Raw genomic sequence first — 72,089 nt, 5'->3', positions numbered from 1 at the left:
TTCGATCGGTAGAGTGTGGTAGAAAGGGGTTCGTGCGTCAATTATGGAAGAGGAGCTCTCTCATCTTTGCGAGGGGCTCAAGTTAACAGAGGAAGAACAACAAGAAATCCTTTTTCCGTAGGAAGAGGTTCTGTTATCACGGGAAGTAAGCCAAGCTTGCTTGGTTACATTGGTGGTGTCAGACTAGGAAGTAAACATAGGGGCCTTTAAAGCTACCATCACAAAAGTATGGAAAGCCGAAGGGGACCTGACCTTTAAGGAGATAGGCAGGAACAAATTCCTTATTGAGTTTGCTGATACTAATGTTAAAACAAGGGTTCTAGCGGGGCGACCATGGTCCTTCGATAGGTACCTGGTGTGCCTTCAAGAGTGTGCAAAGAGTGTGCAGGAAGGGTTGCACTAAGGATGTAGATTTTTCTCTTGAGCCTTTCTGGATCCAGCTCCATGACCTCCCCTTTGCTGGTGTGAATAAAAGTATAGGAGAGAAACTGTGAGCTAGCATGGGGAAAGTACTGTTGGTGGATGTGGATAACAAAGGTAGAGCATGGGGTGGTGTTCTACGGGTTAAGGTGCTGCTAAACATCTCCAAGCCATTGCCAAGAGGAAGGCTTATCAATATGGAGGGGGTCACGTATCTAGATTCCATTTAGATATGAGCGGTTGCCATCCTTTTGTTTTCACTGTGGTGTACTGTTGCATCCGAGTTCAGACTACTTAGGACAGGTCTTGGATGGTAGATCACATGAGGGACTTCAACAGCAATATGGACCTTGGCTCAGGGCCAGTCTAGTGTCAAAACACCACCACCCCCACCTGGAAATAGCAAACAAGAAAGGGGAGAACCAGTTGGAGGTCGACAAGGCAGATCCGATGGGCAGGATTTTGATTTGGGCGGGAACAATACTAGACAGGATACAGCTATCTCACTGGAGTCTATTTCAAAGGTACAAACGCAACCAGACTTTTTCCAGGAAAAGGGAAGGAAGTTGACAACATACTGCATGCAAGGTCCCGAGGTAACTCCCACTTGCCTTTTGAGGAAAGCCCAATTTGCCTCGAGATCCCCATATCAACTGTTGGGAAAGTCAGCATGGGGCACACTGACACTTAACTCTCAGACCTTGACATGTCTCCTGCTATAGTCAGCAACAGTGTAAGTCCCCCTAACCTTTGTAACTCATAGTTGCCAGTGGGACAAAACAAATCTTACCTTTTATCAAAATGGAAAAGAAAGGCCAGAGGTGGTTAGCCCCTAGCCTTGATGTAACTATGTTTTCAATTCCTGAAATATCCAGTAAACCTAAGCAAAAGAAAAGGAAGAATGCAGCTTCTTCTAAACCTACGAGGGCTTCCAAGAGACTCAAACAAACCAAGATGGCAAAGGCTGTTGAACAGCCCTGCCTCTCCCCATGAACACCAGCTCCTAGAACTGCCAAGGGCTTAGGAACCCTCAGACAGTTAGAGAACTCCACCATTTGGTGAGAGGCAAGTCCCCATCTTTGGTTTTTTTAATAGAAACTAAATGTAAAAGAAGCAGAATGGAGGTAATTCAAAACAGGCTAGGTTTTGATTGCAGTTTTGTGGTGGATTGTGTGGGCAGAAGTAGGGGCTTAGCAATGCAGTGGAATAATGATCTTAATGCTGACCTAATTTCCTATTCCCTTAGCCAAATTTCTTTACAAATGCTTCTTAAGGATACAAACAAGAAAGGCATAATCATTGGCTTTTATGGCCAACCAGTGACTACAAAGAGGAAAGAAAGTTGGAACCTTCTCAGATTATTAAAATCAGATTCCAATACTCCCTGGCTTATTATGGGAGATTTTAATGAAACCATCTCTCATGGGGAAAAGTTGGGTGGACCTTCGAAGCCTAATAAACAAATGGATGATTTTAGACAAGTACTAATGGACTGTGATTTGGGTGATCTTGGGTATTAGGGTTCTCAATACACCCGGTGTAACAACCGAGAGGGTTCAGAGTTCACCAAAGAGAGGCTAGATAGGGCCCTTGTCAATGGTACTTGGCAACACCTCTACGACTCTAACTTAATCACCACCCTGCCTGTCCAATGCTCAGACCATAACCCTATCCTGATTTCCAATAAAAATTTTGCTCTAATTCAAAACCCAATAAAGAGGATATTCAGATATGAGGCTGCCTGGGCAAAGAAGGAGGGGTGTGAGGAGATTATTAAAAGAGCATGGCAGGGTTCTCTCCAAGTTGGAACCAAAGCTGATGTGACCAGAAGGGGTCTTGAGAGGTGTAGATTCCAGCTGAGACAATGGAACCATGAATCAAGGAGGAAATCCCAGCAGGACCTAGCTCATAAAAGGGACAGATTAAGCTCTTTACAAGCAGCTAACATTGGAATGGATAATGCTCAGGTCAGAACTCTATAGAAGGAAATGAACATTTTGCTTGAGGAAAAGGATTTATTTTGGCGCTAGAGAGCCAAACAAAAATGGCTTCAAGATGGTGACAGAAATACCAATTACTTCCACAAGTGTGCCACTCAAAGGAAGAAAAAAAAATTTAATTGCTAAAATTGAGAGTGAGAATGGTGACTGCTTTATAACCAGGGAAGATATTGGGAGAGAATTTCAGGCCTTTTTCATGGATCTTTTCTCCTCCAATCTAGTAGGAGTAGAAGACTTTGTGGAAAACTTCAATCCAAGTGTCACGGCTGAGATGGACTCCAACCTTACAAAGAACTACACTTGAGAGGAAATTGAAAGGGCTCTTTTTGAGATGAATCCACTGGGTTCTCCTGGACCAGATGGTTTTCCTACCCTATTCTTTCATAATCATTGGTCTATTGTGGGGAATGCTGTAGTTGCTGCTGTCCTTGAATTGCTCACCTTGAAAACTAGTTTTCAGGCCATAAACAATACCTTTATTGCCTTAATCCCCAAAAAGAACTCCCCCTTATTTGTCTTAGACTTCAAACCTATTAGCCTTTGCAACGTACTCTACAAAATCATTGCAAAGGTCATTGCAAACAGACTAAAAGCCATTTTACCCTCTCTAATTTCTGAAACACAAAGTGTTTTTGTCCCTGGCAGGTTGATCTCTGATAACACTATTGTAGCCTATGAGCTGCTACACTCCATGCAAAACAAAATAAGGAAGCAAAAGGATGCATTTATGGCTCTCAAACTCGACATGAGTATGGCCTATGATAGGATAGGATGGTCCTTTTTATAAGCAGTTTTGCTTAAGATTGGCTTCGATAAGGGTTGGGTTGATCTTATTATGCAATGTGTTGGCACTGTTTCTTATTCCATCATTCTAAATGGAACTCCTCAAGTATCTTTCAAACCCACCAGGGGCATTAGACAGGGAGATCCCCTATCTCCCTATCTCTTCATCTTGTGCTCAGAAATGGTTAGCTTTGCTTTAAACCAAGCTGAACAAAAGAGGCTCATCCTGGAATTCCTATTACCCGTGGCTTCTTCACTGTTAATCATTTGTTTTTTGCAGATGACAGCCTTGTCTTCTGTAAGGCTCAGGCTTTGGAATGGTCTAGATTACACAACACATTAAGAGCCTATGAATTAGCTTCTGGTCAGAGGCTCAACCTTGGGAAGACTTCCATCTATTTCAGCAAGAATACCAAGCCTGAAATCCAACAAGCCATCTTGGCTTCTGCAGGGATTCAAGCCTCGGGTCCCTTTGAGAAGTACTTAGGTCTGCCTTCCTATGTTGACAAGAACAAAACAAGGGCTTTCAACCATATCTTGGATAAAATCAAAGGCAAGATCAGCAGCTGGAAAACCAATTTGCTTTCCCAAGCAGGAAAGTAAATCCTTCTTAAGGCAGTTATCCAACCAATTCCCAGATATTGCATGGGCATTTTCTTAATTCCTAAGTATATCCTGAGGAACATTAACAAGAGCATGCAATATTTCTGGTGGGGCTTGAGAGACCAAAAATCTAAGATGCACTGGCTTAGTTGGCAGGGAATGGGAAAGTCAAAACAAAAGGAGGGCTTGGGCTTCAGGGATTTTGAAGATTTTAACAAAACTCTCTTGGCAAAGCAAGGATGGAAGTTCCTCACAAACCCATCTTCACTTGCAGCACGTGTTCTCCGAACAAAGTACTACCCTTCAAGAGATTTCTACAATGCAAAAATAAGGAATGGTGACTCCTTTGTTTGGAAAAGTATCACAGCAGCAAGACCTCTACTAATTGAAGGCCTTCTATGGAAGGTAGGGAATGGACAAAGTATTAAAATATGGCCAGACAGATGGATGCCTTATCCATCTTCTTACAAAATTCAATCCTATCCAAGGATTCTGCCCCAAGAGGCTACAGTGGCCTCTTTAATTGACCAAGACTCCCTTCAATGGAATATGCCTTTGATCCATGATATATTCAGTCCAATTGAAGCCGCAATCATACCAAAGATTCATATCAGTCCATGCAAAAGCAATGACAAACTGACTTGGAGATGCACTGTAAATGGCAAATTATCAATGAAATCTGCATATCATCTTCAAACATCTCTCAATACTGAAAAGCTTGGACAAACCTCATAGCCATCTCACAGCACAGAAATATGGCATCACATTTGGAAGCTCCAGGTCTAAAATGCCCTCAAAATCTTTCTTTGGAGAGCTGCCAAATACATACTCCCCACCAAGGTGAACCTGCATAGAAGAAAGGCGATTGATTCCCCTTTGTGTCCAATCTGCCAGTCTGAACCAGAAACCACTTCCCATGCTCTTTGGACATGTATAGTTGCTCAGGATGTGTGGTGCAGCAGCTCAAGAAAACTCCAAAAATGCAGTATTGATGAGGCTCCTTTTAGTGTGATTCTGGCAAAGCTCTTGTCAACTCTCCCAGAGGAGGAACATCAAGCACTAGCATTCACCACAAAGCAACTTTGGTCCAGAAGGAACAAGTGGGTCTTTGATGCTCAGTTTTCATCCCCTCAACAAGTTAATAACCTTGTCTCTACATGTATCTCAGATTTTCATATGGTAAGGAGCCCTCAGAAACAGAAAAGCAACCAAGTTCAAACCCCTATCCAATGGACTAAGCCACCACTTGGCAATTTCAAGGTGAATTGGGACTCAACCATAAACAAAATTCATTGCAAGGTAGGCATTGGAGTAGCTGTCAGGGACTGCAAGGGACTGGTTATAGGCATTCTCAGATCATCTCGAGCTTCTTTCCCGGATCCATTGCTAGGGGAAGCATTAGCAGCCTTAAGAGCAGTTTAGTTTTGTATTGAACTCGATCTCTCAAATATTATCCTTGAAGGGGACTCCATGACAGTGGTAAAAGCTATCAATGGTAGGGAGGATAGCTGGAATTCAACTAGCCTAATTTGTCAAGATATCAAGCTGTTGCTAGAACAAGTTAGTACTTGGTCTGTTAAGCATGTTCCTAGGCAGGCTAATGTAGTGGCTGATACTTTGGCAAAGAGTTCATTAGACCTCTTTGAAGAATCCATCCATGTAGAGGATTATCCTCATTGTATTCAAAACCTTCTTGGGTGTTTTTGTAACACTCCGTATTTTAGTGTATTTTTATTGAAGGATTATTTTTATTAATTCAAAAATTTATTCTCTTGTTTTAAAATTATCGGATATTTTAAATGGTTTATTTTATAATCTTTAAATTGTGAAAATTAATATGTTATGTTTTCTTAATATTTATTATTGTGATGCATTTAAATTGTTCTTTATTTTAAATTAATTGATTGTTGGATTTAATTATTTTATTTTTATTGTATCATTACGTTTAAATTATTTTAATTGATTTGCTGTTTTAAAATCGTTTCCATTGGATCATTTTTGTGGCTCAAGATGTGAGGACTGAACCTCATTTCTTTCTCTTCATTTTCTCTTTCCCCTCTTTTTTTCTTTTCTTCTTTTCCTTTCTTTTTCTTCTTCCCATGTTTCTCCCGCGCGCTGCGTCCTCCCTCTCTCACTTCCTGTGCGCTCCTTCTCACCTAGCTCACCGCCGCCGTGGCCCTCACCGCCCCTCTCGTTCGCTCCCCCACTGACCGGTGACCACTTCCCGTCAATCCCAGCCCCTATCTCGCCGGCATTCTCCTCCACGCACAGCTTGAAGCCACGGCGTTCCTTGAGCCCGCGTGCCGCCGTCGTGCCACCTCCGGCCACTATTTCTTCACCACTTCATCCTTGACCTCCTAGCAACCCAATGGACCCAACCCCGGCTCCGATCCGTCACCGGTGAAGCCTATCTATCTCCATTTCTGATTTGGACATCTTTGGCCTAAAACCACCCTTTGCGCCGCCACCCACGGCAAACCACCACCACCACTAGCTTCACCGACATCCCTGAGCCATACCCTATCAATTTCGAATCTTAGTTTGTCTCCATTCAAAAATGGGTATTTGAGACCCACAGCCACAGTGCATTTTGCACTATTCTGCAGTTGTGTTGCCACTTCTTGCAGCTCCGGGATCCTTTGAAAATCATATTATAACGCTGTAAGTATTTTTCCAAAGAACTATCGTGATTTAAATATATTTTTGCACTAACTCATATTATTGTGATCTGGTTGGACATGCCGGACTGAGTCCGAGGAGTTCGGGGGTCGGATTGATTATGGATAGAGTTGTGTGTTTGGTTGGTATTGTGAAATGTTGGTTGTTGGTATGGTGTTGTTCATGTACATGGCATATTGCACGCATGATAATGTTTGTAAAGGAAACTGAGTTTTCATGTACATGCATTCATGTTCATGTGTTTCATGAAAACTGGGTTTTCATGTGTTAAAGGATTTTGGGTGCATGTGTATCACGACCCCAAGCTGAGATGGGGTATTATCTCGGTAGAGCTCTTCTGGTCACTCAGGAGCGGAATATACTGAGTGACGTCCCCTGGGTTGTCGCTGGGCGACAACAGGATTGGACGAGATGGTCTCGTGCCGACTTCGTGGCCCCTCTGCTGGCGAGGGTTAGAGGATGCTTGGCCACGAACGTGCTGGGCACGGAACTGGGTATCGCTCGTTGGGTAGTGGGTGCTTGGCCACGAACGCGCTGGGCGAGGAACTGAGCATCACTACGAAACCAGGACGTGCGGATGATCCCTATGGGAGATCATGGTGCATTGATTAATGGATTAATGGGCTGTTTTCTAGGAAAATAGCGTGTGTTGAATAAAAGGATTTTATGTGATTTATTTTCTGGGAAAATGATGTTTTATTGACTTGGGGCATTTTCTGAGAAAATGACGGATTATTGTTTTTGAGCCAAAATGGAATTTTGGCATGTGTTGGAAAATATCCATTTTGGGAGAAAATGATATTTTGGTTTTGATGCATATTTCATCATATGCATGCATGTTGGTTGCATCAATATATTTTTATCTCATGGTTGTTTGGTTTATACTTACCTGCAGTACCATTTTATGGTATCGCAGATTTTGATGCAGATGAGGATGACGAGCCTTAAGCTTGGCTCCATTGGCGGAGTGATCTGGGATTGCTCCTGTTTATCGAGATTTATTTTTATCAGTTATTTATGTATTTGTCTTGTAATATATTTTGGAATGACTGTATAACTTTTTAAGGATGATTTGTTTTGAATATTTGTATTTAAAAATTCTGGTACTTAGTAGATTTATTTATATTATCCGCTGCGTTCTTTATTGTACACTGTTGCATGTACACACACTTGGCACTATCGTTGGGATGCGTGACCGTGTTGTCATCATCATGATGTCATGATTCCCGTATTTGTTTTGTACGTGGGAATCGGGGCATCACAGTTTTTAATATGAAGTAGTCGATTTTCTCAACAAAAAAAAAAAGAATATATTTTTTAATATTATTTTTATTTTGAAATTTAAAAATGTTGAATTGTTTATTTTATTTTGTATTGGAAATTAGGAAAGTTGTAATAATTAGATGAGACGAGATGTGATGTTTTCTGAAAACGAGGCTTTAAAACGAAATGTAATTAATATACTGATGTATTATTTATTTATCAAAAGGAATATGTTCAGAATTTATTAAGCCATAAAATGTTATTAATATATATATATATTATGTTTAAAGCATATGATCAAATAAATTTTCATGTTTAAGATTAAAATTTTATGTTTTAAATTATAATAACATTATCTTATATATAATTATAATTTATATTATTATATATAATATTAAAAATATTATATATAATATTAAAAAAATTAATTTAAAATATATAATCTAGTGAACTAGTCTGGTCCTAAAAAGCATAGAACAGGAGTACTGGCGGGGTTTTGGAACTATGGGAACGGGTCCTGGACCAAACCGGTCCAAAACCGAACCAATTCCATCGGTTTGGGCCCGTCCGAGCCAGCTTTCCAGTTTCCCGATCAATTTTTTACACCCATACCATTAGATGACGGATATCTATGTGATGAATATCTATGTGATATTTGTGAACTGCTATGTGATTGGTTTTACATGCTTGAGAAGAGGGTGATTCCTTGCCTTGGCAACATGTAACATTACCTGTTGACCTGTGTAGTCGATAAGAGATGTGGACGTCTAACAGAATTAATTCTCTTAGAGAAAAAAAATGAAGATTTGGCGCTATTTACCTGTTGACCTAACCACTTAGCATAAATACGAAGAACTTCAACAATCTCAAAAACTGAAGACTTCCCTCCATTTGCGAAAATCACCATATCATCAGCGTATAAAAGGTGAGAAACATTTAATTCTTCCCACCTCAAATTTCTTCTTTACCAGCCGAGAGAGAACTTCTTCAACTAAAATGAATAAATAAGGAGAAATAATAGGACCACCCTAAAAAAATCCTTTTACAGCGCCATTCATTACTACAGAATACCAAGGCGTAGTAATACATTGAACCAACAGATGACAAACCTTCGAAGAAAACCCAAAAGCTTCCAAAATATGAAATAAAAAATCCCAGTTAATTGTGTCGTAAGCTTTTGCGAAATCAATTTTCATCATAATATTACCTCCTCGAGCTAGCTTATTAATATCATGAATAAGCTCCTGAGTAAGACTAATATTTTCAAAAATACTTCTACCCGGCAAAAAAGCTTATTGTTCCATGGAAATAATCCTGCTGAAAACTGAAGTAAATCTGTTCACTCGAATCTTAGAGTAAATTTTATAGACCACTGAACAGAGACTAATGGGCCTAAAATTCCCAAACGCCGTAGGATTCTGAACTTTTGGAATTAAGACAATATAAGAGGTTGAGCAAACCTTCAATGTATATATATATATATATATATATATATATATTGAGTTTTTGCTTAGACGGTAACTCCTTAGTGGGCGATTTCTTACTATGCTTATATAGAAGCGTTTTATTGAAAGGGTGATTCATCGCCATATTTTGTGAATACATGTGATTTTGCCTGAGAGAGTGACTCCTCACCACTCACTAATGCATGCATTCACCCTTACTTTTTACTGCATAAAACTGTTCATTACATATTCACGAACATTGTTGCTCATTAGCGGTCTTTTCATGGGTGCCTAACCTACCTATGGTTTTGGTATCGGAACCATAGATTTTGAGGCAAAACTAGATCCAGGACTAATACTTGAGGAGGAAGAGCCAACCCAACTTGAGCAATAGGCAAGTAGGCCTATTTTCTGTAGTAGGGCTTTGTCTACCTATGGAAACTGTACTTATAAATAGTAGCTAAGCGACCAAGTGTGTTTGGTCGACCTCATTCGCAAGTGTGTTGGACATGTGTATAATTATTTGAAGAAAGAAGTGTCATGTGGATATTGTGGAAATACATTTAGAAGTTCTATTAAGCTTCTTGTACTATAATGTTTAGCTTTTAGTGTAAACCTTACTTGTTCATTGCAAATCATTTATCTTTTCCTTATATATGCACTTCCTTGAGAACGTTGCATGCATAAACTGACTCAAACCTTGGGTGTTGATGTACGACTGGAACCCTTGGCACCACAAATTCTAGCCAGGTCTTTTACCGAGGGATGATGTGCCACAATAATAATAATATTGTTTAGGTAGGTTAGCTCCTACAGCCATACTGAGAATGTGGGGTAAATGTTTATGAGTATGTTGCAAATTTAGGGTTTGCATATTCTGTAACTCACATATTTCCTACATGAAAGTACATTTTCTTCATTATGTTTATTGGTTACCTTTACGTTGTCACGAAAGCTTGTCTCCAATTAGTAGTTAATTGTATTTGTTAAAATGCTTATTTTAGTTAAGCAGCGAACCATATACGGTTCGATGTATTTTGGAATGAGTGATGAACTAATGACGGCATATAATATTATTTTGGAAGAAATGAAGATGACATATGTGTATTACTATTGAAGGTCAATTTTTTTTTACTGGTACAAACCTCTAGCATATCTAGTATTAGTCTCTAACTAATCTCTTTACTTATTCTACTGCATGCAATTTTTTCATTTGACGTGTGCTTAACTTAAGAATATGCGCTTAGCCCTGAATAAGATTTGGGGCATTGCCGACCGATTGGCACCCTTGCCACCGCCACGAACCTTTGCTGAACCCTTTACCGACGAATAAGAGTGCCACAAAAGTAATCATGAGCATGGCATGTCACATTTCTTGAGCCATTGAATCGCTTTTTAAAATGTTAGTTTTGATCTAAAATGCCCATAAAATAATGGAATTGGTTGGAAATAGATCAGATGAAACTAAACATGAAACTGAAAATTTTTACACAACAAACATTCATATGTACATGAGAAGTTTTAGAGGTTCACTCGATGTCCATAAGCTATTGCATGTCTTCACACTACAACAAATTTGAGCTGTTGGGACGATTTTTCCTTGGAATGAAATGAAAATCGTCCCAAGAAATAAAATCTAAGGATGAAATTTTGATTTTGTTTCAAAAAAATAATGAAACATGCAAACCGTTCGAATGATATACTTAGGGATGATAAATTTCGTTCCTAATAAAATAATTATTCGAGGATGGGAGAAAAATTGGCGGGTTAAGTGCGGGAAATTGATTTACCGTTCAAACAACCATCTACACTGTTTGAACATGTAGATCACCAATTTTCGAATGGTAGTATTGTGTTCGAACGGTGACACTAATTTAATAAAAGATTTAATCAATTAAATAGTAATCAACAATTAATTTATAAAAAAAATATAATGCATAATTAATTAAATTTACAAAACATCAAATATTGTTCATACCAAAAATAAAATAAAATACAAATAAAAGATATAAAATACTATGTCCCCAACTCTTTGAGGACATCCTCGATTGCATCTATTTTTGCCTCTATCTGTGTCAGTCGAATAGATATCGTCTCCTGAGTCTAAGACACGCGATCAACATTCATAGTTAACTTAGAAATGTCACCAGTCATCTTTGTACGTAAGCCAGAGAAGGCAATTTGGATCTCTGTACACACTATATTAGCAATATGATCAGGAGTAACAGTGTGTGATGCCTCGAGTTGCGTGGATGTTTTATCGATTGATACTCCATCAGTCGAGTGTGCATCTCTGGTCCGAGTATCGACCGGCTCTATAGTAGGAGCACAAAGACAAAGTCTCGAGTGCCCCAAGCTCTGTGACAAGGTGGAGGAGTTGATCGGTCCAATTGGCTCCCTGATACGCTCAGTAACATCAGATAAGACCCAAACCAATAATAAAAATCGTGTGATCAGAAGGCCTAACAGCAAAATATATGTCATCGTAATGTTTGAAATCTCTGATCTCATCCTGTTGAATAATATATAACCCACTAGGTCAATAGGCATCATACGAGTGATGCGTATCATAAATGTCACCCTATCCATACTAACCTCCGTCTTGTGCTGCCAAGGGTCAATGTTGTGGGCGATGATTAAGTTCATAATCTTGAAAAGATCTGATAAATGAACCTATTTGATGCTCTTCATCCCATCATAAGGAGTAACATTTGGACCAACAATCAACTGCCTCACCTCAACATTCAAGAGGCCATCCAGTCCATCAGTATCGGTGCCCTCATCCTTAGTTGTCTCCTCATCAGTTGTAGACTCCTTGGGCACCAAGGTTGGATATGCAGTCCCCAAATGTGCGATGCCATTAAAATCGACAAGTATGTCTGCCGAGAACGGGAATAAAATACCTCGTATGCTGATAATATATCTACCATTTGCATCCAGACTAGAGGCACTAAGTCCTTTATAAAAGTTGGTGACGAGATCAATATATGCCACGAATAGGAGTGCCTCATCCCTGTGCTCCAGAATTGGTAACCAGCCACGCTCCACGAACACCAATGTCAAGGAGCAACCCTCGAAGAGAAGATCCTAAAAATCATCAATCTTCACCTGACACTCTAATAAAACTTTACGGCTTAAAAATATATCGACCGTACTACTAGAAGAACCTTGTTCCCCTGGTACTACTAGGTAGAACCTTGTTCAACCTAAAATTTAAATAATAAAATTAAAAATATTAATTACAAAATATAATGTACAAAATAATCATAAAAATTATATAATTAATGAAACAATTTAAATTTATTTTTTGTGTTTAACAGTACAATCTTGTCAAGGACGAGGCACTACTAGCGGCGTGACATTGGATAAATATCGTAAAGTGGGTAAGATAAAAGTTAACATTCCTGACAAATATACCGGAGGCGAGGGAGGGACAACAAGCAGCTTGGCTTGCATCGCATGTGGCTACTCCTACACGAACTTATGTACTTTTGATTATGAGTTCAAGGCATAAAGTCTTGCAAGATGTGAAGATCTTATCAAGAAGTGTTGTTTGGTACGTAATATTTAAATAATAAATTTATATTGATATTATTTAATATTCTAAATGATAATATATTTATGTATATATTTTTTCAATGATGACTTCGAACTAAATTTTGGTCAAAGAATGGAGCATAAGACTGTCGATGAGCTGATGTATAATGCATTCTGCAAGTATAAGGCGATGTGGTGTCATAAGCATTACAAGAAGTACGAGAATAAGGAAGACGCACGCCAGCATCCTTTTCAGGATGTCCGACATTCAGATTGGGAAAAATTTTGCTACATGTTTGAGGATCCATCATATAAGGTAAATTAAATGAATTCTTTTTGTGCCCTATTTATAATTTTCACTTACTAATATTTACAACTTTTATGTAGGAGCAAAGTTCTATAAACAAAGCAAATAGATCGAAGTTGAAGCTTCATCATCATGCAAGTTCAAAATATTTCCATTGTCTCTCTCTGAAATTGGTAATATACTCTTTATTTTTTTTATTCTATATAATTTATTTTTTGGAAGTACTAATTTTAATATTGACTTTATATCTTAACAATGTCTCTTGTGGTAAGAGTCAGACACTAATTATGATCTGACAAAATTATATGATGTATCACATACTAATCGTAATGAAGCGTGTACTCATCTCGATGCTCGTGAAAATTATGTAAATATTATAATTTATTTTAATTAAACATATTTAAATTTTTGTGTCAATATTAATTTTTTATGTTGTGTGTAGGATAAAATGATTGTCTTTCGTGCTGAAGCTACACCATATCAGAATTCTTCAACAAGTGATGTAGAAATTTTTACTTAAGTTCTGGGTCAACGTTCAGGATATTTGAGGGGTTTGAGTCGCTGTGTAAATCCTTCATGCTTTTCATCAATGTCAAGTACTACTGTCATTGCGTTAGAGAATGCGATTTCCAGAATCGAAGAATTGATTGCAAAACAGTGTGTGTTAGAGGCTCATTTGGCGAAACAAGTAGACATAGAGATGCACATAAATGATAAAATAGTAAAAAGAACAATAAGAAGAGTTTAGGAGAGAGATGCAACTCCAAATGCAGACGCTTATACAATTCAAACCTCCAAGCAAATGATTTTCGTATTTTGCATAAATTTTAGGATTTATAAAATTCTGTACGGATAACATTATTAGTATTATTACTATTTTATTTATTGAGTTCGGACTTATTATATTAGCTTTATTTATATTGAACAATTTGTAATGTATTTTTGAAAGAGAAACTATGCATGACAGACGGGCTATTAAAGATAGAAGAGCAGCCTTCCATTGAGACGGTGACACATAGGGAAAAACACAATAGACTAATTAGAACTCACCACACAGAATCACAACACGCAAGACCAAGCTCTTCCTCATTTCATCTCTCCAAGCCTCTTCCTCATTTTATCTCCGTCTGGGTCGCCTTTCAGCTCCTTCCAGAGCCTGCGCAGACTCTGAGTAATCTCCTTCACAGACCACCTCATCTCCTTCACAAACTTGCAGCCCCCTCTCATCTCCAGAGCCCGTCATAGCCCCTTTCATCTCCAACCGACATGATGCCAACACTAATCTAAAATGCTTTATATCTGGAAGAGCAGCACCCCACTTTTATCACTTTAAAATATTCTGCATAAACTAGGGAATAATACAGGCAGAAGCCCCTACAGCCACCCAAAACACAAAAACCTTAATTTAGAGAACCTTTTTTTTTTTTTTTTGGATTAGAGGGATAGCCTTTGTGATGGGTATGTATGTGTATTTTTTCCTTTTCTTTTTTCCTTTTCAGCTGTTCATATGCATCACAACAATTCTAGGGGAGGATTTTAATGGAGGAAAAATAGGTCTTGAGCCATAGAGTATATAAAGGAGAATTAAGAAAATGAGATAGAATTATTCGCTAGAGAAAGGGGGGCACGTAGGAGGCATTTGAAGGAAGGAAAAGAAGATGAGAGAGAGAGAGAGAGAGAGAGAGAGAGAGAGAGAGAGAGAGTGAGGGAGGGGCGGTATGAGTCTCTGATCATGTGTATACAAGTATAGACTAAACACTATAAAATGTTTACGTGGTGCACAACCATTGGACGGTTGCTTAATGAAGAGGAGTAGCCAGACCGCTCCCTAGCTTTTCTTTTTGGAAATATAAATATCTATTTTGTTTTAAATTTTTTATTAAAATCAAATACTTCAAACATTGATCAAACGTTCGAATATATATAAATTGGACACAACCGTTAGAATATCACACATTGGAGTTCGAATAGTCATTAAACGTTGCGAACCGTTTGAACACGTTCGAACCGGCAACTCACTCCTTCCGTTCATTACATGTTCGAACCTCTTACTCAATCCTAAAAATTAATATAATTTACATTCGATCATCAATTTGTTTGTTCGAACGTTTCCTCATATCTATTTAGTCAAACGGACTGGTATCGATCGACCACCTATGAAGTACACATTCGAACAGACATATTGTTCAAACCGTTTTTGTGAGAGTTCGAACGACTTTCTCGGACCAAATCAATCGTCCCAGAATAAAATTTTCGTTCAAACGTGATCAAACAATCCAGCAAAATTTCGTCTCAAAAGATTTTTTTGGGATGAAATTAATATATATTTTCATCCCAAAATACCTTTTGGATATTGTTATTGAGACGACCTTGAATTTTTTATTTTTTATTTTTTTTTCTGTTCTAAATTACATTTTGGGACAAAAACCTTATCTTTTGGGACAAAAATTTTCGTCTCAAAAGACCCAAATTATTGTAGTGGATCAATATTTGATGTTCAAAACTAAGAATCTAATATGGAGTTTCGAACGGAGGCTCGTCTAGACGGCGAGCTTCTGATCGATAGTGTAGGTTTGTTTGAGATGTTTTACGTTGAACGTACGTTAGACGTTCAGACTTTCAATATCGGCAAGGCCCTTTGGTTGACAATCGAACTATATAATATATATACAAGCCTTGCAGACCCTTTGTAAAAAATAGATTTCATTCTTGTTATTATTATTATTGTTATTTTTTTTTTTTTTTTTTTTTTTGCATTTTTCATGTTAAAAAGTCTTTTTTTTTTAAAAAAAAATAAAGGTGCTGCAGGAAACTTTTATATATATATATATATAAATATATATATTTTATAACAAGACTTATACATTAAAACAAAAGCATAACAAATTAATTTGTTTATCAAGCTAAATAACTGATGAAATAACATCCGGAAATGATTCCCACCAAACATTGAGATCATAATTCACATGCCATGCCAAGCATAATTTGCTAATCTGTGTGCCTGGCCTTCATTCCCCCCAATGTTGTACATTCTCATATTATCATTATAACTTTTTCAAATTCTCACACAAAATATAATAAACAAGTCAATTTTTTCAAATCTCAATTCACCTTTTTCAAATCTCAAAATAATAATAATATTTAAAAATAAATATTTTAAATTTTCATCTAAAATAAAAAATTTCCATCTCATTCCCCAAATGACCGATTTTAACCTCAACAAGTCATGTGGGAATATATTTTTGTTAGAATGCACAACAGAAAAATACCTCAAGCTCAGCTTATAAAATTGTTCCACAAGTTTCTCCAGATTGACAAATCTCAAGCGTTTCCTCTTAGTGGCGAAATATACTACGTAGTATAAAACTAGAATAATACTTAACAAATTCACAGCCTAAATATCTTATCAAGAGAAAACAAAAAGAGAAAATTTTTGTATATTTCAAATGGTGCCAAAACCAAACTGAGATAGTCCACCAACATAAAGGCCAGCCCTTACATTACAACCGTTGCAAGCTGCAACAGCTTTTAACGTATGACATTAAGCCATACGTTACTACTTGTGGGCGCTTAATGGCGCCATACGTCACTTTGAGGCATAAAGGGAGGGGGGTTAGCCCACGTGGGCGCCCCTCCTTACCTCTTGCTAACAATTTTAAAAATAAATAAAATGAAGTTTACCGGTTGATTAAAATAAATTTAATCACTCTATATGTTACCAACCTAAATTTTCTCGAAGATGCATGAGAAAATTGAAGAGAAAGTTGAAGATCACGTGCAAAGCAATATATAGTACGTACCAGATCATATTATCTTCATTTCTTGACCAAACTGAGGCAATTAAATAGATAGATTTTCTTTTGTTTTCTTAATTTTCTAGCAGTATATTGATACTATTCCTCCTTGTTTGCCTAAAAAACTAGTGGCCTGTAATATTAATTATTTCTCCCCAGTAATTCTATTTTATCGATCATTTATTATCATTCCAGATCATTTGCCGATCAGCAAATTTATTATCACTTAAATTCTATTCAAAATCATGCATGATGACTTTTGATCGAATATATATATATATATGATATTTGGTCTATCTGTTTTGTTAAGACAAATAAATATAAATAATTAAATTTACACATATATTTACCTTTGTTTTGACTATGAACTTCATCTTCAAAACAATAAAGATATATGCATGCAAATTCAAGAATTCATGATCGGATTCTTGAACCCTAAACCTCCATCATCATGTAAGAGATCAAAAACGAATACAACTTTTATTTTATTCTACATTCTTTGGATGAGTAGCAAATATCATGACATGAACATATCATCAATCCTGGCCCTCTGATCCATAACTTCGATTTGATTCTCTTCATGATCATGATCATCACTACTTTTTTATGCAGAAGAATTGTTTTTGGAGGAATAGGCGTGGCCACCAATGACAGCATCATCAGGAATGTATTTGCCCCAAAACCAGTGTGCTTTCCACACTCTGTTCATCTCTTCAATAGGGACATTCTTGGTCTCGGGAAGGAAGAAGTAAATGAAAATAGTCATAATGATCACAAAACCGGCGAACAAGTAGAAGAGACCAAACTTCATGTGGCAAAGCAGGGAGAGGAAACCTTGAGCAATGATAAAGGTAAACAACATGTTAACAGAGACATTAATGGCTTGTCCTGCTGATCGGATCTCTAGAGGACAGATTTCGCTGGGAACAAGCCACCCCAATGGTCCCCACGACCATGCAAATGCAGCTACATAAGCACAAATTAAGAACAACACGAAATCGGCTTCACCGCTGGATAACACTGCTTCTCCAGTGACCCCAAACTTCAACCCAATCATCGTTCCCACACCGATCTGCAATTAATGCAAAAGAAACAGTTTTATTGTGTTTGCTATATTGAATAATAATCTCATATTGCCTGTAAACAAGATCTTGGGTATATTTATAAAGAATGAACAATCTTCTTTTGTAAAACTGGTTTTATGAGATGAGTTAGGTCCATGAATTTTTTCATAGCATCAAAGTGGCCTGCCATAGGACAAAAGGACCCACACTACTTATCCCGTGACAAGAACCAAAAAAAATATTGACTTGCACCTAAGAGAGAGTTTTAAAGAATAATCTTATATTGCCTGCGGACAAGATTTTAGACATATTTATAAGGAATAAGTAATAATACACTCTTGTAGAACTGATTTTATGATATGAGTTATGCCCATAAATTTCTATTTACTATCTATCCAGCATACAAATCCTGTGCGTGCGTGCGTGCATGCCTATGAAGAAAAAAAAAAGGAAAAAACAAACTTGCACGTACCTGAGTTTGGTACTGATAATTATCGTTAAGATATAGTTTAATTTACTAACCTGGCAAAGAATCATTTGTACGCCACCTTCAAGAAACAGTGCCCTTCTCCCAACCTTGTCGACAGAGTAGATAGAAACAACAGTGGCAACAACATTAACAGTCCCGGTGATGACAGCAGACATTAGTGAAGCTTTTTGACCGAAACCCAAAGTCATAAAAAGAACAGGTGCATAAAACATGATGACGTTGATGCCGGTAACCTGTTGGAAGAATGGAATGAGCGTGCACATGACGAGTTGTGGCCTATATCTGGGTTCCAAGATTGTCCTCCATGGATGTTCCACTCTCTTTGCTGCCTCAGTAGCATCGACAAGGTCTTGGAACTCTTCTTCAACGTCGTCTGTGCCACGGATTTTTTGTAACATTTTTTTGGACTTCTCGGTATGACCCCTCTCGAGAATGGAATTGGGAGTGTCGGGTAGGAAGAGAGATCCAACAGTCATAATGATCGCAGGGACGGCAGCAAGACCTAGAGAAATTCTCCAACCCCATCCACCTTCAATCTTTGATGAGCCATAGTTAACGAGATTCGCAACTACAATACCGATCGTAATGGCCATTTGGAATCCAATGTTGAGTGCTCCTCTAATCTTTGCCGGTGCCATTTCCGAGAGGTAAACGGGAACCGACTGCCATTGATAACATCTAAATTGTCAAGTTATATGCATATTGGTTAATGGAGTATAACGTATTCATTCATTCACATGCATGCACTACCTGATTGGCAAATCCAACACCAACACCAAGCAATAAACGTCCAACGATAAGCATTATTATGTTGGTAGCAAAACCGTTGAGAAGAGCTCCGACGAGAAAAACAAGACCTCCGGAACACATGGAGGTTTTCCGGCCAAAAATCCTGGTAATTACAGAGGCAAAGAAAGACGCAACCAGGGCCGCAAGGTATAGGGAAGAGGTGAACAATGTTAGGAGATGGTTGTCGTACTTACAGTACGCGTTTTCATTAACATCATGTGACTTTTTGTATGTTGCTGGGAAGAACTCCTTCAAGAATGATGGCATTCCAGTCACCCCTCCTGTGTGATTGAAACCCAAAAATTGAGAAACGAATCATTTTCTTCTAGGTATAAAACATGAAATCAATGGAAGTATATATCCAAACCTGATATTCCAATGTCATAACCGAAGATGAGACCACCAGTTGCAGCAACCAAACAGGTAATCACCACGAAGGCGGTGATTTGGCCAGCATAGTTCCTCCCACCATCTTGGGCAACAAAACCTCCTCCTGCCATCTTTCAAAAGATGTTTAATTCGAAATCTCAAAAACCCTTGAATCCAGTACCAACAGAGCTCGTTGCCTTAGTAGAGTTCCCAGTCACATGCCGCCTTGAATATATAATATTATCCCCAACCCCTTGTTTCAACCTTCTTCCCTTAGTCTGATCCCAAAGCAAGTTCGGTTTTATAACAACGATTTTTACCTGTGTTTTAGCCATTCAAAGGACGTTGAAGCAACCAACTTTTATTATAAAAATAGGCTTTATCTCCCTCTATTTCTTTGCCTAATTCCTTTACAGCCTCACGCATGTTGAATTTGAATATTTCTATGGATAAATTGCCTTAATTAGAACCCACCAACTTGATCTAAATTTGGCAATAAAAACCCATACATACATGGATGTAATTAAATCTGATCTTTATGTAATCTTGATCAAATTAGAAAATGATCTAGAACTAGTGGTTATTATGAAACAACTTAAACGAATTAAGTTGAATCAATTTCCAATTTTCAATGGATATAATTAATTATCAAAGAAATTAGTCATGATGTAATCTTGTTGGATAAAAATAGCTAGCACAAAAATAAATGGTCAAGAGCGAGTCTGGGCTCTAAACCTCATGTGGTATTCACTTGTCAATTCATGGAGTAAGTCCTGATAATTTAGTTGGATTAATTCAATGGATATAATCCTCCAAGAATCAAACTTTCAAAAATAGAGTTTTCTCTTTTAATTATCAACCTTATTAGATAGATGAGTGATGCTACGTACAGTCATGGAATGCGCAAGTACCGTGCAGTCGTTTTGAAAAAGAGTGAAGTTCACTATTAAAAAATTATTTTTTTCCATGTGGATCCTGTATTTATTTATTTTTTTATAGTGGATTACACTACGCTTATATACTCAAGACTGCAATTATCAGTACAACAAATGCCGTTTTTTCCCAGGAGGGACTGTGGTCGGAAAAAATATAAACTTAGTAGAAAAAGATTTTTTTTCACCAATTTGTCTCTTGTGAGACTCGTGGCATATAACTGGTGGGAAAAAATTCTTTATCCACCAAACCACAAGTTTATGGGAAAAACATTCTTTTTTCCACGAATAGTCGTGGTGGTTAAAATATTGTTTCTTCATAGCAAATAAAGTCTCATCTGGTATGATGTAGTGGGAAATAACACCATTTTCGATGAGAAGAGATTGTGGCAAAATGTGTTTACCCATGACATATCGCTTTGGAAAATATTGTCTAAAGTATTTTTGATAAAATAATTTCCTAGAAAATATATATTTTCCACAAAGTATTTTGTCAGAAATACTTATTTACGAAGAAATCTTATCATGGGAAATAGTCACTTCCAAAAAATAAAAAAGTATTTGCCACGAGTTGCATTCACGACAAATGCTACGAGATTTCAGAAAAAAAAATGGTAAAATAAAAAAAAAAATGAGACTGAGCTGATATAACAAATAGTCTAATATAAACTAAAATAAATATATCCGAACCTTAGAGATCCAAATTCACGCTTATAATAATTTAAAAAAAAAACATGTAAAATTCTTTTAACATTCACAAGAAAAACTTTTAATGAGAACCCAAGAGAGGAAACTGCCTATAAAACACACATACACCACACAACCACAAAACTTTATAAGTTTTAATTCATAGTTCCACAAAACCACAACCATACAATCCATTCAAGTTTTATAAGATCAACATTCAATCCATTCAAAATACTCATTTGTTCTTACAAGCTTCATCCATACCCAATACATTTAATATACACAAATTTCTCTCAAACCAACATCACCATCATACTTTAAAAACTCACTACAACTCCATCACTTAATCCCAACACTTCAAAACAATTCATCTTCATCCCAACTCCATTCCATGCTCAAACATCAACACAAGTGAAGCCACTCCATTCCATCAATACATAACACACTTGACTACTTAGCACCGAATTCACAAATTCCTCTACACACTTCCATATATATAATTCAACTAATAAAACATACAGCATGCTTGCTGCCCATGTAATTTAATCTACCAAGATTACACATATATACTTCATCCATCTAGCACTTGAGTTCAACACAAACCTATTACACAACAATATCCATAAGTTTACACAACAATATCCATTAATCATATATATATATATATATATATCATGTATTTGTTGATCCACTATATATAGACAAGTAACAGAGTTACATAATGCATGTTTCAATACTACTCAAAGCCTGGACGTACCACAGGCGTACCCTTGACCACATCACCTGTGTCTTGAATTCTTAGCCCCATTTTTGTAATGATCACTTGTAGCTTTACTCCCACCATCAGGATTATCAGTAAATTCACCACAAACGACATGACCAATTCCATATAGTTTTATTAATTTTATAAAATGAGTATATGTTTTTTATTATGTGTCAAACATAATTAATTAGTTTTACTAGGCCAAGTGGTGTAGTAGGCTTCATTAAAAGATAATTTAAACCCCATAAATAATATATGGGAAACAAACAATGACCCATTGTGCATGCACTCTGAAAGTTGAGACCTACCATTAGAGTATTTATATTCAAGTGTTGTTGTTTCATCCTCCCAGACCTTCCATTTTCTCATCTACAATCCAAACAAGAGAAGGTGGCGATGAGTGAGGGTTGATATTGTAAATGCGTGTTATTAAACTACCTTTGTTCTACTCAAAGCCAAGGTCGCGACGCAGTTGAGCACATGAGAAATGGCCAAGACAAAGATGAATATATGGAGCTGGTGAATTGCATAGGCAAACATAAAGGCAACTAACGATGCTAAAAAAAATATAACAAAGGAGGTTTAGAAGACCTTCATTCTTATTTGTGAAAAAAATATACCCATTAATAATATGGGTTTAGGCTTATTAGACAGCTTACATACAATAATATGATATGCACAATTAATCATCTACTCCTAATACCAACCTATGCTATAAATCTAGTGACACAAGTGTAATAATTAGCTTAGTTAACATACATTATTTAATTAAACATAACATAGAGAATAGCAAGAATAACCCATTAAGTAAACTTAAAAATCTTTAAACACTAAAGTTTATAGATTAATTGGTTGATACATTTTAAAAGCAAGTTTATAGGATTACATACAACCACAATAAATCTGTAAAACTGAACACCTCTAGCATTCTGAGACAGAACACATAGTACAACCTCAAAACAGAACACGCAGCACCAACATACATACATACACAAAAGCATATTAATGTCACCTATGGTTAAACCAAGCTCATTAGCAAAATACCAAATTCGAAACATAGGAAATCATATAGTAAAATTGCTCCATTATCATTTAGTTAGGACCAAAACATAGCATCTATAATATTTTACAACATAGAAAAATAAACACAACCCAAGACACAAGCTTTCCATCACAAAAGAATTCGGTTGGCTTCAATAATACCCAAATCAAATAGAGTCAAGTTAGGGTTTTTACCTTGGTTCTTAGCTCCTTCTCAAGATGTAAAATGGAGGACCAAATAATGTTATAGGCGTGTAGAGGAAGGAACACAAGTGATTGCACTGAAATACCCCAAACCAAAACATCAATGGGTAACCTTACTTGAAGAAATCGAAACCCATTCGAAACCATAATAGAAAGTGAATCATAATAGTCTTACCTTCAAGATTTTCCCTTTGGAAAGATGAGAACAAAACCTTAAATCAAACTTGGAAAGAAACCAAAATGGGTAGAGGGATGAGGGCATTGCACAGCTTGGGAGGAAGAAAACCATTTGCTTAATTGCTATGGTTGCACAGCTTGGAGGAAGAGATATGCAGGAGCTGAGGTGGAGTGACGGTTGGTGATTGGAGGAGCCGTAGGCGGTTGAGGGTGGCGATGGCCATGGCTAGAGATGGCGAAGGTCCACAAATATGCTAGGATCCAAGAGGAAGAGAGAGAGAGAGAGAGAGAGAGAGTTGGTGAGAGGATGAGGGGCTGAGGGGGAAGACCCCCGGTGGCTTGATGGCAAGGGGAGCTGTTCGCGGTGGCACAGTGGGGAGGAGAGGCTCAACAGTCGGAGAGAGAGAGAGAGAGAGAGAGGGAGGAGAGTATCGCAGGAGTTGGGGGGGGGGGGGGAAGAAAGGAAGAAGGGTTTTAAAATTTTATTACTATTTGCCGCGGGTTAGTATCGCCGCAAAAATTATTTGGTCGCCGCAAATACTAATACAGAGAATTACAAAAAAGTCGCCACAAAAAACTAATAATCTTATCGCAAAAACTATTTATCCACTAACATAAAATAATTCTAGTAAATTTATTTTCGGCAATTTGTTATCGTCGTAAAAACTATTTATTTCGTTGCAAAAAAAAAAAATTTCACGAAGTTTTACTTGCTGACGTGATTTCGTGAGAAAAGACTTGTCTTTTTACCCATAGACCGTTTTCGTGTCATCAGCCCACTATTTTCCACGATCATATATCATGAGAAAATAATTAGTAGGAAAAGCTCATATATCACTTCTCTAGATAGATATATGGTTCAATTTTAAAGAAATAGACACATGATCACGTGGCCTCTACGACATGTAATGTTACCCGTGTGAAATTTTTTAATATTTTGTTTCTCTCTTATATTGGATCATTGACAGACAAGTTAGAATTTTCGACAACTTAACAAATTAATCTTCCTTTTTCGACAAACAGTCATGTGGTCAAAAGAAAGACTTACAAGTTACCAGGAAAAAAAAAAAAAGAAAAGAGGAGAATAATGAATTCACCATCTAAAATAATATAAAAAAAGTTTGACTTATCAAGTCCAAAGTCACTGGATATATCCTATTAAAGATCGAAATAGCAACATCAACTTAATCAGATCTTTCCTTGTTTAACAGCCTTCCACTTGACACGACAAGTCTCACGAGTTTTGATTCTCGGACGCTTTCTCTGACGCTCTCTCTAAAACTCCCGCTCTCTCTAAAACTTTCTGACCGGCTCGAGGGGTGAGAGCTTCGGCTCCTTCCCCCCTCACTCTTCCCTCCCCCTTCTAGTTTTTTTGTATTTGTTTTTAGTTTTTTTGTTTTTCCAGACCAAACAAAGGGAGAATCGCCGTTCGTCATCTTTCAGGTCCTTATAGTCAACACGCGCCCCACCAGGAGGTTGCCCAGCCACCGATCTACATGTCCACCGAACACGGCCCCAACCGGAGTGGAGCATAGCCTGCAGCGCGAGACGAAAATTTCGAGCTCGTCGGCGCGTGTCCTTCAAGCGCCACCAAGGAGCACTTCGCCGTTGCAACGCGCGGCTGTTCCCGAACCGGCGACTCTGGATCTTCCAAGCTCGACCGTCGATTTTCCCTTCCGAGGCATTTTTTGTGCACTATTTTTTTCTTTTTACAGTGTTTTCTCAATGTAATTTTTTATGCCTTGTCTTTATTTTCAAGAAAAAAAAAAAAAAGCCAAAAACATTAGTCCCTTCGGACTTAGGTCCAAAGGGTGTTGTCCCCCCTCCACTTAGTCGGTGATGTTGGGGTTTGGTTTCTCCATACTCCGTCTAGTTGGGTATGGAGTTTTATATTTGGTTACTGTGAATTCTGTCGGGAACAAAGTTGTGCTATCTCTTAGACTTTAGTCTTTAGAGATAAATCGTCTGGACTAGACCATGTCAGTCATAATAGTGTACTGAGATTCTACTAACGTTTGTAATTGACTTATTGTTTAAAGTCAAAGTTGTATGTCCTCTTTAAATGAATGGTATGAGATCCGTTTTATCATGCTGCCACCTCAAAAATTATACCAAACTCTAAGTACACCCATTCACATGGAAAACAAAAGAATAGCATCAATCAAGATAGGAAGATCTGTGCTTCCAGTTTCACCGCTGCACAATAGAAAAGCAGCTTCTATCGCCACCAGTCATTACCAAAATAACTCCACTACAACTCAGTAACTCCACTTTTCATTTCCGTCTACACTCTGGTTTGGCAAACAAGAAAACAGTTACCATTCAACCTGCCAAATCCAGAGCTCCTTCCATTCCTTCAAGCTTCAAAGAAGAAGAAAATGCAGCGGCAAGAAAACACCATTTCATTCATTCTAGCTTCATCTGAAGAAGAAGAAAACGCAGTGTTAGATCTCGTGCATCCTCTCTCTCATATCTCTTCCTCTCTCTCAGATCTCATAAACTGCAAAATATAAGAATAAACTACCATTAAAATAAACTACAACATATTAAAATAAAAGTGAAAAAGAATATTTAAAAAAAAAAAAAAAAGTATTCTACACGGACAGCCACAAACAGATCTCTCTCTCAGATCTCTTATTCATCCACCTAGGAAAATGCAACAACTAGTCCACTGCCATATTTTATTCCCTATGCCTCTCATACATGAAAATGAAAATCATCCATGGCGAGAGGGCTTTCATGCCACTCAAAAGAGAGAGTTAAGGTTGATTTAAAAAATAAAAGTAAAAAAAATAAAATTAGAGGCGAGGTTCGGTAAGAGCTATGCCAGCCAAGAGGAGCACAAGTAAACGACTACAGATTCGGCGTGTCAAGGCCAACCTGGGCCGAGCAAAGCGACAGCAGAAGCTAGACCCTGGCGCCGTACATGGTGTCACCAAGTTCTCTTATCTCACTCCGGCCAAGTTCCGCATATCCTGTCGCCGTCGAAGGCCAAACAAACCAAAAAGAAAGGAAAAAACAAAGGGGTTGTGACACACAAGGGGGATCGAGGAAGAGATCTGAGAGGATCAGATCTGTGTGTCTCTTGGAATGTTTTCCTGGGTGCGGTCTCATTCTACTTCTAAAGGAATGCCTACGTGGCATTAGATTAGTGGAAGGCTGCTTTTGGGGGAAGATTAGCTCGACCGGTTGTAAGGAAAACTCTAATAAGTGTAGTGTTCAATAGCAATGCTTCTTATTAAAGTTCTTTGGAAGATCCAGGCAGTCATGAGTGAACTTTCTTAGATTATGTTTGGACGTTGAAGTGAGTTGAATTGAGTTGAGATGATAAAATATTATTAAAATATTATTTTTTAATATTATTATTATTTTAGAATTTGAAAAAGTTGAATTGTTTATTATATTTTGTATTAGAATTTGAAAAAGTTATAATGATGAGTTGAAATGAATTGAGAGTAATTAAGGAACCAAACAGGCTTCGTTTGGAAACACAACTCATCTCAACTCATCATTATAATTTTTTTAAATTTTAATATAAAATATAATAAATAATTTAACTTTTTCAAATCCTAAAATAATAATAATAATAATAATAAATAATATTTTAATAATATTTTATCAACTCAACTCAACTCACTTCAACATCCAAACGCATCCTAATTTGTGGAAGCACGATGAGAGAGAGAGAGAGATTTAGGAGCTAATTGGATACTAAGATAAAATAAGGTAGTTTTAGATAAAAGTTGAAAATTGAATAAGATATTATTAGAATATTATTTTTTAATATTATTATTATTTTTTTAAAATTTAAAAAAATTGAATTGTTTATTATATTTTGTGTGAAAATTTAAAAAAATTATAATGATGAGATGAGATGGATTGAGAGTATTTTTCAATCCAAATGACTCCTTATTTGATTCAAAATTCTTGAATTGAATCTGTAAAATGTACGTAATTTGTGGTATTTGACCAATTTTAGAGGCATTAATTGTTATAAAAATAATTATTTGCATTATTTGTAAGAGTCTAGCGCAGTCTCTTTGTAAAATAAAATGAATCCCACTACGAAAAGGTGTAACAAAAAAAAAAAAAAAAAAAAAACGTTTTCACTTTTAGTGGGATTCACTTTTTGCACGAAGGCATATGCGAAACTTGTTTATTTGTAAGTATATATGATAAATTTTGGTACCAACTTGAGTTAGAGGAGTACTTATAGTGAAATTTATAGTTTCTTGAGTTATGTGGGAGCGTAAATTATAGAAGATATGCAATTGATTATTTGCGAGGACCCAAGAAATCACAATTTTGCATCATGTTTCAACTCGCTCAAAACAAATTGGTCACACATATAGGGGTGTGCAAAATTTCGAGAATTCCAACTCCGTCCGACCTCCGCTCTGACGCCGACTCCGACGGAGTCGGAGTTGTCGGAATTCGGAACTACTCCGACTAGTGATTCGGAAGCAGAGTCGGAGTCGGAGCTCCATGTAGCTCCGACTCCGACTCTGAATTTTTTTTAAACCCAGCTGTAAAACGACGTCATTTAACAACTGGGTTTAAAAAAAAAATTATTGAACGACACTGTTCCACTTAATATGGAACGGCGTCGTTTCATATGTCTTCCTAAGGAAGCCTTCTCCTCATGGCTCATACGTTCCCGTTCCCCCCTTCTTCTTCCTTCTCCAGTTCTTCTTCTTCTTCCTTCTCCCTTCTCTCTCGCGTCTCCCGTCCCAGTGACTGAACCATCCCTTCTCTCTCGCGTCTTCCGTCCTAGTGCCAGCGTGCTGCCGTTCGTCGTTGCTCCTCCGTGCCGCCGTTCCTCGTTGCTCCTCTATTCAGCTTCCACCTACGGTGAGCCCTAAATTTATGAGCCCTAAATTTAATTCAAGCACGTCTCTTATGAATTGGAGCCAGCAGTTGTGATTCTTGTGAATTGGTTGTATTGAATATTCAATATAGTCCCAACACGACGCTCAAAACCCTGAATTTTACATTGTATTGCAGACTTGCGCTCTAGCGATGTGTCGAGCACAAGTCGAACACACGTTGTATTGAACATTGGCTCGAGCGCCACGTCGAGCGCAAGTCGAGCGAACCTCTCTGGATGGATTCTGCTCGAGCGCCATGTCGAGCCCAAGTCAAGCGAACCTCTCTGGATGGATTCTGCTCGAGCGCATTTCGAGCGAACCTCTCTGGATGGATTTTGCTCGAGCGCCATGTCGAGCGCACGTCGAGCGAACCTCTCTGGATGGATTCTGCTCGAGCGCCATGTCGAGCATACGTCGAGCGAACCTCTCTGGATGGATTCTGCTCGAGCGCCATGTCGAGCGCATTTCGAGCGAACCTCTCTGGATGGGTTTTGCTCGAGCGAACGTCGAGCGCACGTCGAGCGAACCTCTCTGGATGGGTTCCGCTCGAGCGAACGTCGAGCGCACGTCGAGCGAACCTCTCAGGATGGGTTCCGCTGAGTCGAGCGCAAGTCAACCGAACCTCGATGTAATAATACATCGATACAATAATATATTATGATACAATAATACATGTCCTATTGTATAATACAATAGCCTAGTTTATTTTTAAACTAATTTTTTGCTTCTAATTTAATTTTTTCAGCTTCATTGATTGTGATATGGATCCTAGACATAGTGGAGATGATCGTCCACAAAGGAATGTGGCGGATGCCAATGCTACAACTCCTACACTGGTGGGTACTTCCACCCCTAGAGCCACATCTAGAGCAGCTACATCTAGAGCAGCTACATCTTGTGCGAGTAGTCGACTCCCACTCCCAGTTGATATAGAGGATGAGGATATGTTCAACGAAGAGGAGGAGATGCCCATTGAGCAAGATCAACCACCACGACCTTCTAAAAAGAGGTCGTGGACATGGGAGCATTTCACCAAAATTCCTGGTGAAATTGCGAATCCAGTAGCAAGATGCCATTACTGTGGATCACTTTGTGGATGCCATTCGAAGAAGCAAGGTACCAGTGTGTTAATAGCACATCTAAATGGTTGTCAACGATATAAGATAGCGAAGGGATTGCAAGCCACTGATCAGACCAACCTCAGTTACCAAACTTCTACAACCACTGATGGTACACAGACTAAGAAATTGGTCATCCCTCAATACAGTGAGAAGATGTTGAGGGACATGCTTGCAGAGATGATAATTACTGATGAGATGCCATTTACCACAGTCGAGAAAAGAGGCTTTCGAAAGTTTCTAAATTTTGTTGAGCCACGATTTCCCATTCCATCACGGTATACAGTGATGCGAGATTGTATGAAGAGGCATGCGAAGGACAAGGAGGAGATGAGGAAGATGTTTATTACCACTGGCCAGAGAGTGTCTTTTACGACTGACACATGGACTTCCATACAGAACGTCTGCTACATGTGTATCACAGCACACTACATTGACAGTGAGTGGATTTTGCATAAAAAAATTATTGGTTTTAAAGAAATTGTGGATCATAAAGGTGCATCCATTGGGTTAAGATGGATGATTGTTTAAAGGACTGGGGAATTCGAAAAGTGCTGTGTAGTACAGTTGACAATGCCAGTGCGAATGAAACAGCAATTTATTGGTTTAAGCGGAACACGACGGTGAGAGATGATGTCATTCGGGCCCACGAGTTTATTCACGTTCGATGTTGTGCTCATATCATTAACCTCATAGTTGTTGAGGGATTAAAAGAGGTTCATGATTCCATAATCCGAGTCCGCAACATTGTACGATATGTGAGGGGTTCCCCTCAAAGGCTTGCCAAGTTTAAGGCAATAGCAGAAGATCTGAAGATTGAATGTTCTAGTATGCTGTGCTTGGACGTTCCGACTTGATGGAATTCTACATACATGATGTTGGATGTGGCACAGAAGTACCAAAAAGCATTCGAGCGGATGGAGGTCGAGGATGGGGGCCTGAGGTATGCTTTGTTGGAGCCAGCAGGACAGGGGCTCGGTGTGCCGGATGCACATGATTGGACCAGTGTGAGTTATTTTGTTGAATTTTTAAGAACTTTTTATGAGATAACCATGCGGCTATCTGGATCCAAATATACGACTGCGAACTCATTTTTCAACGAGCTCTCGGAGCTTCACTTCCAGTTGGAAAATAGTTGTACTGACTCTGCTGGATTGTTATCTGCTATGGCTACGAGGATGAAGATCAAATATGATAAATATTGAGGGAATATTGAGAAGATAAATAGATTGCTATTTGTGGCTGTGATCCTTGACCCCCGAGTTAAGTTGGCCGTTCTAGAATTTTGGGTAAATTCCGTCCTCAGGGCAGTGAAGGCTGCAGAGTTTATTAAATTGCTAAAAAGTGATGTTGATGACTTATATCATCACTACAGTACTAGTGCTCAGCCTTCATCCGCAGTTGGTAGCTCCTCACATTCGAGGCCGACAGGATTGACAGTTTCCTCAGGTGATACTGACCCATCTGTAGGGGTTAGAGGTAATCGTATTATACAGCAGTATCATCAACTCATGTCAACAAGGAATATTATGCATTGTATATCTGAGGTTGAACGATATTTTATGGAAGCTGTCGAGGCACCTAGTGATGTATTTCAGTTATTAACTTGGTGGAAAGTTAATTCCACCAAGTATCCAGTCCTTTCTCGTGTGGCCCGAGATGTGCTAGTCATTCCTGTCACTACAGTTGCCTTAGAGTCGGCATTTAGCACTGGAGGTCGCGTGTTGGATGCTTATCGGAGTTCATTGTCACCGTCAACCGTGGATGCCCTCGTTTGCACACAGAATTGGATAAGTGAAACGCTTATTGGACTAGATACCGTTGGCGTTGATGCCGAGAGCTATAGGCTTGAATCGGATAAGTTTATATGCTGTTAAATGATGATTTAATTATTTTTAATGTTTCTAACTTCTAATTTTTATGATTTTATAGATCTAATTGTGAACCCTAACATAATTACCGATGATTAAGAGTCTGGAACGGACGCTACTTGAGAGTTGGGATGGAGTTGGGAGAACCTCCTTTCTTGGTAAGAATCAAATTATTCTTTTACCGTATTCAATTTTTTATTATCAATTTTTTTTCATCTATTGACTGCTACTTTCTATCTTCATTTCAGGCATGACCAATGGAACAAAAAGTATTTGACTGAAATTCGTGTTTAATCAAATTGTAGTTATATTTCAAATTATAGTCATATTGTTATTACGTTATAAATGAGACTGTTATAACTTATGGCTACATCATACATGTTATTTACTTTTTAAACTATTTATATAGTTATATTTATGTAGTCATATCCGAGCAAAGACGTGAGATAAGTACTCTTTATTCTATAATTTCTATTAGTACCTATTCATCCTCTCTCAAACGTTTAGAATTTATTATCCAACTGAAATTAATCGAATTACAGAAATTCGTACCATCATTCTTTTTTATAAAATTTTAAATTTATGTAATTTTCAACTCATGAGTCATGAGCACTTTTAATGCTAAATTTCAGGCGGACATAAAACAAATTAAAGATATAATCAAAATTCAGTAACAAAATCAGAACGAATATTTAAATTATTGAAAACTCTTGAATAAACCAAATATTTGTAGATAGTTTCACTTTTAAAAAAAATATATATGTTGCTCACTATCTGAAACGAAATTGAACAATAAAATTTAAATAATAATAAAAAAAAAGAACAAAATTTTGTGAGGAGTTCGGAAATTTTGTTCGGAGTCGGAGCTCCGACCTCCGTTCGGAGTTCCGATCGGAGTTCGGGGCTCCGACCTTCGTTCGGAGTTCGGAGCTCCGACCTCCGATCGGAATCGGACTCCGACTACGTTCGGAGTCGGAGGGAAAATCCGACTCCGACTTTTGTCGGAGTCGGAGGTCGGAAATGACAACTCCGACTCCGTCGGAGTCGGAGCCCACCCCTACACACATAATTACTACTATATTACTACTATTTTCGGCATCATCATTTTTTACGAGAATAAAGTCCCGTTTGGATTTGAAAAGTACTTTATTTTATCTCATCATTACAACCTTTTCAAATTCTTACCCAATATAATAAACAATTCAACTTTTTCAAATCTCAAAACAATAATAATATTAAAAAATAATATTCTAACAATATTTTTTTTAACTTTCATTTAAAACCATCTCATCTCACCTCATCTTATATTTGAATCCAAACCAACCCAAAGTTGTTATTTGTTGCAATTTCTTACAAGTGCTACCTGAACTTGTAATTTACTTGATGCAAAGAGGTTCTTGTATCAGCCGAAAGCCCTCTTGTTTTCACTTCGAACTACTTTGCCAAGTGCAATCAGTTCCTGAAATAATTAAACCATATCTCAAGTGAAGGTAATTCATTTCCCCCCTCCCCCAAAAAATAAAATAAAAATAAAAGAAAATAAAAAGCTCCCCAAAAGCACTAGGATTAGTTTACCTTGCAGGAGAGCTCGCAGGGATCGGCCTCCTCCCATATGCCCTGCAAAAGTCTATGTAAGATGGATTGACGTTGAGCAGATGAAACCAAAACAGAACAAAACAAATAAATATTGCAAAATTTAGAGCAATGGTCCTCAGAAAGTAAGCTTCAACGGAAACGTTGCAAACAACATGAAAACAATCATACTAGTTTAACTAACAGAAGCCATAAGGCACAGAAAACCAGGACTGAAACCTTAAAATTGACCTAGTATGGATAAATGAACAAAGAGTGATTTTCTGAAATTAAAAGAGAACTTCTTACGGAGTACAATGAGAAAAGATTTTAATTGTCTAGAGTGATTGCAAGAGCTTTTGGAAAAAGTTTTCATATGATCATCACATGTCTGATAAAAGAACTGATTTGGACTACATTAGAAATGATAACCAAAGTACACAAATAGCAAAGGAAATCAATGGAGTAAACTTATAATCAACTATAAAAGAAAGCGAGGAGGCCTCGCAGTGTGTACAAGATCTCCTTTTAGAGAAAATAAAATTAATTTCATCATCACAAATAATTTGAAAGCCGCACATTAATATTGACCAAATTATGCCATTTAAAGCTGGCACACCTAAGCTCTAGGATCTCCTAGAGCCAACGCACCACAAAGTAAATCAATAGCATGAGTGAATGCATGTTTGGAGCCACAAAAAATATAGTTGCAAAGAAAGAAATTTTGCAACCGTCAAATATGAAAACTAGTAGCATAGCAAGAAGGTGAAGAGCATATCTAGAATTCATACATCCTACAAACAAGTTGGGTTCTTTCTATGAGCCTTTAGAGTTCTAACTAGAAAGTATAATATATAACAATGCACACGCACACGCACATGCCATTCAAGAAAGATAACATGTCAAGCATACTATGGTCATCACAACAAAAGAACTAACACAAAACTATTAATTAAAACAGAATAGAAAGAAATTTTCTTTTTCCAGCTTAAACATTGTAGTAAGAATATGTGGACACTTTTGTGATTAAGTTGAGAGACCAGCTACTTATAACACCCCAAGTGTAACACCCACATAACACCATTGGCATGTCAAGCATTGATATCAGTACATCAACCATTAAAAAAATGATTGGCTAGCACCACACAGCTTCACTTGGCATTGAGATTTATGCATACCTAAGTGCCCTTTTAATGCCTCTTGAGCAGATAATTTGCTCTTATACCTCTTCATCAAATCATTGCAATATAGTACGAGCGGAATCATGTTAACAAACACCACTAGTGCTATTACTGTCGTTGTCCTTATTATTATTATCATTATGATTATGTGGAGGGGAGAGAGAGAGAGAGAGAGAGAGTTATATTGTAAACAATTGTAGTCTATATACAGTAAGGAAATAATATATTAGAGAATAGAATAAGATCTGACTAGAAATGACTTCACTTGATTAAATCTATATTAATTAATGAGGGGGAAAAAGAAGGTTTTTTTCTTTCGTAGGTGGGGGGAGAAAATGCTTGTAAATAGCAACTACTTTAGAAACCATTTGTCAAAGAATTAGATAAGTTACCGAAGATACTAATAAAAAATGAAGGTAATACACAAATCAAACAGTACATTCTACTGCTTCATTTTCTTTATGAACAGACAAACATATCTCTATAACCATAAACAGTCTGTTTTCAACCTGGAGAAATAGGAATAACTAAGAACAAGACAGCAAATACCTCAACTAATTGAATGAAAAACATTCTTCAAGTTTACAAACTAATAGATAGGAATTATTTGCCAACAGGCCGCATTGTAATGACTATCAAAGAGCCCTTTCCCACACGTTAACCTATCTACCACTTGAATTAAGTAAGAGCATATTGAAATTTGATAAGATCAATGCTACTCTTCATCCCAAATTAGATAAGTGTTAGTGGGGCAAACAAAATTTAGGATGAAGAATGCATTTCTCATTATTTCATAATCTTAAAGTTGCCCTTATTTTCCTTTTATTGCATTTACTAGGTATTGAAACAATCATAGAAGCCAATTTGTGCATTCAGATGCAATCCTAACTACAACGTCTGATGCATACAAATGGGTGACCCAAATCGTGATGTGTGATTACCCGTGTACATACTTTGCCTTTAAGACATGACAATCTTACAGTTGGACAAGTACTAGTAGGACAAGTGATTCAACATTGACAAGCCATTGCATGAATAGTCAAACTAAATAAATTATAGAATTTGAAAATGGAATTTATTAATGTATAGATTGGGTGTGGGTTTCACAGGATGACCCAATATTGATCTGTTTATCGGATCAACCCATTTTCCTAAACCCGCTTATTTCATGTCGTGTTCGTGTTAGGTTCACGGGTCATGTCCTATATTACCACCATTGGGGTTATAGTTTACAAGTATATTTTGTTTCTTTCCCTTTTCCCCCTGAATATTGTGTCTTCATATGCAGAGAAAGAGAAAAGCTCCATCACTGGGTTTTTCATCCATTGCTAAAACCAATAACTACCTAATTTGATGGATTGTCTTCAGTTTAAATAGAAAGAGAATAAAGGCCAAAGTTCAATATTTCTATTCCCTTCTAGAAAACTAGGCTTAGTTTGGATAGTGAGAATACCTGATAAGTGTTAAGAATGTTTGAAAAAGTAGGTGAAAAGTAATGAATGGTAGAAAAGTAGGTAAAAAGTAATAATAAAGTAAAGAATAGTAGTGAGAGTACCTCAAGTACTCTCACTCGCCAAACACACCCTAAATCCTATACAACTAATGGATTGAAAAATTAAGAATAATGAATTATTAGGTATGTGGTCCTTACCAATTCCTATCACAACAGGGAAAAAGAACCAACAGAGTTTTCCAATAGTGAAAATACCTCACTCAGTGATGTCAGAGATCATCAATCTCAGAGGTAGTTGATAATGAGAAACATTGCTCCCTGTGTTGTTGAAACTAATCCACATCCACGACAGGAAAGACATGTTTCTATAACCTGTGCACCCCACTTCTACCCTAAAGATTTCCTTGAGCTTGTGCGCATGATCTTATTGATTTGTGATCAAATGATGAGTTGGTAATGAGTTACACTCAACCTTCATTTTCCACATCTGAGCAAAAGATTCCAGCAATTCTACCCTCAGCAATGAGATTTTTAACATCTGAGGAAGTGGTGGCATCTTCTGACAACTTCAGCACTGCATCTCTGAAAATCAGATAGTTCTTATCTTGTGGTTCTGGAAAGTTCCCTTTGCCAACCATCTCCTTTAAAATTTCCAAAGCCAAAGGCAGGTGAAAATTAGATGCAAAACTACTTATTAATGCAACATAGACAAATGTGTCAGGTTTCATTTCCTTCTCTTCCATCTCGCGGAGATACACAAGTGCTGGATCGGGCCTACCACACTTGCAAAGACCATTAATGAGGGCCATGAAAGCAATTCTGTTTGGGGCACACCCTCTTCTTCCCATTTCATTCCAAAGCACCAGTGCATCATCAGGTCTTCCAGCATTTAATAACCCATCCACTAAAGTTGTATAAGTGATGACATTGGGTGCTCTGTCTTCAGTAAACATCCTTGAGAGGCAAAGCATGGCCTGATCAACGTTGCCATTTTTGCACCATCCATCTATTAGGAGATTGTAGGTAACAACTGAGGGAACAAGCCCTTTGATCACCATGTCATTCAATATACCTTCAGCTTCTGAAACTCTTTTTGCCTTACACAGCCCACCTATCAATATATTATATGCAATTACATCAGGACGATACTTAAGAGAACATATGTCACGGAAGAGCTCCAAAGCTTGATCCAATTCTTGAATCTTGATCAAGCCATCTAAGGCTGCAGAATAGGCAATTATATCAGGAAGGAAACCTTCTTGAACCACGTTAGAAAGAAATTTTAAAGCTTCTACTGCTCTCCCATGTTTGCACAGTCCTTTTACAAGTAAGCTCAAATGTTTTGTCCACGGTTCATGCCCATGAGCACGCATCTCCCTCAGCATATCAAGGGCTGCTGCAACATCCTCTCTTTTACATATGCACCCAAAAATACAGTTGTGGATAAAATGGGTTGGTTCAAATCCTGACACCTTCATCTCTGAAAGAAGCTCGTAACTTTCTACCAGTCTATTTGAATTGCACAGAGCATCAATTAAGTTACTATAGAGTAAAATATTTGATTCATAACCGATGTGTCTCATATCATGGAAAACGCTAAGTGCTAAATCCAACTTACCAGTCTTGAGTAGACCATTAATGACAATAATAAAAGATGTGGTGTTAGGGCGAATGGCTTTATTAACCCTAAGGCATTTATATTCCTCAATCTCAGTAGCAGATTGATCTCCCATCATCACCTGGAGAAAGAGAAGAGCTTTATCCAGTGAGCAATTATTGACAAGACAATTCAGAAAAGAATTGTAAAGCAAAATCATATCTTCCTCGTTATCTTCTTGCCCTTCGGAAAGAAATCGGATCATTTCCCTCTCTTCAGAGGAAGATGTCATAAGCTTTGTAATTATTCCAACATCAGGATGAATTCCCATCTTCTTCATTTCTGAATACAAACATAATGCTTTCTCCATCTCTTTATTTTCACAGAGTCCTCCTATCAGCACATCATATACCGAAACATCAGCATTGAATCCTGATTGCTGCATTTTATCAAACAATTGAATGGCCTTATCCACTCTGGATTCCCTGACAAACCCATGAATCAAAACGCAAAAGGTCTTTTGATTCAATCTCATATTATGACGTTCCATTCTTTCAATCAACTCAAAGGCCTTATCTACCTCACCCCACTTGCTAAAATTCAAAACTAAGATAGAGAACACGTGTTCATCAAGCCATCCCTGCTCAATCATATCATTGAACACGCTCAACGCTTTTTCAAACTTCCCGGCATTGCAATAAACTTGCAACACCGGGGTCAAGGTGTACTTGTCAAATTTCCAACCATAATCTTGCATCTCTTTCAATCTCATTTCAATCAAATCAATTGATTTAGACTTACATATAGCCTCTAACAAGCAATTATAGCTATAATTGTTAGGAATGCAAAGACCCATCATTCTAACTTGATCAAACAAGACGTCAGCTTCTTCAATTAGACCCACGCTGCCCAAACACCTTATTAGATATCCCAAAGCTCCCGGAGTGATGGAACATCGGGAGTTTACAATATCCACGGCCATGGCTCTCAGTGAGTCGATTTTTTTAGCACGTGATAGGATAGTGGCCATCACATTGTAAGTATAACAGTTATGCTTGTACCCAGATTGATTCGAGGCCCAAGTGAAAAAAACATGAGCTATTTTCCAACTCTTTAGGCCAGTTAGCACACTCTCAACCACTTGGGTGGTCAGTCTTGGCGCTAGATTCTCGAGTTCAGGATCGTCCGGGGAAAAGGGTCGCTTGGTGAAGATTGAAATTAGGCCATCGGTGATCCAGGTGTGGTCCGAAGGAAAAGACGCGTTATTGCGGGCTTTGGTGCACAGGGGTCTTTGGGAATGCGAAGCGTGAGAGAGGGTTTCAGTGAAGAAAAGTGAAACCAGAGCATAATAAGGTCTGATGGGTTTAACTGATCTGCAAAGATTTCTATGGTGTAGTTTGATTTTTTCCGGTGCCATAAGTTTGGAAAGGACGATAACACTTTCACTACGGTCGTTGATATAACTCGTGTAAATACACCCTCGACTCTGTGAGATAGGGCCTGAGCTCGGCGGTGAGAACTTTAGGTAGTGGCTATCGAACGGAGACGTCGGTGTAATTTTTGGGTCGGTGGTTATTTTGGGATCGTGTGACCATGGGGTGCCGAGAGATGGGTGGTGCGACACTGGTGGGTGGCAGTGAGGGTGATGACGGTTTGGTGAGGGGGCAATTGTCGGGAGCAGAGGGTGGGGTCGAGAGAGATGAGGGCTCGGTGTTGGGAGGGGTATTCGGTTGGGAAGTGTTTGATTCCGGTTGGGCTAACTGGTTAGGGCTGCTAAGTGTTGGCCCAACAAGGTTGGGTGATTCAGCAGTGGGTTGGACCTGCACAGGTGCACCTGCTACACGGGCTGAAGATGAACGAATGAGATTTACTAGAGGAATTGAGACAGCTGCAGGAGCTAGAGGTAGGGGTGAGCAATGAGTACTCACTTAGTCGAAGTCGGATCCTCTTAAATTTGACTTTGAATTTGACTTTATCGGAGTTTAATCTGAACTATGCGTCCAAATTGTGTAGATTTCGATCCAACTCTAACTCCAACTCGTTGGAATGGATTTGATTTGGACTTTTATTTTAATTTTTTTTTAACTTCATATTTAGCCGATTTTGAAAAAGAATTTTTTGTGACCTTTCAAATTTCATTTTTTCCAAAAAATATAAAAATTAAAACTACATAATTCACTGCTAATTTACTTCTATACTAATATTATATGTTTTCATACTATAGTATTACATGTTATTATATTATGAAAAATGCTAAAGGCAACCGGTTGGGAAAACAGTGGGGTAATCTCCACCTATGTGGCATAAATAAATGTCACCGTTTCATGCTTTAGTCTAAAACAAATATCATGGAGAAGGGAAATGTCTAAAGGAAACAAGGAAATATTACAGTGAGGAGTGATAAGGCTTAGAAAACAAACCAACTTGCTAAAAAGTAAAAGAAGTGTAACTAGAAAGAACGTGTACAGAGGAATCAAGCAGAGACCATGGGGCTGAAAGAGTGAGGGAGATTTGCCAAGCTACACCAACCCGCTCCGGCTCCACCAGTTATGCTGTCACCAGCTGAAAGAGGAGGAGGCGAATGAGTTCGAGCTGAAAGAGCAATTCTCAAGCTTGGAATTGTTCTTGGGTTTGCATCCAGAGCAGCTTAGTTTTCAGAATGGAGGCGGCGAGTTTGAAGCGGTGGACCTTTGGCTACTAAACGACATGGTAACCCTTGAGAATTATATATAAGCCAATTATATATAGACCCTTGAGAATTAAATTGTTCAATCGTGTTTTGGCAGATCGAATATATATCTTTCATGGCAGCCCACCTTACTGTATATTTTTCTTCTCAAGCCTTAAAAATTAGATCCTGCTGGCCACTACTGCTCAATTCTAATAGCTATACCTATCCATGATTGTTCTTTTTTTTTTCAAGATCAAATAAGAAATACTAACCCTCGGCCCACATGATGAATTTAAAGAGAATAGACTACTTAACCATTAATTCAAACAGGTTGATCAGCAAGCACAATCATCACAGACAACACAAAGAGGGGGCCTGGGGTATGGTGAAATTGATTCCCTTGAGACCTTGGTTGATGAAGTGGTGAAGAATAAACTGCAATTCGGTCTTCCAAGAAATGAAGAAACGGTGTCGTTTCCATTTAATGCCACGTGGGAAACGATTACGTCGCGGTTCACCCTACGGTTGCCTCCAATAGAACTGTTATATTAGACTAGTGTCTAACTTATTTATAACTTATTTCTACACTATACTTATTTCTAGTATCTAATTATTTTAGTATTATGTGTTATTAACTTATTATACTAAACTTATTAGTTATTTTTATACTACTGTCTAATTTATTTCTATACAAGATTTATACTATAGTGTCTAATTACATGTCTTTTTTTTTTCCTTTTTTTTTTTATAATAAATGATCATATTTCATTCATAATAAGACATACAAATTTGACTTAAAACAAGTCAGTTATATACGTTAATAGCTTCACAGTACACTTTCATGGCTGACATGGTCTAGTCGAGACGACATATCTCTAAAGACCTAAGTCTAAGAGATTCGTAATGCACATCTCTGTCCCTGATAGAGTAACAATAACCAGGTGACAAAACCCATACCCCAACTACGCGGAGTAGGGTACACCAACCCCATACACCGCTTAAGCGGAGAGGGGGGAACACACCGTTCAGACCAAGGTCCGAAAGGACAAAATTTTTGGATTTTTATTTTTTTAAAAAAGGAAAGACAATACATGAAATAAAATACAATGGAAAAACTACTATGAAAACGAAAAAGGGCAGTGCTCCAAGAGGCTGTAGTGGCGCATGCAGTCTCTGGGAGGAAAACCATTGACCGATCTTGGAGGTTCCGGACTCACAAACCCCAGTGGCGCTACGCATGGCGACAGCAGAGTGCCTCCTAGTGGTGCGAGAAAGCCACTCGCCGAACATCTCCGATAACTTTAGGCCGCGCGTGCGAGCTACTCGCCACTCCATTTGGTGCCGCCTTCTGTGGTCTTCAAGATCAGCGGCTGGGCAACGCCATGGAGGGGTGTGTGCTGGTCTATGGTCGCCGGAAGTTTCAGATATGCGATTCTCTCTTATTTAGCCTGTAAAAACACAACAAACACAAAAAACGGAGCACTACACAGAGGGAACAGGGGTGGGGAGAGAGAGGGAGGGAGGGGAAAAGGAGCCGAAGCTCCCACCCCCTCGAGACAGATCTGTAACGAGAGTTTAGAGAGATACGGGTTCGAAAGAGAGACGAGAGAGGTGGAGAGCTAATTACATGTTATTATACTTTAGTAAATTAGTATATGTATTATTAACTTATTATACTAGACTTATTTAAATACTTGTAAACTTATTCCTATACTTGATTATGTATGGTTGTAATGCTATGTTATTTACATATACTAAACCATCATTACTCTATTTATATTATAATATAAGTATATTATTTTATAATAATTAGCTCATACCAGTGTATTATTGAATCTAACTATATAAGTTCTAGTTATATAACTATATAACTATTCTAATATAGTTCTAGTTATTAACTTATTACAGAGCGGTCCAACGATACTTCTGACTCCGACTCGACTTCAACTCTATTTTGTCGGAGTCGAATTTTTGCTCAGCCCTAACTAGATGTGTACTAGTGTGAGATTGAGCTTGGGACTGAAAGGGGTATATCAACTCTTTGAAAAATCACATCTCGTGAAATGATGATTTTTCCAATATGCGGATTATAACATTTATAGCCCTTATGTTGAACATTATAGCCAAGGAAAATACAACAGATGGAATGGGGCTAAAGTTTATGCTTATTATAAGGACGAAGATTAGGCGAACAAGTATAACCAAAAAACCTTAAAAAAAATTAGTCAGGGGGACAGAAATAACACTTGAAACAATGATTTTTACTGCAGAAGAGTAGTGGGGAGGCAGTTTATGAGATAGCATGTAGTACGGAAAGCCTCATCCCAAAAATAAAAGGGAATGTGATTGTGATGAAGTAGAGCAAGCCACGTTTCAACTATATGTCAGTGTTTATGTTCGATTGTCCCATTTTGTTGATGTGTGTATAGGTAAGATAGCAATGATGGATACCAAGGAAAGCGAGTATCTTTATTAATGGGTGGAACTCACCACCCCAATTAGATTGAAAGGATTTAATTTTGGAATTAAATAAATGTTCTACATGAACTTGAAATTGACTGAAAACACTAGCAACATAATTTTTGCATGAGATGGGATGGAGTCAAATATAGCCACAACATGAATCCAAAAATGTAACATAATAGTAAAAACTGTTATTAGAAATAATTGGTGAAGGACCGCAAACATCACTAAATATTAACTCAAGTGGGGCAGATGCCTACATACAATTTGAAGAAAATGACAACTGTTTACCTTTAGAGCTAAGACACACTGAACACAGAAAATTGAGACAATACATGACTAACGACATTAAAAGCTGGATGACCAATTCTTGAGTATAATTGAGAGATAGAGTTACGTTCTGCAACAAAAGCAATGGGTGGACTAACGTCATTAGAAGTAGAGAGGGTGTAAAGTCCATGTCTACTCAGCCTGCACAACAGAGTTTTTCTCGTGGCTTGATCCTTCATAAAACAATTAATGGGGATGAAATTTAAAAAAAGTATTAGTGTCAACGGTGGATTTTTGAATGGAGAATAAGTTTTTTTTTTTAATGTGAGGAACATAAAGAGCATTCTTTAAAGGAAAGGAAATATTGGGGGCAGATAAACGAGTTGTACAAAGTGTCTAATTGGTAAACCTAATCCATTATCGATACAAATTTGTTCAGATCCAGTGTACTCCTCAGACTTGATATTTAGGTTGGCAAGATCCTATATAAGATGATGGAGCGGTGAAATAAACCTAGTTAACGAACGGAGAATAACTTTAGTAAGACTCATTGAAGCGAGTGTGGTTGATACGGTTGCATACTTGACAGATGGGCCTCGATGTTGAGAACTTGGAAGGGGGTCCTCGACCACACCCCTGCCTCAATTGGGTCAATTGTATCTAGGGTTTGTCCCATGACCTCCAGAAGGTGAAAAACGACCACTACAAACACCTCTAGTATGAGATGCCATGTTTGCATCAATAAGGGATAGATCCACAGAAGATGGTGATGTTACAAGCAAAGCTCATGGGTGAGCATGTGGCCATAAAGGTCTTCCAAAGATATCGAATCTACATAGGTTGTCATGGATATCACGAACGAATCATATTCCGAACAAGGCCAACTAATAAGAAAGAAACAAGTTCAAACTCATTCTAAGGTTGATCTTTAGTGGCAAGGGTGTAGCTAAGGTAGTGAATTTGTGAAAATAATCTGTGATTGAGGTGCTCTCTTTCTTTAGTGTTGCAAACTACTAGTGTAGGTTCATGGAACGTGCTTGAGATGTAGAAGTAAACATACACTCTAGGGTTGTCCATACCTGTTAAGAAGATGAACATTTGGTAACATGGGTGATGATTGTTTTGGAGAGGGAAGAATTTAAGGCACTGAGAATAAGCTTATTTTGCAAGATCCAAGTTGTGTAAGCTGGGGATTAGGGACTAAATGGTTTGTGGGAGTGATGAGAAGGATAGCAGGACAGGGAGGGGATCCATCTACATAGCCAAAGAGATTGTGGCCCTAGAGATAGGGAGTAACTTGTGCCTTCCATAGAAGGTAGTTGTAACGGGTGAGTTTGATAGGCAAAAAATTAGTCAGAGGGATGGTAGAGGGAGGTAAGCTATTTGATGAAAGTAGTATTGTAACAGGGGAAGGTATGTTGAAATCAGATTGTTGAGAAGTTTGGTCCTCCATAGAAAAAAGAAAGACATCAGTCAAGTGGCTCTTGATACCATGTTAAATATCCAGATTGAATTGAATAATTTTGCACACACCAACTGCAGTGCAACTTAGTTTATTTATAAACATTGATCATAGAGTTTAGTTTGTACTAGGAGTCTGTAATTAGATGTAGACTAGTAAAAGTAGATTAATGAAAAAATTCAGAACTACTCAATGACTAATAGTGTAAGACCTTCTTAATGACTACAATTTATCTTGATCATGATTATTTGGTTTATCTTGATAATCTTGAGAAGTAGTTCCTTGTTTGACGATATCTTCAATCTCATCCTTAACAAAGACCCGGTATTGGAATTTCACTCATTCATATATCAAAGAGCCAATTGAGATAAGAAAACATTTGGCATTCGAAAAATGTAACTGTGCATGCTTAGCTCTTTGGACGCATAAGCATTGTGACCTTTAGTGCTTGCCTCTCTCACACATAAGCATATTTGAATATTTTCAAATCTTTTGATTAATTATTATTCCGTGGAATTATTTAAATATGGTTGACTCTTATCATCTAAATTGATACTTTGTTGTATTATTTTCATCAGCCACAATTCTCCTATAAATAAGAGTCATTTGTACTGTAAAAGATGATGAAAATAACAACAAAATGTAGCCTTTTGGGCTCTTACCTAGTGGTAGAGGTAGATGTCTTTATGCTAAAGGATCGAAAAATTGTCTCACTTTCTTCGAGTTTTTCTTTTTCTCTCTATGCCGATGGATCAAAAAAGTGTCCAAAGAGCATGTTTGCACACTTGGAGTGTCTCATAATTTTTGTAAATAGTAGTGAAATTGTTTGAGTATAAGGTTTTATCAAAATTTGAAAACTAAGAGAAAAAATTGAAAAAAGATATTATAAAGTAAAAAAATTGTTTAAATATAACTTTTAATATTATTTTTATTGTGAAACTTTTAAAACTTGTATTGAGTTTACGTTTAAAAATGATTAGGTAATGATTAGAAAAAAAAAGTTGAAAACTTGAAATTGAAAAGTTTTTTTGTTTTTGACTGATATTTAAGAATGAAATTATGAGAAGACTTGAGAATGTTGTAAATCCTCATAGTCTCCACACATGCATTTTTCATGGTTTTATTGCCAGATTCAATTTAAAGGAATATATTTGTTAGCTCAATCATTTTCTTTGAGTTGTTCTTGAGCTTATTTTTTTCAACAATTGACTCGAATTTGACTGGACACTACTCGCTCGAACTCGGCTCAATTACAGCCCTAGTCTCAAATTATTGCCTTTAGAGCATCATATCACACATTTTCATATATCATTAGAGAGCCCTTACAAAGTCTACTAAATGGGATAACTCAAGAACAATACATTTATCATGCACACTCACAAGCGGTGCCTTAGGTTTCAGAAAGCAAGACCATGAGCTCCACATGCCATCAAATGTCACTAGTAGCTTAGAAGCAGGTTAACTTGACAATTTCATGGTGTGACAATCATATTATTATAATAAATATAGAAATCTCAGGGCATGACACTTGCACTGAAATGAAAATTGAAGCGAATGGTCTACCAATCTATAGGTTCTGTTGTTGGAGCAAATGTTCATGATGCACTTATTTGTTCATATGCTAGCACATGGAGGTCACACGCCACTCCATTAGATGATATGGAGGATACGTGCATGAAAAGCTGCATCAAATACTTTGAAATAGTCAAATCCAATACATTGCTATTAGTTCTGGTTAGAGGTAGGCAACAACCTGCCAAATGCCTGACCCTCGCATCAAATGGGCGAGGTGCCCACCTGCATCAGGGGGCAGGTGGGTGGCTCTTGAAGCAAAAAACTAATAATATGTAGGCGGAGCCCAGGTGTGGATCTTACACCCCATCCCCTTAAGCCCACATATTTGTACTTATGTGTGTGTGTGTATATATATATATATATAATATTTTATATTATATTTTAAAAAAATTTATGTGTATATATATATAATGATGTCATTTAGGATGTTAAAAAACTGAAAAATATCTATACACCACGCTCACATCCCACTTTGATGAGGTGGTATTGCCCATCAATTTTTATATTTATTATTTAAGAAAATAAAATATCATTCAAGAGTGATAAAAGTGCCACATTTGACATAATGGGATGGAAATATGGTATATAGCATTACTCTAAAAAACTTCGACATTGTTTTGCCACCGTATAACCTAACCCCTCTTTGGCGATTTTCCTACCCTCCTTCCGTCTCCCTTGTTCTCTCTTAAGCTAATGCCTTGTCTTTGTTGCTTTCTCACGTTGCCATCCCTGTCTCCATAGGCTGCTCTCTCAAGTGTGTTAGGTGCGGCGAGAAGTTAGGGTTGATGTATGAAGGGAATAAGGGTAAGGAATTATGATATATATGTAGGATGTCTTTTTATTAATTGATAGGGCTACTTTGGTCTTTGTATTTAATAGTGGGTTATCTTTTTTGTTAGTGGTGGGTTGGGCTCCGTAGTGTTGACTAGGTCTCATTCAATTATTATTTGATCGTGGGCCACGTTGGCCATTTGAAACGTGTAGTTATTGGGTCTGTATTTAACGTTATGCATTATTAGAATGAAGTAAGTTTTCAGTTGTTCTTCAAGTCAGTCTTTGGAGGGTATTGGCTCCTTATATTGCCAAAGTATTCTACCTATTATTTTCATTACAAAATTCATCTACCCTAATAGTGGTCTCAGAGCCACGTTCTTGCACCATGGTTGAAGGTACTCACCATGCTCAGTTAGCTAAAGTCGTTCACACCACAACATGAAGTTTACCTTTATGGAGGCTAAAATTACACTGCAAGGGGTCCAAAGGCCATCCAAACTGGTAGAGTAAGAGGAGCACATTAAGGGCTTCAAGAAAGGCTCAACAAAAAGAATATGGTTATAATTGGTAGAGGAGATCCGAGAGGGTTTCAAGGTAGAAGTTCCACAGGAGACACAAGCATCATTGGAAGAATTCAAACCTGTGTTTGCTGAACCTAATGGTCTACCTCCACCTCGAGGCCATGACCATAAAATATAGGAGCATAGCCCACTTGTTTAAGACCTTATAGGTATCCATATTACCAGAAGGAAGAGATTGAAAGGTTGGTAGCAGAGATGCTCAAAAGTGGCATCATTCATAGCAGTCAAAGCCCATATTCCTCCCTAGTGTTACTTGTGAAAAAGGTAGATGGGAGCTAGCATATATGTGTGGACAATCGAGCTCTCAACAAGGATACGCTGAAAGATAAATATCTCATTCCAAATATTGATGAACTCCTTGGGGCACTCATTTTTTCCAGACTAGATCTACGTTTTGGGTACCATGAAATCAGGATGAATCCTGAGGATATCCCAAAAACAGCTTTCAGGACCCATGAGAGTTACTATGAATTCTTGGTCATGCCTTTGGCTTGACCAACGCCCCCTCAACCTTTCATGGTTTAATGAACAAGGTGTTCAGACCATATCTAAGGAGATTTGTATTGGTTTTCTTCGATGATATACTAATTTATAGCAAGTCATTACAAGAACACTCATGGCACTTGAGGATGGTTTTGCAGATTTTACAATCTCGCCCGTTTTTTGCAAAGGCATCTAAGTGTATTTGGCAACAGGGAAGTAAAGTAGTTGGGGCATCATATATCTAAAGAAAGGGTTAGAGCTGACCCACAAAATATTATTTCTATGCAAAATTGGCATGTACCAAAGAATCATAAGGCATTATGAGGATTTCTTGGATTGACAGGTTACTACAGGAGGTTTGTGCAGAATTATAGAGCCATTGTAGCTCCACTTAAAGCACTACTAAAGAAGAATTATTTCTTATGGACAGAAAAGGCTCAAGGAGCTTTTGAGAAACTCTAGGAGGCTATGGTAAAACTCCCAGTCCTAAGATTACCAGATTTCTTTAAAAGTTTTATAATAGAGTGTGATGCATCAAGGAATAGGTTGGGAGCAGTTTTGATGTAGGAAGGGAGACCATTGCCTACCTTAGCCTAGCCTTAAAAGGTAAAAGTCTAATGCTATCCACCTATGAGAAAGAACTACTTGCATTGGTAATGACAGTGAGGAAGTGGAGGCACTACATCTTGGGTCAGTCCTTTAAGGTTCGCACTGATCAGAAAGCTTTGAAACATTTGTTGGAACAGAGAGTGGGAACTCTAACTCGGCAAAAGTGGGTATCTAAACTAATGGGGTATGAGTTTACAGTGGAGTACAAAAGTGGTAGAACCAACCTAGTCGCGGATGCATTATCTTAACTCCCTACTTCAGAAAACGTAACCCAACCACCAGGAAAACCAATTTTCCCACCTCCCAACAACCACCAAAATAGAAACCCATCCAACCTTTCCATCAATAACTAACCCAATTCGAAAAACAAGACAGTTCATGCAATCAGTATGATACAAGCTAAGTGGATGGAAGAGTTAAGAAAATATTACCCCCAAGATCCCCTGTTGCAGAAGCTAGTTAGCTCCTACCATCAGGGAACCCTAGATCCTTCTTAGTACCAATTCAGAAATGAGCTACTCTTTTACAAGGGAAGGCTACATCTTGGAACCTTGGTACCCTTCCAACAACAGATCCTATAGCAATTCCACAGCAGTCCATTAGGGGGTCACACGGGAGTACACAAAACACATGCTAGAATAAAAAGAGAATTTTATTGGCCTAGTATGCGCAGTGATGTAAGAAGCTTCATCAGAAAATATGATACATGCCAAAGGAACAAAGTTGAAACCCTCCACCTAGCAGGGTTGCTTCAACCTCTTCTAGTACCAGAGCAAAATTGGGTAGATATTAGTATGAATTTTGTAGAAGGGTTACTAGCATCATGGAGACGAACTGTGGTAATGGTAGTGGTGGATAGGTTGAGCAAGTATGCCCATTTCATATCCCTCACTCACTTATACAAAGCCTTATTAGTGGCAAGGTTATTTATAGATAATGTTTTCAAGCTACATGGAATACCTTAGACAATAGTAAGTGACAGAGATCCCATTTTCACTAGTCAATTTTGGAAAAAGCTATTTCGAATTTGTGGAACAGATCTCTTAATGAGTTATGATTATCATCTGCAGACGGATAGACAAACAAAGGTAACTAACAAAAGCCTTGAGTGTTACTTAAGGTGTTTCTCTAGTGACAGGCCCAAAGATTGGACAAGATAGTTATCATTGGCCGAATATGTTTATAATATATCCAAGCATAGTTCAACATAGATCTCACCCTTTGACACTGTCTACGAACAACCTTCATCAAGGTTGTTATCCTATGAACCAGGGTTTACCCGTGTGCAAGCTATGGAGGCTGAAGAAACCAGACTTCATAGTAGCCTTGGTTCAAGAAAACTTGCATGAAGCCAGAAACAAGATGAAGCATTACGCAGATTTAAAGAGGACAAAAAGGGAGTTTCAAGAAGGAGATTGGGTTTATTTGAGGCTGAGGCCTTACCGGCAGATGTCATTGGCCACTCATCACAACATTAAGTTGTTGCCGCACTATTATGGGCCATTTCAAGTTCTCCCCAAAGAATCTTAGATCTACCCCACCTTTTATGTCTCTTGCCTCAAGAAGAAGCTTGGAGCCAAGATTCAGCCTAACTCTCAACTTCCTCAAGTAACCCCTGAAGGAACCTTAGATCCTGAACCAGATAGTGTTCTTTAGCAGAGGCTATTGAAGAAGGGGCGACAAGCAGGAGTAGAAGTACTAGTTCAGTGCAAAGGATCAATGGCAGAAGAGGATACATGGGAGGATCTCATGGTAATGAAGTGGCGATACCCAAATCTTGTAGACAAGATCTTCAGAAGAATGGGAGTGTGTTAGGTGTGGCGAGAAGTTAGGGTTGGTGTCTGAAGGGAATTAGGGCAAGGGATTATGATATATATGTAGGATGTCTTTTTATTAATTGTTAGGGTCAGTTTGGTTATTCAGTAGTGGGTTATCTTATTACTTAGTAGTGGTTTGGGCTTCATAGTGTTGACTAGGTTCATTCAATTATTTTTTTATCAATGTGGTCATTTGAAATGTGTAGTTATTGGGTCTGTATTTAACGTTATGCATTATCAGAATGAAGTAAGTTTTCAATTGTTCTTCAAGTCAATCTTTGGAAGGTGTTGGCTCCTTGAATCTCCAAAGTATTTTAGCTATTATTTTCATTACAAAATTCCTCTACCCTAACGAAGTGTCATCTTCCTCTTTCCACTCTCAACTATAAGTATCTTGAAACCTTGTGATGTTAGAACATCTTCATTGGATTATGCAAATGCAAATGAAAAATTCACATAATATCACATGATTTTACATTTGGCTATTCCACTCAAAACATATTCTTACATTAGATTATTTATCTATTAATCAAAATAATAATAAAATATTTTCAATTTAGTAATTTTTTTCTATTAATTTTTTTTTCTAAATTAAGAGTTACATGGAAATATTAATATTATTCAATAGAAGACTTGAATAAAGTGAAGAAATTAATAAATGAGTATACATCATAACTTGAATAATTGGAAATTGTTTACAAACATTCATGATACATCCAACATTCCACATTTCAACCCATCACAAAAATTAACCTACACCAATTCTGAGACATTCCACAATTTCAAATCTATTCAAGTAATTGGGAACTCGTGTACAAACATTCATGGGACATTCACCCCATCATAAAAATCAACCCATCACAAAAATCTGCCCATCACAAAACTAAAAATGGGGTAAGTACATATGGTCACATAGTTGCTGTCCAGCCACATGTATTTCTATCACATGTGCCTGGACGACCATTAAAATCAGACAAAGTATACATTAAACATATACTATTATTAACTACAACATTGAAATAGGTTAGACAAATACTTGCACACCTCCAAAAGGTGTGGATGGGTCCTCATATGGTGTTGTGATTGCAGACTTATTTATTAAAGTTTAGTAAATTTCATCCTATAGATGTTGGAAATAAACTTGCTGCTTTGCATTAATGCCAGCAAGATTTAACTACATTATTTTAGCTTCAAACTTCTTATTCTCAAGTGCAAGGTGTTCACTTCTACCCCGCTCTGCCTTGCTGATTGCTTCTCTTCTCTCCACCATGGATATATTTCTGTCATTTGTCATGTGAGCTAAGACATGGTTAAATTCAGCATCTGATACTTCTTTAGACTTCCTTTTTCTTTCATTTTCTTTCTCAGCCTTCTCGCCTGCAGGTCTCTCATGGATGACCTCGACGTTGTCATCCAAAATATCATCTTCGTCTGGAGTTAATCTAGCACTGGCTGGATGTTTTCCAGGTGGTTTCCTCTTCGTTGACAATGTTGATTGATGTTGTTGCCATTTTGGTTAATGTCTCAATAGACACTAACAATGCTCCATGGTAAAACTTGCATTCTCAACCTCTTTGTACATAATTTTCACATTCTCAATCTTAAATAAACAAAATGATAAAGTTAGTATGAAAATAAGCCCAAGCATATAAAAAAAATTAAAGGAGAAAAAAAATTAATACCTTATCGAGTTTTGTGGTACCACTCGGATGCAAAGACTTTACTTGTGCTAGAGCAGCACAAAACTTATTTGTTCATTTTTGGATGGATTGTCATCGATTGGTTAATGGTGCAATCGAACGTTCAGGAGTGTTTGGTTTTTTTGTGCTCATTATAGTATTTATAAATTCTTTCCCACATTTGTGTGGATTTTTGGTCAGTCCTCTGTATAGCAGCAGCAAGGTTAATGTTTAGCCAAACTGAAACAAGGAGATTATTCTCTTCTGTGGTGAAAGACATACCTTGTTGAGATTTTTTAGTGTGTGGCCTTTGTTCACCTTCAGCTTGTGATAGTTGGACCACCACATTATCATGTATACTATTGAGTGGGGTGCTACATTCTCCTTGTCCACCACTTTGCAAGAGAGTGGTGGAAAAGGGATCTGCATCAAATGAATGTTCCATTCTTGAATAATTTAAAGTTCATCATAAAACTTGAATATAAATTTTAAACAACACCAAAATAATTAAGATTCTGAAGTAGAAATTTAAACAACACCAAAATAAATTAGATTTTGAAGTAGAAATTTAAAAATTACTAAAAAAACTTTTTCATCATTTTTTTTCAAATAAATTAATAAAAAAATTATTTAAATTACTAAATTAAAATTAAGTGAATTATTAATGTGGATCATGTAACTAACTCATTAAAAAATATTTTGCTATAATTATATTTATGATGTTGATAGTTATTACTTACTAACTTAGGCTTTACCCTTTAGTATATATAATTATTAGTTGTTAAAGTGGAGACTGGTTTTGGACCTAAACAATTGAGAAACAGTGAGTTCGCTCGACTGTCGCTCGACCTAGCGCTCGAGCAAGACTCTAACCGTGAGTTCGCTGGAGGTGCGCTCGACAGTGGGCTTGAGCAAAGCTCAACCCGTGAGTTCACTCGAGTCTTGCGCGACAGTGGACTCGAGCCAGACATAAACCCCAGTGTTCATTCGAGCCACGCTCGACACCGCACTTGAGCCAATGTTAATGAATATCAAATAATTTTATTGTACATAAATTATTCATGCTTGCTTGCAACTTAAGTATTTAAAAAAATAAAATTACCTAATTATTTTAATTAAGTGTAAATAGTAGAGTATGTATGAATGTATGATATATTAACTTTTAATTTGCTCTTTCTACATCCTTTCTCTTCCATGCTGGTTTGATTTCTTCTTTACTCTTTTCTTCTGCCTCTTTTGATAATAACAAAAAAGTATGATTGTTTTGTTTAATAGCAATAGTGTTCTCGCTCGTTGAAGCTAATTATGTACCTAGCTACATTGTACACACTTTGAAATCTTTCTACTAGTGAACTGTTGGGCTGCTCAAATGGCAGTAGAGGCATATGAGGTGATCAAATGATAGTAGGGGCATATGAAATAATCTTCTTTTATAATCAAAATTTCCGCAAAAACTCACGCTAACTTATCAAAAATAAAATAAAAACACATGCTAGAGAATTGGGGCTTACTCCAAAAACTTGCACAGAGGAGACAACCAAACTCAATTCAAAATCTTTTCCTTTAATCCAAACCTGCTTCCTTCAATTCAAATTGATGCACTTCTAAAACATTTTTCCTTTAATCCAGATTGTTTTCAATTCAAAATCAAGATATATTAATTATGCCCATGTGCAAGCTATTTTACTAATCCAAGAGTGTTCAAATCAAATTTAGAGACATCACAATATTTTTATACTTCCTACTCCCACACATCAATAATCAAGTGCAGAGGCTGTTTACACCATAAGATTAGCAAGCAATATTTTACGTACTTGGAGGTTGTTTACGTACATCTAATTTATGGTTCTATTACATCCCTAAATATTGCATTGTAATATTCAATGTGAGCTACGACTTTGAAAGCATTCACAGATGCTTGCACCTGGATGACCCTGTACAGCTTTTGGATTGATTTCAATCACATTACGATTTTGAAAGCATTCACAGATGCTTTCATCTACAGCCAATCATATGGACTCCATATATGAATCTTACAAGGACGATGATGGATTTCTGTACATGTTTTACAGTAGTGAGAACAAAACTCTATATGTGCATTTATCTTGCAAGAACAATACGGATGCAAGAAAATCCCTAATAACAATATGGATTTCTTTTGCCACTCTATCTTACAATAAAATCCCTAATAACAAAACCCTAGAGCCTAAATCCACAATAACATCATCACACCATTTCTAAATCAGCATTACAGTAAAACAAATTTCAAACATACTTACCTATTTTTCGAAACTCACAACAGGAGGTGCTGGTGTTGAAGCAACTAATGCTGCTGTGACGGACTGCTGCTGCTACGACGAACTGCTACTACGGTGATGAACAGAAGTTGTTGCAAAGAAATAGACGGTGTTGGACAAAGCTAAGTCTAGGAGGGGATTGAAAAAAAAAAGGATTTCACAAGACACATGAGGGGATCGAAAAGGCATAAAGGAAGAAACCATAGCAAAAAGGAAGAAATGATTGAGGGAGAAATGGTAGGGAAATACCATGGGAGAGAAGAGTTCGGGAAATGGAGAATTGAGGGAGAGAAAAAGTATTTTTCATTCACTTTGTCTAGCTACAGTAAAAAAAAATATGAGCCCCAACCCCAAATCATTGTAGCAAAAAGCCATCTTCTTTTGAAGTTGCATAATCCAATGTAGACAATTTTGTTGCTCTATTAGCCAAACTTCTCATTAGATTTGCATTTGCATAATCCAATGAAGATGCTCTTAGAAACCCTATATTTGCAAGAAATTCTCTTAGAGGTGACACTATTGGGAAAATTCTTAACTTTTGTTTAATTTGAACTGTATGTCCTTCATTTTGATGAGGAAGAACAGAGATCGGGGCAATCTAAAGATGTGAATTGGGAAAATGTCAGTCTTTGTTGCATTCACAAGGCTCCTTTATGATGTTCATGCACCATTTCTTGTTCTTTGTATGTTACATCAAATGAATAATGTCAATAAGTTTATCAAGTAAAAGAGCAATTGGATGAAATATGTAAAAGTGTCGATCATACTTTGTGTATTATGGCATTGAACATGAGACTCGAGTATGAGAAATATTAGAGAGATTTGAATAAGATCAATATTTTACTATATGTTGCTATTGTTCTTGACTTGTTGTACTATATTGATGGAATGGTGTATGGGGGGATCAACTTATGTTAAGGGTTAAGGACACCCTCAATAGGTTGTACGATGAGTTCGCCTCATTCAGGGGGTTAATTTCGAGGTTCTACCGTCCACTACCTCACCTCCTACTGAAGCCAGTAAGTCGAAAAAGCATAAATGGACTATGAGGTTTGGAGATACCTATGAACTATTCTTTTTAATATCCGCCAAATCTTTTTGGTGATTCTAATATTCTAACTTTATAACTTATTAACTTATTTGGGTCGGGTTAATATTTATCTCTCAAGTTAGAAACCTTATTTGCTTATCTTTTTATTTTTATTTTTTCTATTTTAGTTATGAGTGTTTTGTATACACCGCCCATCACACCTTGGGAATTGGTTTCGCCCAAAGCATCGGACCAATGTTCACCCATGACTTTTGTATACCACTAGTGCCACAAAGGTTTTGGGTGGTCTTATTGGCACATACCATGGTAGGGTCTTCAACTAGACATACACTCGCTGAGGCAAGGGCTACCTACCAGCATTGCTTCCCCTGCCTATAGTTATATAGTATCGAACATAGATAAGTATAATTTTTTGTCTTTACAATGAAGAGTTTAGATAGTCAATCGGACTTAGAAAGGTATTTGTCGGCGGAGTTGGAGGGACTAATTTGTCAAATGGATTTGTGTGATGTATTGTTATACTTAAGTTATTCAAACTATTTGTAATAGTTTTAAACTACTTTGTAATATTTTAGAATTATTAGTTAGCAACTTTATTAAGTTTATTTAGGGATTGAAACTAGTTTTCAATTTATTTATATATAGATGTAAAAAAGAATTTGTGAGTCCATACACTTTTTTTTTTTAATATTCCTTTTAAGTGTGACAAAATCTTTGACCACAAAAAAAAAATAAAAAAATAATAATAAATGAAAGGATATAATCATAATTTTTTTTTTTTATACTGTTGTCTTTGCTAAGCATTAGTATTGGACTAATCAAATGAGTTCAATCTTTAAAATTTGATGAATTTCACTTTAAAATCTTGGTATTGGATTAATCTTATACTCAAATGTGAAGCTTTGAGCTACAGAAGATTCTCATTCATCTTCAAATTTGAAGAACTACTGTTGAATGTCTATCGGATTATTTTATTACCAAAATCATTTCGCACGCAATTTCTTTTCTTCCCTTTCTTTTCTCTGCTTTCTTCCTCTACCCCACGAAATCCCCAAATCTTTTTCCTTTCTTCCTCTCCTCTCCCATTCTTTCTTCCTCTCCCTTTCTTTCCGATTCCTAGGAAGCACTTAGTAGTGGGTTTAGGGTTTCAAAGGAATTGGTCATTGAAGGCTAGAGCTATGCCCTTTCCTTTTGCATGCAATGGATTCATCACCTTTTCTTCTGAGAATGAGCATGGTTAAGGGGATTCACTGTCTATGGATCGTCTGAAAATGTTTTGGCTCTTAATACTGCGAATTTTTTGGAAGGTTCATGGTTTCTGGTGTGCGTTTCAAGGGATTTTAAATTCTGAATGTAATGATTTTCTATTTTTTTTTAGTCCTTTCAATAGGTTCTGGGTTATATAAATTATCTGGTGAAATAGCTCTGCTCCATACATGCCTACATATGCTTTAGCACGAAATATATCGTGGATTTATACTTATAAGAAAAATCCAGTAAAGATTTCTATCCATTATTCTCTTGTCTTTGAAGTATTTTGAAATATATGTAGAGTGTATTTTGCATGTGATCTAGTTATTTGAAGGTTTTTAGATAATATGAGCTTTGATGAAATGTTGGGTGGTTTGAACTTTGGATTGGGATTTTCAAGTTTCTGATTAATGAGGCAGTATTGAAGATTGGTTCAGCGGCTTTTGGAGATAAGTTTTGAGAGTCTTCATAGTTGTTGCTATAGGCATTTGAGGATCTTCCTATACAAATTTATTTATTGGATAATTTGTTTGAAGAAAAAAATTAATTGGTAAAAAATAATTTAAGTATCAAATTAAATTATTACTTGTAATCGTAAGATATGAAAGAAAAAATTAAAAATATTATTATTAAAAAAATAATATTATATTATTATTTTGATGAATCTAATGGCTAATTCAATGTAAGATTATAGATAGAAAGGTTTTACATTATAAAAAATATGTACTTTTTATTAAATTTTAAAAATAAATTTAATGAGTCCAACGCTACTCAGGCACCCTTTCTCGGCACCTCTTCTCCAGATTTAGAAAAAGGGTGGCCCTCATCCTCATTATAACCTAACTTGTGTTTTATTTATTTCTGAATTATCGTTTTTATATAGTGTGTATACTGCCGTTTAGTCTCAAGTGTTTTTTAATCAGATATTTTTGCTTTATGGTGTATCTATCAATTTTTATTTAATTTGACGAATTTCTTAATGATTTATACCTTTTAAATTATTAGTTTTTAGAAAATATTATGTCTATATTGCATGTAGTTACATCAATTTTTTAGAGTACTGGTATTGAATTATCTATATGCCTGTGCTATCTAAAATTTATCTAAGATGTAGAAAAATTGGTCAACATTGAAATAATCAAATATAAGTAAGAATCAGCCTCATTTGGATTCGAGGATGAGTTGAGATGAGTTATGAATAGTAGTGAGATTTGTGAGTTAGAGTTTATGAATAGTAGTGAATAATAGTGAGATGAGTTGAGATGAGTTGAGATGGGTTGTGAATCCAAACTGGGCTATAAGTTACAGTAGTTGCTCATATATGTAAATAAACAATAACTTAACCATCTAAATTTTTTATGCTATTTTTTTTCTCTCTAGCCAAACAGTAACATTTTCACTAAATTTTTAGGTTTATATATATGATTTGTAGGTTGTCGAAAACTATAAAATTGAAGACTAAAAAGTATTTAACAGAATAAATAAGAAATATGTATTTAAAAAGTAGATTTTTTTTTTTTTTAAAAAAAAATTATTATATAGAATAAGATGGGTAATCCATTATGGGATTCTAACTTTTGAATAGGTAGGGCTGTAAATGAATCGATATGTTCAATAATCCGCTCGATATTCGCACGGTTAAACTTAAATCGAAATCGACTTGTGAAAAAAAGAGCTTGCTCATGAAAGTAGATACCAGTTCGATTATTGAGTGATACATACACAACTAAACTCGACTTGACTCGACTAATACTCTCATTAAGGCCCGCTCTTATATATTTGAGTTGACTCGTTAGCTTGACTCGATTAAAATTCATTCATATATTGATAAATATATACATATATATTTTAAAATCTTATAATTCAAAAAAAGTTCTACTTGTTAGTTGTACAAATCAATATTTTAAATTTTGTACCATATTGACTGGTACGACCGGTATTTACCGTATCGGGATAGTGACCGATACAAGAAATGTATGTATTTCATACCGCATCAAATACCAATTGTACTTGTGAGTTTCGGTAAATACCGGCCAATTTTTTATGTATTGGCCAGTTTCAATGTACCAGTCGAATTTTTTTTTTTTTTTGTAATTAATGTAAAAAGTTTGACTTTTTCATAATTTTCACTCTAATTCATCTTAAGACTATTTTATAACTTTTTTTAATTTCCTTTTCTCAAAGACTGAAAATCAAATCCTACTTCCATTTTCATGATGAAGATGAGAAATTATTTTTTTAAATAGTTAGATTAAGAACTTAGAAATATTAGTAAATTTAATAAATGTGTTTTAACTTTTTAAGACTTGCATTGATATTATTTTAAAATATAATTTATATATATAATTTATTTATTATATATAGACTATCCTGAAACTGTACCCAAAATAGTATTGGTACCAAAATATTTCATTCTAATGCTTTAACTAAAACGGTATTTAAAACTTTGGTATAAATTCAATATTAAATTTTTTATTTTGTATTTATCTAATTTATTAATTATTAAATCATATTAAAAAATAAATAAATAAATAAACAATTCGAGCCGAGCTTAAACTTGTTTCTAGCTTGCTTTTTAGTTGAGTTTGAAGTCTAGTTGAGAATTTAGTTTACTGAGCCAAACTTAAACAAAGATTAAATAAAAATCTCTAACTCAAGCTCGAAGTTTTTGAGTCGAGCCTAGCTCAACGAGCCAATGACCAACTCGGATCGACTCAATTATAGCCCAATGAATAGGTTGCCAAAAAGTAAAACTTTGCTCAAGTAATTAACAAAACCAATGCTAATGCTCTTAAATTGATAACTATTATAATCAACCATATGTAACTTTATATTAATAAATAAATAATATATCTTATAACTTTATCTTCAAATTTTATTAGACAACTTTTAAATAATATAGCTTATATATACTTTCATGCATGTATACATTCGGGTCTTATATACAAAGAATTCAAATGGCATCCATCAAATCATTGTACATACCTAAGTTCTAATTTTAAAGCTAGAATAGTATTATAAAAAATTAAAAAATATATATGAAATTGTACAAATCTATATGAACTTAAATTTACCAACTCAAGTCAAATTTGTACAAGTTTGCCTAGACTTTGATTTAAACTTAATTAATTTACTAAACAAACCAAACTTTGAGTGAAGTTAGTACGAGTTGGTGGAAGCGTAAAAGCCACAAGAAATGCAAACAGTTTACCCATTTGTATAACTAAGCCATCTTCAATCAGAGGTAATCTTAAAGATTCAATAAAAATGAAAAAATAGTAAAAATCTCGGCTACCATGCTTTTCAATTCACCAAAGAGAGGCCAGATCTGATAAATATATAAAACTATTCTCATTAAGCATGGAGACAACCAGGCACACTTGTGTTCCCTCCAGTACACGAGAGAACTGTATGAAACAAGAGCAATGACCCAAAGCTGTGTGCCAACTGTTGTTAATATTCTTGCCTTCCACTAGCTGTTGCCGGATATTGAAACATCAGCATTGCAAACAGGGCAGACCTGCAATCACAGGGAGATTCATAATTTTTTTCTTCCTAACTTTTTATTTTTATTTTTTTATAGCAAGTGTTCAAAGAGCAAGTCATGGTGTAGCAGACACACAGTTATTGCACTTAGATCATTCATTTCGGCCACATCGAAGTGATAGTCGAAATTATATTAAGATATCAAGACTTATTGCACAAAACTTCAATATTACGGTAGAGAGAGAGAGAGAGAGAGAGAGAGCACATGTTCTGAATAGTGCTACGCATTAGGAATCAAGAGTACTTCAATGGAAAATAAATTAACTCAAAGGAGTAAATAGCCTCTACATTCTATAAACTGAATTTTCTTCTTTTAATTGGTAAGCATTGGATGTTGAATTCACAACCTCACATAACCTCACCCTCCAATACCTTCTTAAGGTTAAGTACCACTTCGGGAGCAATTACACTATAAAATTATTCTTATTGCAATACTTTGCTTTTCAGCAATTACACTATAAAAATTTTCTTATTGCAAAACTTTACTTTTCCCAATCAATGCCATCATTTTCAAGAGATTCTTCACACACACACATGATAAAGGTGGCCTTACAATCATCTATATGTCATGGATGGATGTCAGTAGATACAGAAAAGAAAAATAAACCAAAATGACATTTAGAAAATCCATCCATTAGCGTCGACCTGCCAAAGACGAGGCAATTAAACATTCCATTGCAACCTGAGTTGCCAGGGTGAGCTTCTATGTTAAGGGTAAGGGAAATGATTTCGACACACACACATGATGAATATGGCCTTACAATCATCTATAAGTCATGGAAGGATGTCAGTTGATATACAAAAGAAAAATAAACCAACATGGCATATTTAGAAAATCCATCCAATAGCATTGACCTGCCAAAGAGGCAATTAAACATTCCATTGCAACCTGAGTTGCTGAGGGGAGCTTCTATGTTAAGGGAAAGGTAAATGATTTTGACACTCATAATTGTTATTTCCACACCCCTCTAGTTCACGTGTGGCCATGTTGAACCCACATCTGTGAGACTCCTATGTGAAAATGCTGTATTAGCTTAATTACGAGGAGATTAATGACACCTAACAATACTAGTGCACTAGATGAGTGGGCTATGTTACCTCCAATGAGGCAATTTTTCGTATTGATGACATACTGCAGAATAAAGACCCCAAATACCATACAACAAAAGAATGGCAGGCCACCTAGTTTTCAGGATGCAGCAAACGTAGCCAGAAGGCTCTCCTTTCAGCCAGTCCTGCCTTGACTTTGTACTGGCTCAATGTATATATGATATACACAAGAAGTAGATCAGAAAATTTCACTAACTTAGGAGTTAAAAACAAACAAAACAAAACTAAAAGTCAATCTCTAGTTATGCATCATGGCAGATGCAAAACTTGTGCATAATGTGGAACCAAAAGCAGCAAATTAAATTGTTGTATACAAAGTTCAAAAGAGTCCAAGATTTACATAACTAACTGAGAGCAATGCAACATCCAAACATTAAATGGTGACTTGGTTTTTTGAAATTTATGACTAGTTGCACTTTGTTTTTCCTCTTTTCCACATATGGTTTCTTATTTACTTTCTTCAAATCTTGAATTTAAACTTGAAGGTTAGCAAGACTATTGTTCTGTTCAAGTGCACAGGGCGGGCAAACATGGAAGAAAAATTAGAGAGATAGAGAGACCTTCAAGCAGATTATTACTCTGTTCACATTAATTTGCAATGTAATTGGAGATAGTTTTAGGAATTTTAAGGCCTTATATCTTTGCTGTGATATCAACAAGTGTAAAGCCACAACAGACTAATACTACAAAAAGAATTTTCAAGGTTACAATTGGAGCTCCTTAGGATAATTATAAAACCCAGTTCCACCTAGTAAGGAACCAATGTGGGATGTAGTACTGAATGCACCTTTATCATACTCGCATCTATTATATACTTCACTCACTCAATGTGGGACTTAGCGATGTGTTAATAGATAGGTTACTCCAAGAGAAATCAAGCATAAGGCTTGGATGCGTGTATTTGTTTCATGTTAAAAAGTGCTGATGGCTCCGTCTCCGTGATTTCCAATGGCATCCCAATCTTCTTTAGCCTTTTGTTCAAAGGGAAATGATTTCTACAGTCTTAGGATGTGCAAGCCCTACGTACTCCCTTTGAAAAAAGTGGGTAAATCTGGGACCCACATGAAAAAACTCACTTTTTAATGGTGGGCCCCACTTTTTTTCCAAAATGAGTGTAGGAGGGTTGCACACCCTAGGGCTGTATCTAATATTACTCTTGTTCAAAATCTTCAGCAGCCCCACCACATAGGATTTCATTTTCATTACCTCACTGCAGTAGCAGCATATTCCAAGCAATAACTAATGTTAAAAAATATTTATATTCCCTTGACTTGGAAAACATAATTTTCATGTGGAAATGATAACCTTTGAATGGTAAACAACTAGAAAGACGCAGGGAGCAGCCAACTTGCAAATCTAAAAAAGTGCTTCAAATATAAAGTACAAGCAAGAACTGTGAATCGAGTTCTGTAAATACTATGTATATACACATGCACACACATAAAGAGAAAATAAGCAGTTATGGTTTTCAAGAGAATAAATACTAAAAATAAGAGATTACCCAGAAGTGTCCATTGAAAACTATAATTGTCTTCGTGGGCAGTACAAATATCAAAGTACATGAACATACCTTGTTTATTTTCAACCAATCGCTTATGCATTCAGAATGGTAAGAATGTTTGCAAGAAAGCACTGTCAATGTTTCACCATCCTCATAGTCCAACCGACAAATGACACACCTGAAACATGAGCACAAAAATTAATCACAGCAAAAATATTATACAACCTTTAAAAATGGTTTTTAGTGGGCGTACGAATCATTGTTTCCATTCTGACTGCTTCCTGATTTGTAATTTACTGAAGGCAAAGATGCAATTGTATCAGCTGAAAGCCCTCTACTCTCAGTTCCAACTACTTCGCCAAGCGCAATCAATTCCTGAATATTAAATCATATGTTAATCGAAGAAACAAGAGAAGAACACCCCCCGGGGCCCGGTGGCAGGGCAAAAAAAAGAAAGAAAAAAAAGGTTCACCAAGGCAGTAGGATCAAAACCCTGTTTACCTCATAGGAAAACTCGTCGGGGTCAACCTCCTCCCACGGGTCCTGCAAAAGTGTAGGTAAGTTGACATGAGCACCAGTCTCATTGCAAAGAGATGAACACCAACATACTATTTTAACTAACAGAAGGCACAGAAAACCAGGACTGAAACCTTAATTTCAACATAGTATGGATAAAACTAAACGGTACCTTCTAAAATTAATTAAAAAAAAAAAAACTCTGAAGAGAGTACAGTGAGGCAAAAGAATTGATCTGTACTACAATGAGAAAAAATAACAAAAGATCACAAATAGCCAGATAATCTAAGGTTAGAGTGAATTTTCAGATCAACCATAAAAGAAAGTGAGGCCTCACATAGTGTACAAGACCTTTTCTTAAAGCAAATCCAACGAATTTCATCATCTCAAACAATTCAAAAGCCACTCATCTCATCAATATCAAACAAATTTTGCTATTAAAAAGTGGTACATTTAAGCTATAGGATATCCTAGAGCAAACACACAATGAAGTAAATCAAAAGCATGACTGAATGCATGTATAGAGACTTAAAGAAAAAAGATAATTTGCAACCTTGTAATATGAAAACTACTAGCATAGCAAGAACTTGAAGAGCATATCTAAACTTGCTACATTCAACAAAAAAGTCAGGGTTCCTTGATCCTTTAGAGTTCTAACTACGTATAAATTATTTAAGGGTTAACCCCAAGGGATTGGCCCAAGTGATGAAGGCCTTGGTCTTGGGGGTATCACTCCCTTCAAGATCTAAGGTTCAACACTTCATGGGTGCAAACAATCCTTTGGGGCCATACCCCTTGATGAAAAGCTAGCGATTTAACCAGTTCTGTGTAAGAAAACTTCTGAGGGTGCAGTGCACGAGATTGGAGTTTACTCTGCAGGGGTGGGTCCAAAGGGCCTTGCCTTGGAGACATTCCCCGACATAAAATATATATATATATATATATATTTAAGTGTTAAATGCAAAATCAGTCCCCGATGTTTTTTGCTTTGCACATAGCATGCTTTTTACCAACACCGGTGCTTGCAGCGTATTTTAAAAAAGTCTTGCCTCTTCCACTTCTATTGTCAGAGAGAGATACCTGAGAGTAACCACCATGATCCTCTATGTCCTCAGCTTCCCCTGCAATAGTGGACAGTTATTAGAAGACCTAACCATTGCAAAACAGTAAGAACTTCAGAAAGAAGTATATAACAAGAGTACTAGAATAGCCATGAACACTTACTATCATTTAACCCTGCAAGCACAAACAGTCTAGCAGCCATTTCTATGTCTTCAGCATCCTGTAGGGCTCTTGCATAGGCCTCGTCACTTGAATAGACAGCTGGATCGAATTCAACACTGGGGTTGTTTTCCTCTTCAGCCTCATCATGAGCATGCACATCGAAAGCATCCTCATCATCATCAAGGTTGGTTCCATCGTATCCCTCCTCATCGTCCCCATCAGTGTCCTCATGGGGATCATCAAAATCGTCCTCGTCATCATACGCATAGCTTCCACCTTCCCAACTTCCATAATCACTCCCTTCATTGTTCATTTGGAGCATCATGAATGCCCTTTCCTAGTCCATAATGCAAATTAACACCATTGAAATCACAAGCATCAAGTAGAACATCAAAAATTATTGAGACTACTCACAGATCAGTAAGAAATTGGAGAGACAAGTCAGTTTCATTTTTATGATAAGGAACCCCGACCATGCAAACACAATATCTATTTTACCAGTTTAACCCCGGACCTGCATAATGCGCCCACATCACACAGATCAAATAATCGCCGGCTTTTCACCAGTGAGACATGGCCTCTAGAAATTGTTTGTGCTACCCAAGGATTCAAAACTTAAGACCTGGGGGAGCATACCCCCAAGACCAAGACCCTTACCACTCGAGCCAACACCTAGGGGTTGGAGAGACAAGTAATTAACTGTGAGATAGGATATTAGCCCTAGATTTGTGTGCTGAGAGCGCATTAGTTGCATTAGGGTTAAACAACTGGATTGGATTGGTTTTTTTTTTTTTTTTTTTAAATTGGCACCGGCTGTCCGAGAACAAGAATTGGATTGCGTTTTCAATAAAGTAAAACACAAAGTGTTGACATACCATTCCTCCAACCATACCCAAAAATTGACAACAAATTCAAACACCAATCATCTCCAAGTTGGGATTGGTTGGCACCAAAAGAAAACCATGAAACCGATGTACATAATAATAAAAAAAAAGGAGTAGACTATAATTTATTACGTCTTCAGCAATTATCTAATTTCTTAAATGAAGAAAACCAACTAAGAAAACATATACCAAGCCCTGTATTCCCCAACCGACAGCACTGGTCTCAATTTAATATCCCTATCCTGTGCCTCCCAAACAAATTAACCGATACTAAAAGTTCAGCTCCAAAATCAGAGTTTAATAATGCCATTACAAATTACAAGACAACCAACTACTTTATTTTACGCCAAAAAAGAAAAAAGAAAAAAGAAAAATCATTTCGTTAAGCACAATTGCACAAGAAACCCTAAAGTGTGAAATTCAGAAAAATAAAACAAAACAATATAGAGGCAAGAAAAGCACCTGTTCCTGAAGGGTACGTGCGAGAGCGAGGTCAGCCTCGACCTGACTTAGATTAGTAAAGGGGGTTCTAGGGGGCTGACGCGGCGGCTGAGCAGCCTGCTCGATGTCGGATCCGCCTACCTCTACTTCTTGTTCTTGTTCTTGTTCTTGTTCCTCAACATGCACATAATTAGGGTCTTCATGATGGTTGGTAAGATTTGGCTTGGCACCTTCGGAACCAACTTTGGCACCGCTGTCTACGTTGTTCTTGCTTTCCATGAAAGAACCAGAGAAGAGAGAGAGAGAGAGAGAGAGCTCAACAGATAAGAAGAGATGGATACTATGAATCAGAGATCCAATGAATTATTCCGGAATATGTGTGTGGGAGAGGGGAGGTGGGTTTCTTCCGCAGTTTGAAAATATTTTGGGTTGATTTTAAAAAGTTTTTAACGGGAGAAGTCTTTTGTTAACGCTGAGATTTCATAAATTCGCAAGAGATAAAGATGAGTTGAATTTAAAATTTAAAATTTAAAAGTAATTTTTTTAAAATTTGAAAAAATTAAAATGATTAGATAAAATAAAATAAATTTGAGAAGTTTAAAAAAAACCTTTTTAGTTGCACAAGCGTTAGGATTAAAAATAGATTTTATAAAAGCGAAATTCTTGACTTTATTTATACATATCTTATACTTATTTTAAAGCATTATGAATTTTATCAGTTTGTAATTATTTTGATAAAATATTTTAAATATTTCTCCTTTACTAATATTATTTTTATCCCAGCTCAACACTAATTTAAAGTGTAAAAAATTAATAAATTAAATATATGCATGTAACCTGCAAAATATGCTATTAAACCTATAGTATCTGGGGGTGTAAGAAAAAACAGGTGAACTAGACTCGACCGATTGGGTTCGATACAGAATTTGGTTAGGTTCGGTATCGATGTTATTTTTTTTTTTAAACCGGTCAAAATGGATCCAATTCAGACTTTTTTTTTTTCTAAAATCAGATCGAACCAAACTGAACCGGTTCATATATATTATAATTTTTTATATTGTATATAATTTTAATATATAATATATAATTATATATAAAATAGTTTTGTATTATGTAATAAATTACTAATTAATATAATATTAAATTTTAAAATTTTATATCACTATATATTATAATATACTATAATATATCACTATATTATATATTATAATATATCACTATAGACTATAATACAATTATAATATATATTATATAACATACTACAATATATTATCACTATTATATATATTATATAAAATAGTATATAGTATATTAAAATCAGAAAATCGGACCGAAACTGGTAAAACCAGAAGTACCAGTTTAGGGGGATAACAAGTGCGAAATCGATTCCTGATATAAAACCGGTGCATACCGGTTCAGCCCAAATTTTATCTAAAACCGGACTAAACTGAACCGGTTACATTTCTAATAGTATCTCTCTCATATGATATAAACTAAGAATTTAAAGAGTTGTGCATATTTATCGTCAAATTTATTCTATAATAATAAATTATAGATGTGTATAATTCTAATTAATGCTTACAAAATATATTGATTATGCTTAAAGAAACAGTGCGTTTTGGGCTAATTGAAAACCTTAGAAATTTCTCCGGCTTCTGGTACACTCCTTCCCAACATCCCTCCCTTCTCCATCCCGCGACATATAGGTCTTCATGTTTGTTTGTAGAAAAAGCAAAAGGTATACAAAAACTTTATAAGCAGTCATGTGGGTGTGCAAGTACAGCAATAAGGGAAATGTGCTTACCTACCTGCCGGATTCGACGCCAAATCAAAAGCTTCTTTGATATGATAACAAAGTTGACGTTAGTAGTGCATGAGAGCATCCCCATCTGGTTCTGCATCTCTTCTCCATCCCCATAATTTAGGAATTATTTTAGGATTTTGGAAAAAAACCCTCTTCATCCCAATCCTCATTTTGCGGTTTGTTTATACGATCTATACATGGGGAACGACTGTACATCTGCATCTCCACTTGGTTATTATTCATCCCGCAAAAACCCTCTCCATCGGTGTGCCCCTCCCTCGCAACACCAACGAATGCAGTACACACCTCCATTGGCATTCCTGTAAGTTTTTTACTTCGGTTTCAAGAAATCAAAACCGTTTCTCATTTTCCCTCATTTTCTTGGAATATCTCTCTCCTTCTATGTTTCTCTCTTCCCATTTTTCTTCCTCCCGACGCCATGATCAAGGTAAGCATACCGATGGAGAGCAACTCTGTCTTTGGCTCGGCGAATTTTTCACTGTTTGGCTACCGAGAAAGTGCCAAGCTCACTTTCATTGTTATGCTTTGGTTTTGATTTTTGTCACTCGGATTCAGTTTATGATTTTTGAGTTTTTAGAGGAAACTTCTTCATCAATTTTATTCTTGCGTTACCATTGATTTCTCTGTGTTATTTTGGCTCTCTTCACTGTTTGGCTGCCGAGAAACACCATGGAAAAAAGCCTACTATTTGATTTGCAATTTTTCTCAGTAGTCACTCTCGTTTAGATTGAGGTTTTGGGCTTTGTTGAGGAAACCGATTGAAATTGCTTATGACATGCGTTGCCATTGATTTCTCTGTATTATTTTGGCTCTCTCGAGTTGTTTGGCTGCTGAGAAAGTAATGGGAAATTAGTTTCTATTTTTTTTAATTATTCTATTTCTCTCATTGCTGTGTTGATTGTTGGCTGTGTTGACTGTTGAAATGCCGAGAATTTCAAGAAAAAATTCACACAGATTTTATGGGTTTTTGGTTTTGAGAAAAATCTGGTGGAGTTTGTGATTATGGAATGTGTGGGGTTTTTGGTTTTGAGGAGAATTTGGTGGATGAAGTGGTTATGAAATTTGTGGGGTTATTAGTTTTGAGACCATTTTGGTGGAGTTTGAAATCACTATGGAATGTGATTTATCATTTTTTGTGGTTATCCATTCATTAATTTGTTGTTTTGTTGGGTCCTTTGCAGTGTTTCGTATCTCTCGGGGAATGGGCTGTTATTAGGCTGTGATGATGGTGTTATAGTGATGCGGTTAATTCACAAGTGTTAATAGGACCCCATCGATATGGCGGGTAATCCTCACCCGAATTGTCATATTGCAGTTTCTGGTACTTTCTAGAAAAGGCAATGGACGTTCGGGTGGGGTTTTGCAGCCATTAGATGTGAATGGCTCCTTGCTTACGCATGTTGTCAATATTTCTACCATTCTGAGCCACATTTATTTATAAATTCGATATGAATGAACTTGATGAGAATGCTCTTATTTAGTATTATTGTGATTTGTATTGTTGTTTGGTTGTTGTTTTGTGTGAATATGTGAATTGGTCAGTTCTGTTCGATTGCTTTTTTGCTGTGTCATTGTTTGAGAAAGTTATGTTGTGATAAAAAAATTATGTGTAAATTAAACACCCTCGGCTATGATGATGACAAAGCCTAGTGGGGATATAGGAAATTTATGGTCATTTCCTCAATGGCTAGGTAACCCAGACGGCCAACAAGTAATGACAACCGGTTGTTGCAACCATGAAAGGGTGGCCAAATTTCGTAGATGTCACCATTTAGTTCTTGAGCCGGCTCTTGGAAAAACCCCAAACTTCATACTTAAGTGTCTAACATTTCAATGCATTTTTAGAGATGGATTCACAAGATCCTAGACATATGTATTTCACCAACCTCCTGAGTGAAGATCCTCAACTAGACCCCACATATGGTGGGCAAAGTGGAAACTCTCCTATGACTGTTGATGACTCTCCACCCCTACCTCATAATGATCTTATCGGCGTTAGGAAATCAGTCAGGAGTGCGAACTTTACCCCTGAGGAAGACAAGTTACTTGTCTCTACATAGCTTAATTGTAGCCTTGATGCCGTTTAAGGAACAGACCAAAAACACTCTCAACTTTGGGAAAACATTTATGAATACTTCCAGCAATTTAAAGAAACTACAAATGACCGGACCATCAAGTCTTTAATACATCGGTGGTCGGTTATTCAAAAGGCCACAAACAAATTTTGTGCGAAACTAGCGCAAGTTGAAGGGTTGAATCAAAGTAGCATAACCGAGCAAAACAAGGTAGAATATCCATACTCTTAGGGCAGGTTTGGAGATGGGATGAGACACAAAATTCTCATCTCATCTCATCTCATCATTATACATTTTTCAAATTCCCATACAAAATATAATAAACAATTCAACTTTTTCAAATCCCAATTCACCTTTTTTAAATCTCAATACAATAATAATATTAAAACACAATATTTTAAACTCTCAAACAAAACACAAAATTCTCATCTCACCCCCCAAACCTGCCCTTACTTGTTTTATGAATATTTAATTTTTTTATACATTAGTTTAACATAAACTTTTTTCTTTATATGCAAGTTTGACAAGGCGAAGGTTATGTACACATCGTTAGAGAAATCCTCCTTCCAGTTCGAGCATTATTGGCACCTGTTAAAGGACCAACCTAAATAGATTTGGCGTTCCACAAATCTAGATCCAAAGCGAAGGAAGACGATATCCCCGTCCCCGACCCCGACTCGATGTTCGGGCGCTACAGTGGATTCCGTTCTAAAGGCTGATAATGTGGTAGATAATGAAGTGGTCGAATTGGACCAACCAATGGGAAGGAAAGCTGAGAAAGGAAAACGAAAAGCCCAAGCCTCGTCAGCACAGGAGATTGTTGGGGTCAGCAAGCTGAAGTATACGCTTTTGGAGGAGTCACGTGCTTAGGAGAAAGAGTATTTTCGTCTCAAGGCCGAAAAAATGAAGTATGACAAGGAGAAAGAGCTAAATTTCATCCGTCTCGAGGATGAAAGACTGAGGTTGAAGGTCGAGAAGATGGAAAATGAGAAGGAAAAATAGTTAAATAAAATCTATCAAGAGGACGAAAGACTGAGGTTGGAGGCGGAGAAAGTAGAGCTCGCTAAAAAGGATGCGGATTAGCGCATTATGATGATGGACGTGAGTGCCATGCCAGAAATGCAACGGTTATATTTCGAGCAACTACAGAGGGACATCATGGCGAGACGCAATGATGCAGGACATTTGAATTGATTTTTTTTATGTAAAAAAGTTTATTTATTTATTCATTTTTTGTTTCAGACAATGATGGATGACAATATTAAGACAATTTATTTTTTTATTTATTGAGTTTTTGAAACAAGGAAACTGCCTATTACATTTTTAGAAACTATTACAGATTACCTAAAATATAATAACTACTAACATAAAAGAACTACGAATTAAAACAGAGAAATCAAATATAGTCACTATCACATGAAGGAAATACCAATCAATTTTTCAACATGTCTACTGTTGGGAATATTTTTGCCACTGATGTTCAATTAGATCTGTTTGGAGCTGATAATGTGCCGATGTGTCTCTAATATTATGATGACGTTGAATGAAGTCTGTAAGCTCAGTTGTATGATTGCGCGAGAATTGGGGGACTTCATCATCAAGTTGATCATACTCAATGTTCGATTCCTCACTATCATCACGCTCGTCTTCAATGATCATATTATGTAGAATAACACATGCCTCATTATATTTGTTAGTTCCTTGATTTTGAACATTTGAGGAGGTCTACGAATGATTGCAAATCGTTGTTAAAGTACCCCAAATGCACGCTCGATATCTTTTCTTGCGGATTCTTGTGCTTTCACAAAATTTTTTTTCTTATTCCCTTGTGGTGATGAAATTGTCTTGATAAAAGTTCGCCACTTGGGATAAATACCATCCGCAAGGTAATACCCCATCTCATAGTGGTTGCCATTGATTGTGTAATTCACTGGAGGAGCACGCCCTTGGGCAAGTTTCGTGAAAATAGAAGATCTCTCTAGCACATTAATGTCATTATGTGAACCGGACATACCAAAAAATGCATGTCATATCCAAAGATCATATGAAGCAACTGCTTCTAAAATAATAGTTCATGAATGTGGCCGGAGTACATACCTTTTCAAGCTGCGGGACAATTTGTTCACTTCCAATGCATGCAGTCAATGCTTCCCAGCATTCCTAGGAATCTCCGTTGTTCACCAACCGCAAGCAATCGAGCAATATCATTGGCATTTGGAGACCGCAAATATTCATCTGAAAAAACACTTACTATTGTCTTAGAAAATTTTTTAAGGCTCTCCATTGCGGTGCTTTCACCAATACATATGTATTTATCCATAAAATCTCCAGTAACCCTATATGCCAGCATTCTAAGTGCTGCGGTTATCTTTTGCATAGAAGATAAACCGAGTCTTCCGGCATTATCTCTTCTCTGAATGAAGTACAGCTCGTAAGACTCAATCTCATTTAGAATACGGAGAAATAGGGGGCGGCTCATCCGAAATCTCCTTCAAAATAGATTCGAGGGATATACTGGATTTTCTGCGAAATAATCGCGAAATAGGCACTCGTGCCCTTGAATATGATCATGCCAAATAAACTTACGGCGTTGGCGATTGGCACGATGCCTCGATGACTGTCCATCGACCTCGTCATTAAGAACAACATCCAACTCATCTTTAGAGGATAAGTATGTGAGTAATTTGCAAAAGAAGGTACGAGCCATTTGATGAAGGGAGTGAGATATCAGGGGAGACTTTTGAATTTCGGTTCTTTAGATGAAATGAGACTTGAGTTTGTGAGAATGTGAATGCAAGCAAAATGCGTATTTATAGAGGAAAAAATTATTGTTACATATAGGACAAAAAATGTTACCGTTTAAGAGAAGACAAAAAAAGATACCATTTGAGAAAAGATAAAAAATATTACCGTTAGAGGCAGGACTTCAAGATGTTACCGTTTGAGGTAGGCGTTCAAAATGTTACCGTTAGAAAAT

General features: G+C 36.8%; 3 protein-coding genes across 5 annotated transcripts; all 3 read right to left on the bottom strand.

The window, feature by feature from the left end:
* Positions 1-17,036: 17,036 nt before the first annotated feature.
* LOC121256910 (sugar transport protein 10-like) lies at positions 17,037-19,979 on the bottom strand. Its single transcript, XM_041157702.1, has 4 exons — positions 19,542-19,979; positions 19,136-19,455; positions 18,418-19,047; positions 17,037-17,903 (listed from the first exon to the last, which is right to left on the bottom strand). Exons 1-4 carry the CDS (start codon positions 19,672-19,674, stop codon positions 17,436-17,438), a joined length of 1,551 nt encoding a protein of 516 aa, XP_041013636.1. The 5' UTR covers positions 19,675-19,979; the 3' UTR covers positions 17,037-17,435.
* Positions 19,980-32,411: 12,432 nt separating this feature from the next.
* On the bottom strand, positions 32,412-38,728 carry LOC121257598 (putative pentatricopeptide repeat-containing protein At5g08310, mitochondrial). 2 transcript variants are annotated; one of them, XM_041158678.1, is made up of 3 exons: positions 35,666-38,728; positions 32,780-32,831; positions 32,412-32,663 (listed from the first exon to the last, which is right to left on the bottom strand). In XM_041158678.1, the coding sequence occupies exon 1, from the start codon at positions 38,422-38,424 to the stop codon at positions 35,878-35,880; it is 2,547 nt and encodes an 848-aa protein (XP_041014612.1). In that variant the 5' UTR covers positions 38,425-38,728; the 3' UTR covers positions 32,412-32,663; positions 32,780-32,831; positions 35,666-35,877. The 2 variants fall into 2 exon arrangements, with proteins under 2 accessions (XP_041014612.1, XP_041014611.1); XM_041158677.1 differs by having other exon boundaries at positions 32,780-32,821.
* Positions 38,729-59,185: 20,457 nt separating this feature from the next.
* On the bottom strand, positions 59,186-65,677 carry LOC121257599 (E3 ubiquitin ligase BIG BROTHER-related-like). 2 transcript variants are annotated; one of them, XM_041158680.1, is made up of 7 exons: positions 65,234-65,674; positions 63,888-64,224; positions 63,744-63,784; positions 62,649-62,690; positions 62,401-62,522; positions 62,217-62,325; positions 59,186-59,510 (listed from the first exon to the last, which is right to left on the bottom strand). In XM_041158680.1, exons 1-7 carry the CDS (start codon positions 65,489-65,491, stop codon positions 59,463-59,465), a joined length of 957 nt encoding a protein of 318 aa, XP_041014614.1. In that variant the 5' UTR covers positions 65,492-65,674; the 3' UTR covers positions 59,186-59,462. The 2 variants fall into 2 exon arrangements, with proteins under 2 accessions (XP_041014614.1, XP_041014613.1); XM_041158679.1 differs by lacking the exon at positions 59,186-59,510 and adding an exon at positions 59,551-60,787 and having other exon boundaries at positions 65,234-65,677.
* Positions 65,678-72,089: the final 6,412 nt, after the last annotated feature.

Source organism: Juglans microcarpa x Juglans regia, chromosome 3S, assembly GCF_004785595.1.
Source record: "Juglans microcarpa x Juglans regia isolate MS1-56 chromosome 3S, Jm3101_v1.0, whole genome shotgun sequence".
Taxonomy (NCBI): Eukaryota; Viridiplantae; Streptophyta; class Magnoliopsida; order Fagales; family Juglandaceae; genus Juglans; species Juglans microcarpa x Juglans regia.
The sequence above is the reverse complement of the archived record's forward strand: the minus strand, read 5'-3'. Positions and strand labels throughout refer to the sequence as shown.

What these genes read in the sequence shown, in the direction of transcription:
- LOC121256910 (XM_041157702.1), bottom strand. Translation starts at nt 19,674, where the DNA reads ATGGCAGGAGGAGGTTTTGTTGCCCAAGATGGTGGGAGGAACTATGCT. An exon ending in TTATGACATTGGAATATCAG is followed by an intron (nt 19,456 to 19,541) that starts GTTTGGATATAT and finishes TCAATCACACAG; the next exon opens with GAGGGGTGACTGGAATGCCA. An exon ending in GTGTTGGATTTGCCAATCAG is followed by an intron (nt 19,048 to 19,135) that starts GTAGTGCATGCA and finishes TATCAATGGCAG; the next exon opens with TCGGTTCCCGTTTACCTCTC.
- LOC121257598 (XM_041158678.1), bottom strand. Translation starts at nt 38,424, where the DNA reads ATGGCACCGGAAAAAATCAAACTACACCATAGAAATCTTTGCAGATCA.
- LOC121257599 (XM_041158679.1), bottom strand. Translation starts at nt 65,491, where the DNA reads ATGGAAAGCAAGAACAACGTAGACAGCGGTGCCAAAGTTGGTTCCGAA. An exon ending in CACGTACCCTTCAGGAACAG is followed by an intron (nt 64,225 to 65,233) that starts GTGCTTTTCTTG and finishes ATTATGGACTAG; the next exon opens with GAAAGGGCATTCATGATGCT. An exon ending in GCTTGCAGGGTTAAATGATA is followed by an intron (nt 63,785 to 63,887) that starts GTAAGTGTTCAT and finishes CCACTATTGCAG; the next exon opens with GGGAAGCTGAGGACATAGAG.